This window comes from Neltuma alba, unplaced genomic scaffold, assembly GCF_004799145.2.
Source record: "Neltuma alba isolate B1F8T4 unplaced genomic scaffold, ASM479914v2 tig00004466_pilon, whole genome shotgun sequence".
NCBI classification, from domain to species: domain Eukaryota; kingdom Viridiplantae; phylum Streptophyta; class Magnoliopsida; order Fabales; family Fabaceae; genus Neltuma; species Neltuma alba.
In genome coordinates, this window is record NW_021633719.1 from 53,308 (window position 1) to 123,954 (window position 70,647).

General features: G+C 33.9%; 6 protein-coding genes and 1 pseudogene across 11 annotated transcripts in view; 3 read left to right on the forward strand and 4 right to left on the reverse strand.

The window, feature by feature from the left end:
• Positions 1-6,073: 6,073 nt before the first annotated feature.
• On the forward strand, positions 6,074-13,016 carry LOC114744870 (adagio protein 1). Of its 3 annotated transcripts, XM_028933006.1 has the most exons (3): positions 6,074-6,528; positions 10,919-11,708; positions 11,799-13,016. In XM_028933006.1, exons 1-3 carry the CDS (start codon positions 6,305-6,307, stop codon positions 12,525-12,527), a joined length of 1,743 nt encoding a protein of 580 aa, XP_028788839.1. In that variant the 5' UTR covers positions 6,074-6,304; the 3' UTR covers positions 12,528-13,016. The 3 variants fall into 3 exon arrangements, with proteins under 3 accessions (XP_028788839.1, XP_028788838.1, XP_028788841.1); XM_028933005.1 differs by having other exon boundaries at positions 10,919-13,016; XM_028933008.1 differs by lacking the exon at positions 6,074-6,528 and adding an exon at positions 8,755-8,873 and having other exon boundaries at positions 10,919-13,016.
• Positions 13,017-15,933: 2,917 nt separating this feature from the next.
• On the forward strand, positions 15,934-18,179 carry LOC114744872 (pre-mRNA 3'-end-processing factor FIP1). Of its 2 annotated transcripts, XM_028933013.1 has the most exons (4): positions 15,934-16,296; positions 16,858-16,955; positions 17,647-17,717; positions 17,802-18,179. In XM_028933013.1, the coding sequence occupies exons 1-3, from the start codon at positions 16,065-16,067 to the stop codon at positions 17,698-17,700; spliced, it is 384 nt and encodes a 127-aa protein (XP_028788846.1). In that variant the 5' UTR covers positions 15,934-16,064; the 3' UTR covers positions 17,701-17,717; positions 17,802-18,179. The 2 variants fall into 2 exon arrangements, with proteins under 2 accessions (XP_028788846.1, XP_028788845.1); XM_028933012.1 differs by having other exon boundaries at positions 17,647-18,179.
• Positions 18,180-19,549: 1,370 nt separating this feature from the next.
• Positions 19,550-24,578, reverse strand: LOC114744867 (putative inactive cadmium/zinc-transporting ATPase HMA3; annotated as a pseudogene).
• Positions 24,579-26,235: 1,657 nt separating this feature from the next.
• LOC114744871 (tubulin-folding cofactor E) lies at positions 26,236-35,632 on the reverse strand. 3 transcript variants are annotated; one of them, XM_028933009.1, is made up of 16 exons: positions 35,541-35,632; positions 34,605-34,960; positions 33,860-34,030; positions 32,879-32,925; positions 32,122-32,268; positions 31,951-32,025; positions 30,631-30,740; positions 30,364-30,488; positions 30,214-30,275; positions 29,151-29,258; positions 29,023-29,057; positions 28,827-28,889; positions 27,775-27,866; positions 27,619-27,695; positions 27,462-27,539; positions 26,236-26,823 (listed from the first exon to the last, which is right to left on the reverse strand). In XM_028933009.1, the coding sequence occupies exons 2-16, from the start codon at positions 34,912-34,914 to the stop codon at positions 26,725-26,727; spliced, it is 1,599 nt and encodes a 532-aa protein (XP_028788842.1). In that variant the 5' UTR covers positions 34,915-34,960; positions 35,541-35,632; the 3' UTR covers positions 26,236-26,724. The 3 variants fall into 3 exon arrangements, with proteins under 3 accessions (XP_028788842.1, XP_028788843.1, XP_028788844.1); XM_028933010.1 differs by lacking the exon at positions 35,541-35,632 and adding an exon at positions 35,380-35,522; XM_028933011.1 differs by lacking the exon at positions 35,541-35,632 and adding an exon at positions 35,410-35,498.
• A 1,357-nt stretch (positions 35,633-36,989) lies between these two features.
• Positions 36,990-46,433, forward strand: LOC114744869 (WD repeat-containing protein 75-like). Its single transcript, XM_028933004.1, has 16 exons — positions 36,990-37,243; positions 37,336-37,521; positions 37,793-37,972; positions 40,329-40,737; positions 41,125-41,243; positions 41,338-41,415; positions 41,910-42,050; positions 42,686-42,730; positions 42,880-43,046; positions 43,285-43,363; positions 43,438-43,523; positions 43,630-43,759; positions 44,233-44,365; positions 44,603-44,748; positions 45,338-45,533; positions 45,724-46,433. Exons 1-16 carry the CDS (start codon positions 37,124-37,126, stop codon positions 45,930-45,932), a joined length of 2,424 nt encoding a protein of 807 aa, XP_028788837.1. The 5' UTR covers positions 36,990-37,123; the 3' UTR covers positions 45,933-46,433.
• Positions 46,434-51,389: 4,956 nt separating this feature from the next.
• LOC114744877 (probable receptor-like serine/threonine-protein kinase At5g57670) lies at positions 51,390-54,774 on the reverse strand. Its single transcript, XM_028933016.1, has 7 exons — positions 54,550-54,774; positions 54,211-54,465; positions 53,965-54,122; positions 53,775-53,854; positions 53,403-53,538; positions 53,163-53,312; positions 51,390-51,554 (listed from the first exon to the last, which is right to left on the reverse strand). The coding sequence occupies exons 1-7, from the start codon at positions 54,713-54,715 to the stop codon at positions 51,390-51,392; spliced, it is 1,110 nt and encodes a 369-aa protein (XP_028788849.1). The 5' UTR covers positions 54,716-54,774.
• Positions 54,775-69,313: 14,539 nt separating this feature from the next.
• LOC114744862 (AP2-like ethylene-responsive transcription factor AIL5) overlaps positions 69,314-70,647 on the reverse strand; it is a 3,502-nt gene continuing 2,168 nt past the window's right edge. The window contains exons 8-9 of the mRNA XM_028932999.1: positions 70,525-70,601; positions 69,314-70,177 (exon numbers count right to left, since the gene is read on the reverse strand). Of these exons, the coding sequence (XP_028788832.1) occupies positions 69,432-70,177; positions 70,525-70,601 (823 nt within the window). The 3' untranslated portion in view covers positions 69,314-69,431. The remainder of the gene's footprint in view (positions 70,178-70,524; positions 70,602-70,647) is intronic.

Here is a 70,647-nt window from a genome sequence, read left to right on the forward strand (position 1 = left end):
GAGAAATTAGTTCTTTTCGGTAAACCCAACTCCGATTAATCCTCTTTGTTATTACTATTTTTTACTGCCACATCTGCACATCTCTTCACGGCTACGGCCATCGTTTGTTTTTCCGGACGTTTGCCAGCCATCGAAATGAATTAGGAATTTGGGATAATAAAGAGTTAATCAGTAAATAAAATTTATTTTAATAAAAAATATTTTTATAACCTTTTCAGAATGTTTTTAATGGACATAACAGTTTGAAATTAAGTGCATATATTTTCAAAATAGAGAAATGAGTTTACAATTAAGACTAAATAAAAGGCTAGATAAAGTGTTTTTGGGTATAGAATTTAGCGTATTAGTAAGATTTGTATTTTTTTTATATTTCTCCCATTTTAAATATAAGACTTATTCTGTATTGTGATTTACACTATAAAATGAATCTTTTATTTAAAATCAGAAGAGTACTACGGAAAACATTTAGTAAGATTTGTGTTAAACAGTGCAAAATTAGATATTCCAAACTTGGTCAGTCTTTAATTAAATTTTGATTCTTTTTCATCAAATAAAGTGTCTGCAATAGGGTCTTATCGTTTTTCGTTGTCCTGCAAAGTGATAATGATAAATTTTAAACACTTTTTTATTTCATGAAAAAAGTAAATACACATTAATTAAGAAAAGAAATGAACAATTCTCCGTTGAATTGTATTGTGAAGTTTCATAATATACATTTAGCATTGTTGTTTTCATCCTAAGATATTTTTTTTCTTGGCATTATTTCATCCCAACATTTGAGTTAACAGTATAAATCATATCTAGGAATTGTAAAATTGGCAAATATAAATTTGCGATTTACTAGTGTTATTAAAATATTAAACCATAACAAATTAAGATAGATAATCATGCCAACTATAATATGCATTGGCCTACTCTTCTTGGTACCGTTAAAATAAGGGAACTTTGGGGGAAAATACCCATATAGAAATTTATTTGAGAATTGGTCCCTGGAAATTTGTGAGAGGCGAAGGTCCATTAGTCTAAGTAAGTATGGTAAGGAAAAAGACCAAAATACCCTTGAGTGAACACACTGGAAAATTAATTGCACTTGAAGAAATTGTCATTTGCACATGCAGATGATATATTACACTCTATTAAAGTTTGGTTGCACTTAGCCTTAAAGAACACAATGAAAGATCAATTGTACCTGGATGGATTTTTATTTGCACATATGAATGATGTATTGCATTTTATTGAAGTTTGATTGCACCTAGTCTTAGGTGAACACAATGGGAGATCAATTGCACTTAAAGGGATTTTTATTTGCACATACAGATGATATTACACTCTATTGAAGTTTAGTTGCACCTAGCCTTAGGGAACACAATAGAAGATCGGTTGCATTTAAAGAAATTTTCATTTGCATATACAGATAATGTGTTGCACTTTATTGAAGTTTGGTTACACCTAGTCTCAAAGAATACATCGGAATATTAATTGCATTTGGAGGGATTTTTATTTGCACATACGGATTATGTGTTATATTTTATTTAAATTTGGCTACATCTAGCCTTTGGCGAATACAATGAAAGATTAATTGTACTTAGAGTTGAAGTTTGCTTGCACGTAGTCTTAAGTGAACATAATAGAAGATCAATTGCACTTAGAAGGATTTTTATTTGCGCATATAAATGATATGTCACCCCGTTCAAACAACTAATTTGCAGATCTCTAGGTTCGAGTGTCCCTCAGTGGATCTCACATATATTCTGGTCATCAATATTCGTGAAGCTCACAGTTTTTATAGTAGTCTTTCATGGTTGCCATCATCAAATCATTCACAAATATGTGTTTGAGATTCATTGTCTTTAGACTTCTTTGATTTATGTTGCTCAACGGTTTCAATTTTCTATGATTTAGATTTTATTGTTTCAAGGTTTCCATTTCTGATACTTGTTTCATGGTTTTGATTGAGGTATGGGTGTGAGTTGTTGGTTTTGGTGCGAGTGGCCGAAAGTTATCGTTTCATGTTGCTTAACTGTTTTTAGATTTTATTCTTTTATGGTTTCCATTTCTAATGCTTGTTTCATGGTTTTGATTGAGGCATGGGTGTGGGTTGTTAGTTTTGGTCCAAGTGGCCGGAAGTTTCGGGGATGAGAAAACCTGGGGTTGGAGGCCCTTTTCTTCTCTTAATATTTTTGAAGGATATTTTTGTAAATTAATAGTGTAAAGATATATGCATATCAAACAAAAAGTTTGGGGTCCCATATACTAATTATAGTCTCAATTAGAAACATTTCCCCGATTTTCCCTTAAAATAAACCAAAAGCTATTAAAAACGTAGAAATAAAAATCAGATGAAATTTAAATACTGAATGGTCCAGAAGGGGCAGTCCATGAACGCCAACATCCAAGGGCCTCCGGCATCAACAATAACACAATTTTTTTAAATGAAAGGATAAAATGATATGACTATGCAAATTTATCTTAAAAGTTCTTATTTATAAATATTAGGCACCTAAAAATTTTTCAAGATGCCAATTTGTCCTGAAAATTTAAAATCATAAATATATTAACTCAAACTATTGAAAAAAATAACGTATAGAACCAAAACAAATTTTAAAATTTCAAGACAAATTTTCTTTAAAAAAATTTCGGATGCTAATGCTATGAAAATTTTTAAAACAAATCTGACTGTATCTTAACTCAAAATGATATTAATTATTTAAATGTTTTACAAAAAAAACCAAAACACAAGGGACCAACATAATTAAAAAAAAAAAAAAGCCTACAAAAAAGGTTCCAGAGAAAACGATAATATATTCTTATTCTTGGTTTCCATCGCAGATTAATTGTCTATGTACCCCAGAATAACACAAACACGGCAAAAGCAAAAAAAAAAAAAAAAAAGAAGCTGAGAAAGATATTTAAATGCATTTTTTTAGTGACCTCATCTAGTATTCTAAACAGGCTATCTTTCAGGTACATCAACAGCCCAGACTGATATGGATTCGCTAATTGTATGCATATCGAAAGGTGAGATAGCTAATCAAAAGATTTAACACCTTCCATATCCAAGAGGGAATCAAACTCTCGATTTTAATTAAAAAAGGATGAGCTCTACCGCTCAACCATACGTTTTTAGTTAGATATTTAAATGCTTTTGCATAAATGGAAACGTGCTTTATGAACTCAGATTTCTGTGAGAGCTGATGGGATCACTTATCAGAAAAATGTTGCATGAATCAATACCCAACTTTGACTTTTTAAACAATACTACCTCCGGTCTTAATTATAAGACCCAGTTGACTAATTTGAAGAGATTAAGAAAAAAAGTTAGGTAGTTATTTGTAATAAATAGATATTGTCTTTTCTAAAATATCCTCACTAATTAATTATATTAGCTAGAACTAAAATTATTAGAAAGATTACCTTAGAAAAAAATGCATAAATATAAGAGATAAAATGAATTGGGGTCTTATATTTAGGACCAAAATAAAAGTCAAACAGAGTCTTATATTAAGGACCGGAAGTAGTACTACTTAAAATTTTATAGAACAAATATAATGACATCTCTTTTATTTTAATTATAGGCGTATCTTTTCTGTTATGAAAATGTATATGAAAAGCTACGCAGACTTTCCCTAACATTTGAAGTTATTTTCAAGGTAAAAAATGAAGCTATATTATAAAAATATTCCTTTTAGTTTTAAGATTCGATTTATATCTGCCAAAAACACACACATGTTTTAAACTTTTTTAACACATTATAAAATTAATCAGTGTTATAATTATTCTTGTTTGGATTAGCTTTGTCAGCCATAATTGAAGACTCGATTTAAATACATTTTATAAGCCAAATTAAAATCTTGATAGCTATCGGTCTTGATAGACTTCCGTTTTGAACACCCTTACTATAAACATATTCCTCTTTCTTTTTTTTTTTAGCTCTTTTTACGTCTTTTTTAATTATTTTTACACATTTTATTGAGTTCTATCCAATTTTTTTTCCTCTTTTGTCTTTTTTCTTACATTTCAATTCACCAAGATTTGAACAGGACTATTTCAAAAAATTTTAACTTATTAAGTTCTATGTCTGACAGAAATAATATATATGGTTTTATTTTTAAAATCACACCAAATAATAATATATTTATTTTCATTCCATTTTAATATATGTAATATTACGTGCGTTTTCTTCATGATATCAACAATCTTTCATTCACGTGATTTTAAGGGGTGTTTGGATGGATACTAAAGTTTTAAAAGTAATTTTACGGTGTATGAAATAGATATATGAAAAAATTTATCTCGATTTGCAAAAAAATATTTTCAAAAACACTTCTCATGCCATCCAAACAATCCACAAGCACATGTTTGGTTCAGAGGGGCGAGCTCAAATAAGTTTACTTAGGTCTAAACATGTGGTTATAAAGTTTATTTATCATGTTTTACTAATATTTTTTAAATCTTAATGCATTGCAATGTTAGTTTATGGGGGTACTTGGATAAAACCAAACCATGGTTTAGAGAATAATTTCTAGGAGAAAAGTGATTTTTGAGAATAGATTTTCTGATAAAGTGAAAGTATTTAGATAGTTGTTGTCAGAAGTGCTTTTTTATATAAAAAAATTATTAAAAAGGATATAAGTTTAAATGATAACTACATAGAAGATATATTTTATAATATATGTTTATTTGAAGTAATAAATATGTTAATAATATATATTTTGCCAACATAAGAAGTAAGACATAAATAATGTAAATAATAAATAATTATTGTGTGTATATATTTATAAAATAATTAAATATGTTTTTAGGAAAATGATTTATTTTGCCAATAAAAAAAATTATACAAGCCATCTATCAGATCCTCAAATGAAAACTATGGCATAAATGCATGGTTATGGTACATACAACACTGATCAGATTGACTCTTAACAAATATTTAAAACTCCATTAACTTGTCTCACAACACTGGGAAAACAGGTGGCGAACAATTGATGACCAGGTCCAGAATGGCTTCCCAGTCATCTCCAACACTTGAGACTCCCAACACATCGTCATCACGGAGATCTTCCATGAAATTTTTACAATTATAACCTGTTGGTCTAAAAGCTTCTACGGCCAACATGATATTGTCCCCCTCTCCCAAGCTTTGCACTTTGTTTTCACTCTCATTTGCGACGTCGACGGTAGGGCTGGTAGAGGATTAAGCTGGAAGTAAACTTTGATTGATCTACCCAAAGGTAGAATTACCGTTACTACGACATTTGGAGTTGGTAGGAATATCGTACGAGGAGCTCAACGTGGATGCCAGCGACTCAAGGTTGTTGGTGGCGAGCACAATGGCATTCATGCTATGCATTTTGTGGGTGTTCTCTATTGAGGGCTTCGACGTGGACGACCAAGAATTCTGCCATACTTTGAACATGTCGAGGTAGGGAGGTGGCGATGGCCGAAGTGTGACATTTTTGAGGACGAGCAGAGTCAGTGAAGACTGGGAAGAGGAGTAGGGGTAATTATTACTCCAACAACTATTTTTTATTCTTCAAAAGCGACCCTCATCTGCTTATTCACAAACCATAGTTTGTCTAGCCAAAACCAATATTTTGCCGGAAGCCATGGTTTTTTAAAAAAAACGGGTGTTTGGCAATCAGCCTTCCCAAATTATGATTTGGGGCTCAAAAACACTTCTAGAGTAATTGTCAAACACTTCCTATGTTGTGCCTCACTTGGGAAAGTTATTTTTGTGTTTGGAAAATCCCGATAAAGGTCTAGTAATGAGAATTTTTTTTTTTTGACCAGCAAGTAATGAGAATTTCTTCATCGATAATAATTAGTAAATATAAATAATATTTAGAATAATAATTTTTAATTATTAAATGATCATTGTATTAATGATCCTATATGTATGGCAACAAATATATATATATATATGTGTGTGTGTATCATTTTTCAAATCTAAATATCTCATAAATTTTTTGTTTACTTTGGCTGGTGGGACCAACGTATCCCCTAAATCGATCGCCTATTCTAGTTCATTGTGAAGAGCTGTAAGAAGAAGACCGGTCGTCCGATCTCCAGATTTTTACAAGAAACCAAAGGCGGTTCGTGTTGTATGTGCGCCTGCACACATGTAAATAACAAATAGCCCTTTCTTTCTCTTCCAATAATCTCATGCCCAGCCAAATTTCCAAACGTTGCTCACCGCTCGTTCTGTACGTCTGAGCCCTTTCCCAGCCTCTCTCTCTCTGCGTCTTTGCTTCACCTTGTTTCCATTCATGGGTTGAACTTGTTTTCCCCTTCTTCTTCGAGGCACATGGAGTGGGACAGCAATTCAGATCTAAGCGGTGATGATGAGGAGACCTTCGCGTTTAACGATGGTGGCCTACTTCCCTTTCCGGTGGAAAACTTGCTCCAAACGACTCCCTGTGGGTTCGTCGTCACTGATGCTCTCGAGCCTGACCACCCTATTATTTATGTCAATACTGTGTTCGAGATGGTCACTGGCTATCGGGCAGAGGAAGTGCTTGGTCGCAACTGGTCAGTTTTTGAGCTTGTCCCAATTTTACTCAATTGCTTTTCCTTTGGCTCTGGCTGTTGTTCACAGGAAATGAGTTCTGTAGACGCATTTCGCCGGGGTTGATTGGCGTTTGGTGTCTATTCTTGGATTTCAATTGTTATTTGTTTTATGTTTGATGTCTGAATATGAAATTCCACACCATATCTGCGAGTTGGTCTCGGTTAGATCAGATATTTGGTTTAGGCCTACCCAACTACAGGTTTCTGGCTTGAAACCCTAGACCCTTTTATCTAGTTTCGGAGGACGTTGACAACTATATTATTCCCCCTTTATCTTGGGTCCATATTCTGGTTCTCTCATTGTCAGTGCAATGATGCTTCAAGCGTTCTGCTTCGCCAAGGGCATAGCGTTTTGGTTTAGGCACGGTTGGTCTCCCATCTATATGGACAGGACCATTTATTGACATGGTGCGCATGATAGCATCCTTAAGCGTGATATGGCGGCACTTAACTCTGCTACGAATATATGAAGAAATGAGAAAATATCAATTTATTTCTGGCATATAAAAAAATGAGAACATATTAATTATTGGTAGGAAATGCCTTGCTGACCATTTTGATAATGCATATGAGTCCAGTTTAATAATGTTATTATATTCTGTCTGCCGCAATAAAAAGGAATAAATAGCCTGTTCAAGATGAATTGCTAAGGGGGCGCTCAAGGTCTGAGGAGAAAGTGAACATGACATTTCGTTGCGAATTGGTCATGACTATTTTTATCTTTTCTATGATTCATGTAGAGTTTTAGAATTATAGAATCAAAGAAACGGACTATTTAAGGTTCGGACCTTTAACATTGGAGTGCAAATTGATAAGATATAGCAGAGAGATTATGCATTTGGTCATTTCTATGATCCAGTCAGCTTTTAGTACTGAAATTGAGTCTATGTATTGAGCATTTCCCATCACTTTATGCCTTGGTGAGTTAAGCAGGGCCAACAATCTGAAGGCAGTGGCATTTTCTGGATGCAGTAGAGGCATTTGGTGTCACGAAAATTTGACCATGCGTTGCTATATTCCTCTTAGTCCAGATGTTTTAGGGGCATTTATTGTTAGGAAAATTTGACCATGCATAGCCATATCCCTTTTAGTGATGAAAGATCCTGCTAGATACCGTGTGAGACCCTATATTCATCACGAAGTCAGGTATAAAAGTTGAGCGCTGGTGCTTTAACTAACCTGGCTGGTTGTGAGATTTCACAGTGGCCTCATATGTGTTTTGAGGTGCATTGGGGTGGCGTTCCTTGACCCACTGGTTTCTTGGGAACATAGTGACCCAAGCATTCTAACGATTCTTGATAACAGCAAGGAGGTTTATTTTCCTTTCAGGGGTGGGGCAAGTTGCCCTTGTTAGACTTGTCTGTAAATTATTCCCATTTATTTTTTGCTTTAGTGGGAGGCTGCTAATGGTCAACTTTATGATGCTCACGAAGGGGATTATTGATAAGTTTGGAAGTGTTTTGTAAGATAAAGCATGTGAGGCCTTGGGTTAATAATTTTCCGTGTAAGGAAAATTTCTTCTGGCTAAATGGTTGTGTGATTTTCACTTGGAACAACATTCCTGTGGAATATAGAGATTAGGAGACGGGTCATCGTAATAGTTAGGATGGAGGTTAATAATAGCACTAAAGCTTTCTCGGGAAATTCATGTATATGGTATTTTGCTCAATCTTTGTTCTCTGCAAGTGTGGCCTGTGGGTGATGATTCCCACACCCGGCTGTCAGGTGATTTGCAGTTAGAGGAGTCCTCTCTTTCAGCTCTTTTGCCCTGCTTGTATTGATTTCTACCTTGCTTAATGCTTTCCTGTTTCCTAAGGTGTTTGGGAACCATCAAAAAGCACTTAAAAAAAGTGCTTTCATGCAAGTCATATTTACCTCGAAATCCGCATAATCACTTTCAAAAAGCTAGTCCAAACACCCCCTAACCCTAAGTACTCTGCTGTAAAGTCTGAGCCCTTTAGTCCTGACCTTATGGCTCTCAATTATTGGAATATGACCGAAGGAACTCTAATGATATAGAAATTTGTGGTTTGATTTGTATTCTTGGTATCTTGGCTCAATAATTTTTCTAGTTTTCCTGATGTTCTGGATTTGCACTTGCAAATTTGTTTTGCACTTTTTTATTTGACTGGCTTCACTTAATGGAATTAGTATTAACGAACTGCTGCGGCTTGTTTATGTCATAAGTCGCTGTCTCCAAGCTTTTATTTCATCTATTAGGAAGTTTCCAAATGCCAATCATCTTTCTGCGGTGTGATGTTTCCAGCCTGTTGTGGAGAAAATTGTTTGGGAATTTCTTATGATCAGTGGGTTTGCCTCGCATCTCCTCAGCACATCTTGCTTAATTTTCACATTAAATAATTACTACACTTTTTCCTACTGATCTAGCATGCATGGGATTCACAGTTGGGCTGGGTTACAGTCGATGCTATATTCTTACATTCCTCATCTGAAAGGAATTTCAGCCTTAGATTTCATAACTAGTGGTATATTTGTATAGCGTCTTGTTTGATGATAATAATGGTTGGTGGTTATATTTATGTGAGATCAATTTCTATGCTTCACAACTGCTTCTGAGTGAGTGTAAAATTCATCAGCATTTTCCTTTTTCCCAGAGTCTGTAGGGTCCTGTTTGCATGGCAGATGTCTTTTATGCATCTCTTCATGCAATATTTTGATTATCAGGAGGAAGTTTTTCTCCTCCTAAGATCTATTAGTTTTGAATTTTTGTCTACATTCTGGCATATGGCTTTTGATTTCATGTTTTAAAAGGAATTTTTTCTTTTATTATTAATGAGTCATTTTTGCCAGGCTTGTTCTATTTTTTATATTCATAACTATGAATATTATTATTGATTATGAATATGAATGAGATCTTTCTCTGGTTAGATTTGTTGGGGCCAGTAGTTGTGCATTTTTCTGTCAAGCTCTCTGCTCATGATTAATTGAGACTGGATATTAATTAATGACTCATTAGATATGCTACAACCTTACTATCCTGTTTCTCTTTCATACTTACCAGTTGTGATGCATTTTTATCTTGTCTTTCTTAGGGCCTGTTTGGGTATCCCCAAACCGTGGTTTCAGAAGCACTTTTCCGCAAAACGAGATAATCTACTCCACATATTACTTCGTAATCCGTAAAAGCACTTCTGAAACATGGTTTGGTTTCTATTTAGTCTTGGGTATGTATTTATTTAGGGTTTATCAATGTGTTGGTTCCTATGGGTATGTTGAATTTCTACTTTCTAAATAGTGCTTCAATGTAGATCTCCCATGTGGCAAATAATCTTTTGTTACGTCTGTAAACACCTATATAACCTGTCTGCTATAGTTTCATTGAGTTCTTGTATGGGTCCTTAATCCTTCAAGAGTTTATGTTTTTATTAGAAGTCACTTTGTTAGGGAAATTAATCACATTTCAAATCTGCATTGGTTCAAGTTTGACAGCCATGATGGGACATTCATTTTGCTTCGTGCTCCTTATTGCAAGAGCTGTTTTGGTATATGTTGTGACACGCTTCTTATTAGTCTCTAGAACCTTGAAATTCTAGATTTGGGCAATACCATAATGATGAGAACTGTAAGCATCCATTTCAAGCTATACATCTCGTGAATTATAGATATTAAGACGCTCATCTTTGATGTTGGTTATAAATTGGAGGTGTTCAGAACAATGGTATTTAATTTTTATTTTGTGTGTCTGTGTGTGTGTGTCATTGTGTGTCTATTGATGAATGGTATATTGGAGGAGTAGGTTGCCGATAGAGCACACTAACGATGTATGATTAATGTAGCTGACATCACTTGGTGGGATATGGGCAATGTGGGAATTGATATCTGTTTACAGTTACCTTGTCCTGTGCTTCATGATTAAGGAGCAAACCTTGCATTTGGAAGTTAAAAGAGATGGATATAATCTCTTTATAGTAATTGTGAGAATGTCTTATGCTTGTTTTTATTGAACTACTGTCATGGGTAAGGATTTTCAAAATTGTTTTTATTGAACTACTGTCATGGGTAAGGATTTTCAAAATAATGCATTTTTCCTGGCTGGTAGCTCCTGAGGGCTCATGTGTCCTATTGAACTGATAGTTCATGTTTACAGACTTGCTTTTTTCTCTGCGCAGTAGTTTTTATGAACTGATGTTCTTTGTGAATTAAAAAAGGTATTCTGAACTGAATACCTCCTCAAGGGAAATAAAGGAAAGAAAAGAATGGATGGGGATTTTCATATGATAAATTAAACAATACCTAATGCCTCCTTGGCATTGTTTGTTCACTTGAGTCTCTTACGAGGTGATGCTAAATGAACGTGGCTTTATTTTAATTATTCCCCAATGTTTTGCAGCCGATTCCTGCAGTGTCGTGGTCCATTTGCTAAAAGAAGGCATCCATTGGTGGACTCTGCTGTAGTTTCTGAAATTAGGAGGTGTCTTGATGAGGGGATTGAGTTCCAAGGTGAGTTATTAAACTTTAGGAAAGATGGATCTCCACTGATGAACAGATTGCGGCTGACACCTATATATGGAGATGATGAGACAATAACACATGTCATTGGAATCCAGTTCTTCACAGAGGCAAATATTGATCTTGGTCCTGTACTGGCTCCTGCAATGAAGGAATCTGCCAAGTCATCTGATAAATTTCGTACTGCTCTTTCAACGTTGAGTCCCCTTTCAGCGGGGGACCGTAATGTATCTCGTGGAGTTTGTGGGATTCTGCAATTGAGTGATGAGGTAATATCTCTCAAGATACTTTCCCGCCTAACTCCAAGAGATATTGCTTCTGTTAGCTCTGTCTGCAGGCAATTATATGAACTGACAAAAAATGAAAGTCTTTGGAGAATGGTGTGTCAAAATGCATGGGGTAGTGAAACTACACGTGTTTTAGAGACTGTGCCTGGTGCAAGGAGACTTGGATGGGTTCGGCTGGCAAGAGAGTTGACTACTCTTGAAGCCGCAGCATGGAGAAAGCTGACTGTTGGAGGTGCTGTTGAACCCTCACGCTGTAATTTTAGTGCCTGTGCTGTTGGTAATAGGGTAGTCTTATTTGGTGGTGAAGGTGTCAATATGCAGCCTATGAATGACACCTTTGTGCTGGATCTAAACTCAAAAAATCCGGAGTGGCAACACGTCCAGGTGAGTTCTCCTCCTCCTGGTCGTTGGGGCCACACAATTTCCTGTGTAAATGGTTCTAATTTGGTTGTATTTGGAGGCTGTGGAAGGCAGGGCTTGCTCAATGACGTCTTTGTGCTGGACCTGGATGCGAAGCCTCCTACTTGGCGTGAAATATCTGGATTGGCACCTCCGCTTCCAAGATCATGGCACAGCTCCTGTACTCTTGATGGTACCAAGCTAATAGTTTCTGGTGGCTGTGCAGATTCTGGAGTACTTTTGAGTGACACATTCCTCCTTGACCTGTCTATGGAGAAACCAGTGTGGAGAGAGATACCTGTGGCATGGACTCCACCTTCTCGCCTAGGGCACACACTATCTGTTTATGGGGGGAGGAAAATACTAATGTTTGGAGGTCTTGCTAAGAGTGGGCCTCTGAGGTTTCGTTCCAGTGATGTATTCACCATGGACTTAAGTGAGGAGGAACCATGTTGGAGATGTGTAACTGGGAGTGGAATGCCCGGTGCTGGGAATCCTGGGGGCATAGCTCCCCCTCCTAGACTTGATCATGTTGCGGTTAGTCTCCCGGGTGGGAGAATCCTGATATTTGGTGGATCTGTTGCAGGTCTTCACTCTGCTTCCCAGCTTTACATCCTGGACCCCACCGAAGAGAAACCTACATGGAGAATACTGAATGTACCAGGACGCCCTCCTAGATTTGCTTGGGGACACAGTACGTGTGTTGTTGGAGGGACAAGAGCTATTGTACTGGGTGGTCAAACTGGAGAGGAATGGATGCTAGGCGAGCTCCATGAGCTTTCTCTGGCAAGTTCTGTAAATTAGCTATTCTGTTAATGGACAAATTGCTAGCTGTAATGAAGGGACTATCACGAGGCTCTATTCAGAAAATGTGAAAATCACTATGAGCATCGGTTGGCGGCTAAAGGTTGGGTTGGTCACTGATGACTTGACAAGCAATGCTCTGGTCAGAACTTTTGTATTACGTTGTGTGCTCAATGCGTTTTTCATTTAAGGTTGAACCGGTTCTGGCAAGGGAACTTTTGAATGAGGGACATGAGACCGTGTTTGTTTTTTGAGGTTGTGTGAGACTTTGCCCTTCAGTACGCACAATGAATTATTCTTCCTGAATAGATTAGTAGTGTCTGATAACAAGTAGGTAGCGTATTAGGGTAGCTTCTGACTTGATTTAACGTGTCTTGTTCCTGTTTAAGTCCTGTAATTTGAACCGTGAAAACCAAAGGAGAAAAAAAAAAAAAGTTGCATGTTCATAGTAACGTAATTGGGTCTATTGTATGAAACAAAGTTTCTACATTTTGTCGGCTGCAAAATGGATCGTGGATGGCTCAGATTTGGACTTCTTAGTGCAGCTCTGGAGGACTGCTGCAGCCTAACCTCTTATGGTTTCAGTGTGTGTATAAATAATTTGGAACTCTTATTTGATTGTGCCTTCTCTTTTGTTACCCCCCCCCCACCCCCCAAATTGTCAAACCATTTGGACCTCCATTGGAATGGATTTATTCGATTTTCTGCCCAGCCTCAGGCTGGAAAAGAAGTTTGATTTTTATTTTTCATTTTCTAACCAATATGTTCAGAAGTGTGTAATTTATTTTTTTTCTCACACAGCATATCTGAATAGTCTCGAATCTTATTCTTGCAGGATGAACACCACATAGTAGGATTTGCATAATTGGTGAAACCGATCTATAAATCCATATATGATGAAAAATGTATAGATTGATACTCTTCATAAATGATGGATATTGCAACTTAATTTATTTATTTTTTGGTAAGATAATACAACTAAATCTATGTTTGAGTATAAAGTATGAGACTCATGTTAACTACTCCTCCGGTTCTTAATATAAGACTCATTTAACTAATTTGACTAGATTAAGGAAGTTAGGTAAGCTAATTAATTATAAGAAAAGTGATATATTTTTCCTACAAAAACCATAATTATCTTTTTTAATATCTCATCTTCCTCTTCTACTTGATTATGGTTAAGAGAGTATCCATAAGGGTAATTTAGAGAAAATTGATAAATATGAGAAATAGGTTTTATATTTAGGATTAAAACTAACTCAACAATTGAGTTTTATATTAAGGACCGGAGGAATATATTCTTTTTGGGGTGAAATATAAATTTGATCTGTTGAGAATAGTGAAGTCTAGAGTTTTGGACTTCTTACTTTATAAAGACCTTCAACATGTTTAATAATATAACATATTTTATTTAAAATATTAATTTTTATCATATAGTATTCGGAGGGAATTGGATTGGAACAAAATGAAGAAACTGGGGCTGCTTAAAATTATGTTTAATTGATTTGTGACTCAGTAGAATGAAGTTTGCCTTTGGAAAAAATAATAATAATAATAAAGTGTGTGTTGGGGTGTGGATTCCCACTATTTCTTGTGATGGTGCCAGCAAAATGTATAGGCTTTCTTTGTCAATGCAAATGCCATCAAAACTTGAAATGCCTCACTAACTTTTCCGAAGAGTGCTTTTGAAACGATGCTTTCCTTTTCTTGCACTTTTCTTCTTTTTTGGTCTCTCTGGACCCTGCCTTTCTATTTCCAAAGTTAAACTGTTTTTATTTAACTTAATAAGCAACCACTAATAAATTATTATACATCTTCAATACTAAAAAGTGGGACTAAACAAGACTTATTTGGAATTTGTAAGACTGGATCGAGTTATATTTACTATAATGAATTTATTTTCATAATTAGTAAAATAAATTTTTTAGACACGTTTCTCTTTTTTTCACACTTACTATTTACATATACTAAATAAAAAATATATAAAAATTCTATTATCATATTAAACTCATTTTTGAGCTCATTTTCACCCCATTTCTCTGTAAAACGCTTCAGATGCCAAAGGGGAGCCTTTTGAACTTTGTTTTCTCCCACTTCCAAGTTCTCTAAGATGCCTTTATTCTCAGGGAAGCAAACAGTAAATGAGCCATAGATTCTACCCTCCAAGGTCCAAGCTATCATTGCAATTTTCATTTTCAAAATTGATAATTATAGGGAAGCATATTATAAATTATAAAATAGTATTTTCAAAAGCACATTAATTATCGTGCAAAATAGTTTCTAATGAATTCATCTTTCAAATTTTGCAACTGGAATTCTGGAAAAGGTTAAAAGGTGACAACTGGAAGAGGAAAACAACAAATTTTCAGTCGTATTATTCAGAAACCTGGAAATCCACCGCCATTTAATTTCGAACTGGCAGAAACATTGAATCAAGGGGGTCAAAAAAATAATAAATATATATGCAATGATTAGAATCAATCAATATGACTAACTAAAATCTCATGCATACAATGTATGGGACTCAACATCTAATTTAATCGTGGCAAAAAAATTAATTTCTTTTTTCAAAAATCAAAAGAAGAAAAACTAAGCTATGAAGATATAGATAATATTTCCATTTTTTTTTCGTACTTATACGTTTTTCTATTTTTAATTTCATATCTATACTGTTTTATTTTTTTTTTTTGAACTTTGCTCTATTAGCCCTATGTTTAATATCATTAATTGTTTCTTTAACTTTAATTTATTCTCTAATATAAAAATTAGTTTGCAGCTAAGTTTAATATTAAATATGATATTTCAATCTATTTTGTCTTCTATTTTTGTCTAAAATATCCATATTGATTGAGTATGTTAAGAAAATTTATACCAATATTTAGTTTCAATATAAATGATTTAAGAGGATATTTTATAAATAGTAACATATATTTTGATAAATAATTAATTTAACTAGTTTTCTTAATATACTCAATTTAAGTAGACCTTATATTAAGCATGATACTCCTTTTGGTACTATTTGTAAGTTTCAAATTTGAATAGGAGCATAATCTATTTTATAAGATTCAATTTGGAGTTTGTCTAAATATTTAATGTATTGTTTTATTTTTGCCTTTAATTATTTATTTTCTCTCTACCATACCCTCTTATCACGTTTTTTTATGCATATTTAAAATTTATAAGAATATATTTAAAAATAAAAATATTTTTAATTTTTTAATTTTTTTTAATTTTATAAATCAACTATTTAATAACGACGGAAGGATTGTAAATGCATGGGAATGGTTTTCTCGATGAAAAGCATCAGGAAGAATTGTAAACTTCCAAACTTACCCTTGAGGTGGGGACAACCAATGGAAAAACAAAAGCACGACAACGATCCGCCCCACTTGGAGCAGCGTGCGGTGTACAGTTCAGTGTGTTCACTCCCTTCTCTCAGTTCTCACTTCGGCTTCCTCTTTCGTCTTCCCTATCTCAATTCCAAAATCTCTTCTGATTCTCTCCAATCTCCGTCAGTTTCAATCCTTCAATCAAACAATGCCTATCAACAAGGAATCTATTCCTCCACCTGTCATAGGCAAAATTGGCCCTTACACTGTTTTCATGACGCCGCCTTCTACCCCCAAGCCCTCCGACCCCGTTTTCGACTCCCCCAAGAAGATCTCGCCGCCTCCGGTTCAGCCTCCGCCCCAGGTCTTTCACAAGCCTTCTGTTGATGCTGGTTCCGTCTCGGGGCTTTTCAAGAATGCGGTTAATAAGGTGCAGACTGGTATGTTGTCGTAATGGACATGACCTGGACTTGTCTTGGCATGTTGAACAATTTTTGCTTGATTTTGTCTTTGTTTTACATAGTTATTAGCTATTTTGTCTTTCTTCCATAATTTTTACATTTCACTATTCTTGCAATCATTTTGTTTTTGGGTTTGCCAGGACGTTATTTTGGCTCTTTTTAGCTGTTAATTATGTTTTACATATTTTCTGCAATGCTGCTCATAATTCAGTCGTAACTATAGTTTCTCCTAGTGTTGAATATCTGAGTTCTTTTCCCACTATTTTTTGGGTATGAAAACAGATAAACTAAGTTTTGTTACCCATTTATCTTCAAGATGTGCTAGTAAAGGAAACCCTGGATTCTGTCTTCTCAGGTTCTTTTTTTTTTTTTTTTTTGGGTAGAAGTCGTCAAAATGAACACCGCGTGAGATTGTGTAATTGAGTATTGGTCTCGGAACAAGAACACTAAATGCGTTGCTTGTTTTAGTGATGATTTCGTACCCTATTACATAACGATGGATACGACATTTTGTTTGATTCTCTTGTTCAATTTTGACAGTGCACTCAAGTTTGGATGACCATTTAGCACGCTGGTTTGGCTTGAACCAATCCAAGTACCAGTGGGCGCTTGATGATTATTATGAGAGCAAGGGAATGGTGAGCAATTCATTTATTTCTAAAATATTAGTGTTCAAAATCGATGTAAGCTTTTTCCGATAGCATGCAAGGCTTTGAAATCTGGATGTTCTTTCATTACCTTGTTTCAAAGTGATGAGCAGCGAAACTGCTCTCGGAATTTGGGTACTGAAAATGTTATGCTATGTTGCTATGGAGGATTCAGTGATGGTTGTAGGGCTATAAAGGGTGGGTAGGGAGATATAGTATTACTTTTGTCCCTCTTGCGATACACTGTAGTCCTCATAATAATCTGAGCTCATTTAGAGGAGCGGGTAGATTCTCAAAGTTGTCCCTCTGCTTGCTTGAGGTGAAAAGGTGGTCATACAGTTCATGATGGGTTTTAAGTTCCAATATTGGAAAAGAGGGCATAGCTAAGGCCTTTCAGTTTAATATGAGGGAGAGGTTATGCCTCCAATTGAACGGCTTTGTCATCTTAAGGTTCACAAACGAAAAGTAAATAGAGGAACGGTATAAATCATTTTTAAATAACCATGGCTTGTAAATGGTCCCTGCATCTTGCACTGATTCAACTGATCATTGTGGTTTATAACTGGGGTGTAAATTTGAACCAGAACATTCATATGATTTGGCTTATTGACATGATTTTATTAGGTCATCACTGCACATTATATTCTGATTTTTGAATTCTTTTGAGGCTTATTCTCTGCAGGAAAAGGGGGATATGAAAGCAAAAGAAATATCAAGCAAAGTACAGGGTGCATAACATGCATTGGCGGGCCAGTAATGTCTTTACTTCTGAATATTTTTTTCCTTAAAATATGTGCCTTCCATAACCTGCAGTTGGTGCCTGGTGTTGGTGTGCAGGATTTTCCGAGTGTGGGATATGAAAATTCTCATTTTGAGTATACTTATTGTGCCTTCTTACTTGTGCTGTAGAACAAGAGGGTCTGGCATGTCTGGGTTTTTTGACCGACTGCTATTGATATGATTTCTTCGGTTGTTTTCCAACCCCAAAAAGCTGAGTCTGATCCGTGTAATCTTATTATCAAGTAATGTCGAAGTCAGAATTTATTGTTCTTTTATCTCACTTAGCAACCTCTAATCTAAGGTCGAGCTGTGTACCTAGAAATGTTGCTGTATTTGTAATCATGAGGGAAGAGAAGAAAACCAATATTTGCCTTCTAAGGCTGGCAATATTATCTAATGCATTTTTTTTATGTATGATTTATGATTGCAGAATAATTTGCTCGTCCATGACTAAGCTAATTTCTCCCGTTACATGGTTACTAAGGATATGTCATTTTCTTTTCTTTTTCTTTATTTTGGGCGAAATGTTATTTTCTTATCTCTGGAATTTGACAAAGCCAGACTCTGCGAACCTTGTTCATAAGAGTTTTTACAGTAGATGACGTGTGTATCTGGCATCACAAGGCGAGGTGGATCTCCTCTAAAGGAGGATGTTCTCCGTGGGTATGAAGACATAGATAATGTAGGTAATGGCGAAGTCTGGAATTGGCGATCCCAAGATTCCTTCATCTATGTTCCTTCCTTGAAGAGTGTTGGGAGGAAAGAAAGTTTGTTTTTCAAGGCAAGATTCATTCGATGAAACATATAATTATTTGGTTGATGGACATCATTTGAACTCTATGCTGTTCAAAGAGTACCCCACATAGATGTATTTGACAACTTTAGGATCAAGTTTCTGATGAATTGAATTATTATAAACAGACAAGAGCATTGAAAACTGTCAAGTGCAAAAAGATAGGCAGGATAATATTCGGGTACCTGGAGGCTTTTTTTTTTTTTTTTTTGAAAAAAAAAAGAGGCAAGCAATTACAAATGAGATGGTATCCATAACATCATAGAAAAGCTTTTATGCCACTAAGCTATAATATCATTAGCTATAGGAAATTGATACTTTGATACCCATTTTAGAAAAGGTAGCTGTTAATATGACACGACATAAATGGTAGTTGTTAATATAAGGATATTTTTTGAACTTCCTATTGCCATCAAGGAGTGGGCTGGGCCGCGCCAAATTATTTTTTTTAAAAGAAAAACAAAAATCAGGTCAGGCTAATACGTCAAGTTGGGGTGGATCAAAGGCATGGGGTTGCCCGTTTAGCTGTACGACAACAAAATCAGAATGACCGGGATGTTTCTGCCTAACAATTATTCGATTATTAAGAATCAATGATTATTTTGACTTTAGATTTTCCTAACATGCAAAATAAAATGGGACAAATGATTTAGCATACCTTTTCATATGAAAAGTGAAATGTATGCATATACTAAAGTCCCTAGAAAACAAAAATGGAATGCCTTTCTTTCTCTCTCTTTTTGGATTGGACTATCTGGTATTTTTGGCTTGCCTACTGCGTATTTATTGCTGTAGCATTTCAAAGATTCAAACTCTAGACTTCCAGTTAAATTGATGAAACTCCCTGGCAGTTAAGCCAAACGCTTGTTGGTCAATGGCTTTCTAATTATAATGAGGGTTCTCATCCATAATTTGGGGCTTGAGCTGTTGGACAAGTGAAACAAACTTTGGAACTGGGCTTATGCTATTACCAAGTGGTCATCGGCATCATATTATCGTTGACCCATATACCTTTTTTGTCCAAAAAAAAGAATTCCATTGGGAAAACCATTTCAATTATTGAAGTTGTTAAATACTTAATGTGTGCGCATTCTATATCACAGAACAAACCACTTTTGTGTCACCCATTATTCAAAGAGAGACATGGAGTGGAATGATCAAATCCTTCAGAGTTTCCTTTCCCCGTCGCTGCTCGTGCTCCGTAGTTGTGAATACTGCCACTGATTTTGAGCTTGGTCTTACTTAACAATACCTGGTGGAGCGAGTGGGAAATATTCACATAACTCTCATTCTCATCACAGAGCATTATCACTCAGTAACAATTTCTGGCATGTTAACCCTATCAACGCAGCACATCTTCCTGGATTGTTTGCAGCATTGTTGACTCCCACACTTCTCTGTAGTAACCTTCACTTCTGTGTTCTGCAGCTGGCAACAATCTGAGCTACAACTTCTCTTCTTTCTGCATGAAGACTCCTCCTCGCCCCTTACTTTGCCACAACACCCATTATTGCAAGTTTCTGACCTTCGACAATCGTCTGACACCACTTTCCCACAGTGGCCTTCCTCCAGCAAGCTCAGATTCGAAGGCCCAGAATCTGAACAACAAGCTTTTTTGCATGCAGTTGCGGTACTTGGAATGGTCACTTCACGGGAGAAATTGCTACAGCATCCTTCTCCACAATCAGTTTGCTTTTCAAGTAATGGCTCGTTCTTATCCTTTGTGAACAACCCGTATTTGGGTTTACTGGGTACGTTTTTGTTCTTGTGTTTTTTCTCGTTCAGAAGTAACATGCTGTTGAGAATCACAAGCAAGCAGGTTCCAACATCAGTCAAAACGGCGAGCCAAACCAGTGGGTATCCTGCTAGTGCCAAAGCTAGGATCAAACCCTTTGTGACAATGGAGAAAACGACATTCTGAACGAGCTTTCTGAAAGTTCTTCTTGCCAGATGAATGGCTTCAGGTATCTTCCTGATGTCGTTTGACATGAGAATTGCGTGCCCTGTCTCTACTGCCAGAGCTGAACCCGAGATTCCCATTGAGATGCCCACATCAGCTGTGGCTAATGCTGGAGCGTCGTTTATACCGTCTCCAATCATGGCTCTCCAATCATGGCTGTCAACCCATCTTTCTTGAAATTTTCTATGATCACTGCCTTTTCATGTGGTAGAAGCTCTGCATGAACTATGCCTAGAGCATGATTCAGCTGCAAGAAGCAAGTGAACCATTAGTTTAATGTATATTTACAGCAAGTCACATAGAGTGTTGGGTACCTAAGTAGGAGGAGAAAGCCTACCCGGAAAGCCAGCTAAGTAGCTATTAAGATGTGCGAACCAATCCACTTAAATACCCTTTAAACATCCCATATTACTTGATTGTGGGACTTAAGCATTCCATATTGTTCATTGTGGCTATCAAGTCTCCATCACAAGTCAAATGTAGATTACTATAGGCATACCTGAGTCTGAACAAGCGTAGCAGCATGAGTGCTATCTCCGGTCAGCATCGCTGATTTAACGCCTAATGACTTCAGCCTTTCTATTGCCTCTAAAGCTCCAGATCTACATGTATCTGATAGGGTGAACAATCCAACTAGAGTTGATCCACTGCATATATAACCATTTCTTTCTTCCTTGCTTAGAAACTCTGCATCCCGATATTTGAATTGAACAATAATATAAAGGTCATTAAGTTACATAAATATATTCATAATATGAACTTCTAAAAGACATGATGTTTGAAGCTTGAACGACATTGTTATTTGTACCACTTTGGCAGCCGGCTCTCACACATATTTTCCTGTTGCCAATATAAACATCTTTCCCATCGATTTTACCATAAACTCCTTCCCCTGGAAAATTCTGAAAATCCTCCACATTTTCAGGGATTGGTTTGATACCATGTAGCCTTCCATAATCCAATAACGCAGCTGCCATAGGGTGACTTGATTTACTCTCAATGCTAGCAACCCTAAAAGGTTTTTCAATTAAGAGGTTCTTAGATAGACCAGATTGAGGAAAACTAAATAGACTCCAATAGGTCTAAATGACAATTATAACCAACTGTATATTTTCCAGATCCAATGTAATAGCATGTTTTTGCCTGATTGGTAGGACTTACCAGTAAAGTAACAGTGGAATGCTAATATCATCTCCAACAGCAGAAAAATCTGTGACACTGAACTCCCCTTTTGTTAAAGTGCCCGTCTTATCAAAGGCCAGAATCTTAATCCCAGCAAGCGCTTCTACATAATCTCCACCTTTAAGAAGCAACCCACTTGTGGCAGCTTTTGTGAGGGCACAGAAGATTGTGACAGGTGTGGAGAGGATAAGAGCACAAGGGCATGCACTTACTAAAACCACAATAGCCATGTGACACCAATACTTAATGTTGGGAACCCTTAATGCTATGGGAATCACAGCAACGCCAACTGATATCAAGAAAACCCCTGCAATTTAGCTTGAAATCAGTGAAAATGCTTTCTGAATGGTTAGTCAATGGACTATGATACTGCTGCATAATAGATAAATATAAGCACTAGAATTAAGTAAAGTTTTATAGGTTTATGTTGCTAGGTTCTATAATGAAAACATGATATGTGGAGGAAATTATGTTAACAATCCAATTATGTGGGCGTTGAGCCCTAAAAATTATGCATTTGTTTTTATTGGAGAAGGAAAAGACTAGTTTAAATTGTCTCTGGCAGCCTCTTGAACTTGTGACTTGCTGGTGAAAGTATTTTGCTTTCACTCGTCAAATCATGAGTCTGAAGCAGCAGGAAGAATCAGAAAGTGATTTTTGGCATGATATTAGAACTTTTATGATCAAATGCTTATATCTCAGGAGTTCAAATCTATGCTATTAGGTAGCTTGGGGTGAGAGGTTGTCTTATAGTTTATATTAATCCATTTATCGTGTAGCTAAAATCGAGTATTATTTAAGTATCTTCTTAAGGTTTTGAGTTGAACTAATACTCTAAGAGGTCTCTAGCAAATTTTTAGACCAAAATTTGAAACCAAAAGCTCACAGACCAGGCACATAGTACTTTGCACAGGTATCTATGAGTCTTTGAGCTCTGGATTTTCTGCCATGAGCCTCTTCAACAAGCTTTGTCATTCTTGCCACTGCTGTGTCTTTTGCCAATGCAGTTGTTTTCACACTGATATAACCTAGACAGAAATATGTTCAAACTTAAGACAAAGAATTTCTCTAAGAAATGAAGTTAAAAAGGGAATCCAAAAGAAAAGAAGATGCTTAACCATTTAGATTAATAGTGCCTGCCCAAACTGTTGAACCCAGCTCTTTGGTGACAGGGAATGACTCTCCTGTCAACATTTTTTCGTCGACTTCACATTTCCCTTCGACGACAACACCATCAAGAGGAATAGAATCACCAGCCTTGACTGCAAGGACAGTGTTGATCTTAACTTCATTGACATCAACTTGTTCCCCAGTCTCAGCAATAATGGCCCTTTGAGGAGCTATGTTTGTTAAAGAGGACATGGTGACCATAGCCTGTGAATTGAAAATAACCATACATCGAGAACTTAGATGTCAAATTGTAATATAAATTTGTTGGCCGTTTACTATCCCCAAGAGACTCAGCAGACGTTAATTTTAATCGGGACTAAAATATAAAATTAAGTTTACCTTTCCTTCCCTTCTCATACATCCTCCTACATCCAAATATAGTGTGAAATAAACTTTAAAAAGTGCTAGTCACTTGAGCATCTTTTTTTTTTGGTGAGCATGCATAAACTCAAGGCCATCCAACTGATATTTTATGTGAGTGTGAATATACTAAATTTTTTTGAGATCTAAAAGTAAGGATATAGAGAAATTCTCAGCTGGAGTCACGTTAGAATGTTTGAAGTTTTTTATCACACTCATTGAAAGCTAGCCAGGTTGCAAATTTGCAGAACTTAGAAAAGTCAAAAGGGACAATTATCTATCATCATAGCACAAATCTAAGGTACATTTACACACTCTGAGATATGAGTGTCAGGGAGGGAAGGGTAAGTTATAGGATCAAACCTTGTAACTTGCTACTGTCTCCAGCCATTGAGCAATGGAGAATAGGAAGGTGATGATTCCAGCTTCCCAGAAATCTCCCAAAGCGAGAGTACCAAACACTGCAAGACACAATACGCTTTTTTACTTTCCTTCCCCGTTGATCAGATTTGAGCATTCTTTTGTACTTTCTTTGGTGAATAAACTAAAGAATGTTCAATCAAATATAATCCAAACAAAGAAAATAATCACCTGCCAACAGAACCAGAATGTTGATATCAAGTGAGAGATTCCTGATGGAAGCTATGCCTCTTAATATAACTCTCGGGGAGCCAATAACAACAGCCCCGATAGCCAAGTATTCCAAAGGTTGATAAACATATTTCAAAAAAGAAAGTGCAAGTAACAAGCCACAAGCCAAAGTACTTAGTGCTGGCCGTTTCGTTGCATGTTTAGTCTCTCCTTCTGGTTTCAAACTAGCTTCAAGCCTTGCCATGTTCAGTGCGTCAGCTGACAGTCACACAAATTATGCAGACATGAAAACAAAAAACATGAGGTCGCGTCTTGATCAAGAAAATTTGAATGGAAAGGAACATAACTTTAGAAACTACTAAAAATCGGAGGAGCATGTATGGATTCTGAAGTCAAAAAGTGTTGTTAGCAGAACTCATATTAAAGGATGCTTCATGGACATCAAACTATCTACTCCAAAGGATAAGAATAATATGGTACTCACTGATTTGTGACTCAGAGATTAGATCAAGATCAAGGACTACAGTGACCGTTCTGGTCGGGAACATGACTGATATCTCCTTGACTCCATGGAGACCCTTCAGAATCTTTTCAATCAGAGCCACCTCTGAATTACAACACATTCCCAGAACTTCAAACATGCTTTTTTTCAAACCTTTAGCCATCTTTTCTATCTATATTCCCTCAAGGAAGAACAATAACAGAAAACACCAAACAACACCAAGAGCTTTGGAACCAGAAAGTCAAACAAAACCCAAAGAGAGAAGAAACTAAGGAAGTGAAAGGTTTAGTATAATTCCTGTAAGCCTCAGATGTTTTTTTTTTCTTTCCTGTTTTTCGTTTTTTGGCAACGTTTTCCCCTTCTAATCTTGAATAAGACATTGACACTCTGTTGCTTTTCATCTCAGCCCTTATTTTGGTCTTTTAAAAATTGATGTGGTTCAATCAGCCGCTAAAGTTTGGTTTACTGATTCTTTGTTTGTTTTCTATACTTCATTTTCTAGCAATATCCTCTTGTATAGAATAATGCAAAACTAACATATGACGAAGTCATTGATGTGAAATCCAATCTCACGGCTCTGATTATCTGTAAGGATACAAAACTATACCAAGTTTTTATTAAACAAAAACGCATCTTTTGCGATGACTACAGTCTGGGAAAAAAGGTCAGATCTTCAAGTATTTTTCTCCAATATTTCATGAAGAAATATATAAATCAAGAACCACTGTTAAAAATATATATTAGTATGAGTGAAGAGAATTAGTGTTCCTCTCTTCACTGCTTCTGTTGTTTGAACAACATTGCCTACATTGACTGCTGGGAACAGAATGCAAAATTTATAGACATTATGCGATAATTTATCAAATTATATGAGTTTTAAGTAGGATAAAGCAGTTGGTCATTAAAGAGAAGTAAAAGAATAATAGTAGGTGGAACACGCAGATTAGTAATGAAGGCTTTGAGGTGCAGGGAAAAAGAGGCAAGCTCCAACGGCTAGATAAGGAGCTTGGTCTATACATAAACTATGAAGGAGCTGAATAACAGAAGCAAGAAGAAAATTCAAATTACGTTGTTGTTGCCTTGTTATCTTTATAACACTAATAACTTGCCTACTCGGTTGGCATCAACATCATTATCAATTTCTTCCTGAAAGGTCAGACACGGTTGAAGCTGGAGACATCGCACAAGGTTTTTATTTTCTATGCCTTTGTTGGCATATCTGGAATAGAACTGGTTACCATAACGTATTGGTATATTGAAAAGCTTCCCAGCCCGATACTATGACCTCATACTTGTGTTTGCACTTTGCAGATAATCGTTACGTTGCGTAACGTAAGATGGAGCAATGGATGGAATGGATAAGGAATGAGTTTGGGTGCTCATCGGTGGATCTGCATATTTAATTTGAACGGTCCAAATCTAATTTCATTTTTATTTTTATTTTTTTAAAAATAATTATTTTAATAGATACAGAATAAAAAATAATATTTTTTATTTTAAAATAATTATTTAAAAATATTGAATTTGAAAGTCCAGATTAGATATGGACGGTCCAGACTACTCACCAAATGATGAGCACCAAAACCAGACCCAAATGGATAAGGGGTTAGTATTGTTTATTCGTTCGTCTATTTTTCTCAATTTTTATATATTTATTTGATATTCGATAAATAACATTATCAGATCAAAGTTAAACACTGTCCAACCTAATTAGAAGTAACTTTCTCAATATAATTTTTTTTTCATTAATAAAGTTTGAATCTTTGATTTTGCCATAACTAAAACTAAAGATAAATGATTGCGAGTAATGTCCATAAAAAATATTTTCGAATTATACATCTCATTTTTCAAATTAAAATTTATTTTAACAAACTTTTGCCATAACTAAAACTTGCAAAAGAGACTTATTTTAACAAACTTTTGCAAATTAAAATTGGGGTAAAAAGTCAATAAGGCTCATCCTTGTACACAAAAAACAGTTTGACGTAAATTTATTTGGATGAGATATGAAAAGGTTGGCTTCAGGAAATTCAAATATAAAGAAAAGCCCAAAAAAAAAAAAAAACAAAGCTTCAACTTCAACTTCACTTTTGCCCCAAAAGTGCTTCCAAAGCCATGCCAAACATATATTTCGGCCCAAAATGGCCTTTTGGTTTTGGAAGTCCCCTTTTTTTAGGACTCACTTTTAAAGATACAAAATGTGATCCCAAACATGCCCGTGTAACGCACCAGGCCCACACCAGTTGGGACAGCTTTCTGTAACGCACGGGCCTACACCAGCCACGAATTTGAATGCATAAAGACTCAGCACGGGAAATCGAGAGACATATACGCAAGCTCACTTGTAAGATTATCAGTGCAGCAAATCGGAACATGATGAGAATTTCACCACGAGGTCTGCAGAAATTCCCCTACACTTATGTTAACTTTCTTCATCTACAAGGATAATTGATTCATTGCCAATTCCAAAGTCAAATAAAGATGCCATGTCGTTGTCAAGCAAAAGAGGCAGGGGAGAGCCCTGAAAATAAAAAAGACCCATGTGACTATAGCAAGAAAAAAATTTTTTGGCCAAGAGCAGAACCTAACCACCTCTCCTCAGTCATTAAGTTAAATTGTGATAACCAAGCAGCCATCGACATCGCAAAGACTCCGTCATAATCATACTAGATATGTGAGAATAGATAAATATTTCATTAAAGAGAAAATTAATGGAGGCATTAACAATACTTCTACATCCTTTCCAGTCAACAATCTGCTTATATATTTATTAAAGCACTACCAGGGACAAACTTTAAACAATCAAGCATCCAAGCTGAGAATGATGACGTTTATACTAAGCTAGAGGGGGCATGTTAAATATGATATGCTGTTTTGGTCGTTATCTAGTAGGACAGGGTACATTAAGTGTAGTAACTACTAAGTGAGCTCATTTAATTAATTCCTAATTTACAGGACCTATAGTTTAGTAAGTTGTCAATATGCACTTGTATATATATCTTATATGCAACTGAGTACACAACACAGACCAGAGAAAATATTCCTCAATTATATCAAGGCCTTCACTGAATGTTTTGAGGGCAATGCTTCTGATTTTTAAAAAATTTTATCAGGCAACTAAATAAGAAATAGAACAATATTTCAGTATCAAAAACAAACCTCTTCTTGAAGATATAATTTTAGCTTCACGGACTGCAGCTTAAAGAAGCTTTCACAGAGTAACTTTAGCTTCCCAACCTGAGAAAAATAAGGTAATTGGTAAGGGTTGCCCCACATAGATAGAACATGGTACAGTAGAAAAGTATTTGGGTGTAACTGTTGTTGCTGCTGGCAGTTTCTTCGTCAATGGTGGCTTCTCACCCATGGATGGTCCCACGCACTTCAGAGTGATAGCTGCATTAATTTCTCCAGAATGTTAAAAAGCATCCATTTTAATTTCAGTCAAAGAAACTCATAAATAAAACATCCATACACAACAATCCTGAAGCCATTGTTTGTGGGCCTGAAGTTCCAGTTGAGGTCCTTTCCTCTTCAATTCCGTAAAATTTCTTGAGTTCAGAAAACCTGTAATTAAGTCATCAGTACCTCACAAAACAACTCAATGTGAGATTAAATATTGATGAAGAGTCCCTGACGTTCAGGGAATACCAGGCTGCATAGATAACAGTTAAAATATATATATATATTTTTTTTGGGTAAATGAAAAGCAACTAAAGATTGAGGTCCATCAAAAGATGTGGAAAAAAACAAAAATTCCAAACAGCAGATGGAGGAGGGAAGCAAATATCATAGGACCCCCCAACGTCCATAACATGTCTCCATCCCAAATGACAAGCTTGAATATATATTGTGAGGAGTACTTTTCTTTTTGGGCCCCCCGCACGAAAAAAGGGGGGGGGGGTTTGTATCAGTGAGTTACGCAGCCTTGGGTCTCATCAACATATTCTGTGATAGGCTATGGACACCGTAGAACCTGTAGTTGAGAATAGTATTGTTTCTAGAAAGGACTCAACCCACCCGTGCACCCAAATTACATAGCAGGAAATAGAAAGGAGTGCAAGAGGCAGAGGGAAGGGGGACTGATAAAGCAATAAAAGGCATAAGGGTAAAAGGCCAAAAAAGAACTCGGGCTGTGGCCTCAAAACCTTGAAAGTACATAAATCTCCTACGGCTGAAAATATGAATTAACCACAGATATGTTCTATGATCCAGATAACCCTAACCGTTTTGATCTAATCAGATCAGCCACCCCCATAGTTTTTAGTAAATCCAAATGCTGGGATAGTTAGATCTTTAAACTTTGAATTTGTTGGTCCCAATTCGCTATGGCCAGGGGCATGGAATTCATGACATCGACTTGCTACTTTAACTGTTTAGATTTACATCACTAGATTGCAAATTCTACATTGTTAAATAGTGATATTAAAGTTTTCCATACATCATGACACAGTGAGTTAGCCTGTCATATCTCCATGCCAAGACCAGAACCAGAACAAAGGCTCCACAAAATAGGCATGAATTCACCTGGGATGCTGTTTGATTTCTTCAGGATTAGCAAGCAACCTTGAAAGCACCAACCGCACATACCTGCATAAGAGATGTAAATAAATTAAACCCAGATCAAAAGCAGCACTACTTTAAAATACTAGAATACAAATTGCTTGACATGCATTCTTGAGTTGCAAAGTGCACATGGAAGCATAAAATTATGAGAACATACCTAATCTCTGAGTCCTTCCTCTCTCGAGGACTAATCTGTAAGGTAAATAACATATAAAAACATTAGATTACATAAAAGAAGTAAATAAAGGAAGCAGATATGGAACAGAAAAATCTACCAAAATCTACCTCACTCCCGTTCAGAATCTGAATTTTTGCTAATCTTGCAATCAAAATAAATCGGGGAACTCCGCCTCTTGCAGGATCAGTAATTAAGTTTTCCGAAAGCCTGACATCCTTTAGTATTGTTGAAAATAAATAATAAGAACATAAGGTTTGATCAAGCAAAATAAGAATTTCTAGCATGGGATAGAGCATGGCAGTGTTAAGTGAGTGTTAGTTTGGTTTTATTTGTAACAAGATAAAACTTGAATAATCTTTGGCTATGTTAAAATGATCCTTAGTATATTAAAAATATAATTCTGGAGTTGAATTGATCATTTTCATATCAGAGCAATTTCAGCAAGTTCTCTTCACAATTGAAACAAAGCCCCAATTCACTTTTTTCAGCAATCTCAGCATTTGTGAGCTTTTCTTGCAGACCCTTCCCCGAAGGGAAAGTCATAGGATGCTAGGAGCCTGTGTCACCTCCATCTTTGCTTTCTGGGCTTTTGGTATCAGAGTGGTGCTGATTTCAGGAGGAGGAAAAAATTGGAATCATGGTGGAAGAACTTCAAAGAAGATTTGCTGAGTGGAGAATGGAGAAATGGCAAAGAGACCTCAATGAGATGAAACAAATGCTGGAATTATGAGGATTGTGAGGGAGAAGGAGAAATTAAGAAAAACAAGAGGAAAAATTAAGGAGACAACGCTGAAAGTCTGAAACAGATGTGAAAGAGGAAGAAGAGGTTACTGAGGGACTGCCACTTGCTCTCTTCTCTCCCTTTCAATCACTCACAGATTTCAATAATAACAACCACCCATAATTACTAATGGTGGTTGGGTCAAGTGAAAGGAACTCAGTTTCCCTTAAAAAAGGGCAAGAACCTCATAAATGAAAAAAAAAACACCTCGGGAAAGTTACACTCAATTAGACCCAGTAATGCTTGAATGTGACGCAAGAGTACTGAATATCAGATAATTATATTTAAAAAAAAAATCTTTAGTTGTTGTACTTACATTAAAAAAAAATCCACAATTACAAAATAAATATTTTTGGAGCATAATAAACACTTCTTGATATGAAATTTACCACCAATTTCGGGAACAAATTCAATGAATCAACAGAAGCCAGATCCCTGATGTTGTTACCACCTGAGGGATGAATTCAAAATACTTATAGGCAGTCAATATACATTTAACAGTAGGCAGGATGATTTAAAAGGAAATACTACCATATTACCTAATAGAAGACAGCGCAAATTCTCAAAAGGCCTATGGCATGTAACTTCCGATTCATACTTCCCAGCATGATCAGGATAATTTATGCCGTTCAAACAATTTTTGTTCAAATAAAGCTGCTCCAAACTAAAACAAATCCCACCAATAGAGAAATCAGCAAATAACCCAGACTTGAAACTAGTCTAGACAACAGAATGGTTCTAGGGAAGGAAAAGAACAAAAGAAATGAAAAGGGACTAATTACTCATAAACTTTCTTGTTTACCAACCTTCTTAGCTGACAGAGCTTCATGATTTCCTCCCATTCAGCTATACAATTATTATCCAAATTCAAAAGCCGCAAAGAATCAAATCCCTGAACCACAGTGGAAGACGTAGGCTGAACAGAAAGAGGAAGAGGATGAGAAAGGTAATTTACAAATTTTTCTTTAAATGGTAGAACTTCATAACGTAAAACATGAAAGAGAGAATTAAAGTATAAGAGGAATATTATTCTTCGGTCCAACCTAGAAATAACACAATCCCTCACAATATATAATCAAATTAAATAATTAACTAAGTTCCAATAAGTAATCATCTCAATGTCAAAATAGAAATATCCAAGGGAAGACGGGAGAACTTCCATTCCATAAAGTCTCCATCATATCACTTTACCACCCATCATAGGGTTGTTATGTTTTAACACTGTGATTCCCAATTTCCCATAAATAGCTGTTTGCCATATAGGAAATATTGGCTAGCTTTCCTTAATTGGATACAAATGGCAGAGTAATACCAAAGAAGATATCAACAATGCCGTGAGCTACTTGTTTTAGCCTTTTAGGCTTTAATCTTATCTACAATCAATTTGGCAATATTTTGGTGATGTGGTGGATGTGGACATTTTGATATTATGCTTCAAGTTGTGAGCTAGTTGTAGGTTTGTGTGTGTGTGTGATATAACCGCCGGCATTAGGAAGACTTATGGGAGGAGAATGAGAAAATCAAGGGAAGAAGTTGAAACCACTGGTCAAATCAGTTACCCCAGAGCTCCAGGAATTGAGGAACAATTCTGAGTGGCAGCTAGCCACTAGCCGTATGGGTCTTAAACCATGTAGGGTGGGTAGAATTACTTTTGGGGAGCCTATATTATTTTGTAAAAAACTGACGGAGGGGGAGAAGGTTTTTAGAGAGAATATTGAGGGAGAGATCTGGCCTCTCGAATGCCATGGGAAGCTGATGTATTTAAGTTTGTCATGTTAATTCCAGTGTAATGTTTTGTTGCTGGTCGTGGTCTATTTTGTAATCAGGGAAATAGGGCTTTGAGCTAGAATCAGGGAAACTTGCTGTAACTTGATTCAGTGTTAAAACATTAATATCAAAGCCTCAGGATTTTCCTCATTTATTACTGATCCGCTTTATTATTGTCAGTTTGTTCTCCGTTCTGTTGAGTATTAAAGTTGGGTCACAACAGTGTGTGTGTGTGTGTGTGATCAGCTGCTCTCTCTCAAGTTATCAACCAATAGGCTGGTTGGGACAAGGCACCTAAAAGTAAATAGCTAACCTACGTAAGATATATAACAAGCACCATCGAATTAAAGACTATATACCAGTATTCTGCTTATATTATTTCTCATAAGATGTAGCTCTTCAAGAGTTGGCAATGATTGTCCAAGCAGTTGAACCTGCCTAATTAAAAAGACAATAAATAAGAACTTTAATAAAAAAAACTTGAGAAAACCTATGCAAAAGACATAAACCAAGAAACGAAATAGAAGCACCTGCACCCAGTCTACAGCAGTACTATTTAGAACCAGAACATGGATGTTCTTCAGTAAAGGAAGCCCTGATGTGTATGGTGACATGAAATTGTTGGATAAGTTGAGTGTCCCAAGAAGAGGCAACTGCTCGCAGATTGCACCAACATCCTTTCAAAAGATCATCAGCAAGTGAGAAATGCTAATTAATCGCCAATCAATATGAAACTAGGCAAGGCACAACAAGTAAACAGATCAAGGAACATAACATGCAATAGATGTTCTACAACAACCATCGATGCTTATTACTGACATAAAGCGGCAAATCTTATAATATTTTATAATTTTGGCTCTTCTCATAATAATTTCATTTCAATGGGCCAGGAGATAGCAAATTTGAAAATCATATACTGAATGAGAGTAACAGCCTTAGCACAGAGAACGCAGAGGGATCAGGAAAAAAAATTGAAACAAAGAAGATTCGTAATTAAAATGACCCATTACTGCCATACCATTCAGCTACTCTAAGCAACAACATCATGCAAATTAATGCTTTAATTAAAAAATATATGCCCAAAAGAAATAAAATAAATAACTGATTCCTATCAGTTGCAATCAGAATATCAAACATAAGGTGGATAACTGCATAAATACAAGCATCCGAACCTAAAGATAACAATGTTTCAGCAAAAGAAAAGCATGCAAGCCCAAGCTTAGACAGGATACATTTGTCCGCAAAATTTCTGCCAAAAAAGGGCACAAAACCATTTTCAAAATTTACCTTCCACTCAGAAAGCAAATTTCCAGTCAGATCAAGTTCCTTCATATCTGCAGTAAAAGAAAATTATGAGAACACAGGTGGATCCAATTGCAAATACCCAGCTAAAAAGCAAAAAAGGAGAATTCATTTAATATGTGATTTCAAGAAACAGGGGTTCAAGGAAGAAAATGCAGGTTAAAGGAGTATCCAACCCCTATGAACCCCTGAAGCAAAAGGACAAGGCACTACTGGCTAAGAGTTGGGAAGGATAAGAAAAACACTTCAATATAAGCTAGCTCAGAGTAAAAAATCTTCTCGTCAGGATTAGAACTACCCCTTGCAGTTAGAGAGCAGATCATTGAGATCTTGGCACTGTTAATTCCCAAGTTTATGAATTATGTAAAGCGTGAAAAGGTAACATTTAACGTAATAAAAAGAAAATATCAATGTTTTTCCATAAAAAAGGCATTCAAACTCGTAATTTTCTCTTCATATATTCTTCTTTTGTGTGTGTGTGTGTGTGATTGCAGGTTGACGATTTCAACTGGACTTCTTCATATTCCTTTTAACTTTTCACCCTCTTGTAATTCCAAAGGAATTGCTTATCTATATCCAAAATGCCTAGCAGGATATAAATATAGAGATAGAACAAAAGAAACAGAACTTCTTAACATAGTTTCAGGTATAATTAGTGTGTGTTTAGATTGGATGCCATGAGCACTTTTTTGATCCAAACCATGATTTCCGAGCAAATTCACCAAACACCCATTAAAACCCAAAATTTATCCTAGACTCCAAACTCATGGTTTTAGAGAAGCACACCAGTCCAGCTTTTGGCAAAATCTATTTTTTCCAAAATTTATTATGCAAAACCTAATTCAAATATAGCAATTTGCTGATTCTGCACTCTCTTCTACAAGATGGGAGATAACTTCCACATTCATTCATTCTAATGTGTGCAATGAAATAAAGTGAAAATTTTAGAATCAAGGTCAAGCTTACTTGGAACCGTAGTATTGATATGACATGGAATTCCAGGGGAACTAACACCCATATATGATAGTGATGCCCTGGTCAGTTCCTCGAATCGACTTAGTTTATCCTGAACTTTATCTTTTCCCACTAGTTGTATAGAGACTCGTCTGCTGCTAGCTGAAAGAACATACATTTCATCTGCGGGAAAAGTACATGGAAATCACCAATTAATGTTCTGGGTCTAATCAGCATAATAAGAAAGTATGTACAGATTAAGAGTTAACAGGTTCTAAAGGGGAGAAGAAAGCTTCAAAATATTATGTAAATGGTTGTTACAATGGAAATTAGTCCCGTGGCTTAATATCACATGAAGTGGTAAAATTCTGGACATTGAATTAACAAAAACCATGATCAGGCAACCCAAAAGCCCAGTAGAAAGTCAATTAATTATTAATTAATATCTACAAAACTAAGAATTTATCCCAAAAGGTAATTAACACGAAGCCCAGACGCTTGCAAGGTTTACAACAAAATTGACAAAATGGGATTAAGCATTTCTCCTCTTCATTAGTTAAGAAGCTTCATTCAACAACCCAACAAAACAACAACAGAAGAAAAGAAAACAGCCTTAGCTTACTCGATAGAGGTGGTTTCCTTTCATTTTTTGTCAAAAACCAATGTGAAACCATTTTCAATATTTCCCCCAGCATTAATCTGGCCCCAACAATATTATATAAATTTAACAACATATGAATTTAAAGGTTCCATATACCCTCTTCATCTTTAGTAGAGTCACCCCTATATCTGATTTCGAGAGCCTCCACTAATGAAATGCCCAGGCTCAGATTCTGGGGACGAACAAATGACCCTGATCTTTCAGACTTTGCACGAAAGTATCGTATCCCCTTGATGGATCCATCATGTTTTCCATCTCCATTGTCCCAATCAACTCCAACCCATGTGCCGGGATGGCCTTCTACAGGTCCCACATACTTAACTGTGCCAATTCTCCGTGAATCACCAGATGCATGCACTCGTTGGCCTACCCTGAACTCAAGTTCCGACGGAGGGGAATCCTCCATATTGTTAAAACTGGCGGCGGATTCCTTTTACGAGAAGGCTTCTACCCTGTGCAGTTCATACATTTGCAGTCTTTTTCAATTTCACTCATGCCATAAAGGATTTTCTTTAATTTAGTTACACAGGTGAAATACCGAAATCAACAACCATATGAAAAACGCATTAAGGCTGTGAAAGAATCAAAGAGTGCCCCAACTCTCCGGGAGAGTAGAAGAAAAGGCAAATTGGAGGAGAGAACAAAAGCATAGAATAAGGAGATAAAAACATCTAGAGAAAAGACACATTGCACAAATAAGAAAAAAGGTCCTGAGTTTCTTTCTGGAATCTCTAATCTTGGAGTTGCAGCTCCACCAGCACAATGCACAAATAAGATCTTTCTGAAAGTTTTACAATCTTGGTTTCTCCAGTTTTGTTACTGATAAAGCAGCAACTCCAAGATTCATCACTAAATTGCAATCAGAACTCACGCAGAGCAACTGAGTGATAGAAAGGCTAACTCATTCCCAACGACCCATCCACCCGGTGCTCGAAAACTACGACTCGAAGTCGCGGGAGAGAGGAAATAGATCAGCGGCGTGCAGGTCAATGGCGGAGTCGCCACTTCGTCCTCGAGATAAAGAAACTATACCTGCTACGAACTAAGAAGAGGAGGAACAATCATAGAATGTCACTCGCCCTCGCTGACCCAACCGAAGTAAAGTGGAACGACAACCGGAAGGAGCTTGCTCCACAGCCCCAGAGAAAACGGACGTCGCTGCCGCAGCGTGGAATGTGAGAGCGGGGGGGACATAGACGACGTCGTATTAAAGGGGTTAATTTTATACCCTGCTTAAATAATTTAAAATTTGTGTTACAATCAATTTTTAAATACACATAGACATGTGCATGCTCCTACAAGTTTCTTCGTATGATGCAACTTATCAGAACGGTAAGTTTAGCAAGTCTCTTCAGTTTTGGTCTGACTCCGAATTATTTGTAAGAATTGGGAACTACAATCAAAACCAAGACTACTTTAGTTTCTGTGATGTTGCTTTTCATTTTTATGTTTTTGTTATGTTAGTTTCTTAGATTGATTTTGTTATTAGTTTGTTCTGTTTTTTCGTTTCTGTCATTTTGGGGTAGCCTTTTCCCCTGATCTATTTGAGTTTTGCTCAGGTTGATCAAGTTTAACTTACCAGTCTCTTTTACATGTAATCATCTTATTTAATACTACCCTCGGTCCTAATTATAAGAGCCAGTTGATTAATTTGAGGAGATTAAAGAAGTAAGTTGAGTTAGTTATTTGTCCTAAATAGGTGTTGTCTTTCCTAAAATATCCTTGCTAATCAAATATATTGACTAGAACTATCATTATTAGAAAAGCTACTTTGAAAAAATATATATAAATATGAGAGACAAAGTGAATTGGGATCTTATATTTAGGATTAAAATAAAAATCAAACAGGTTTTATATTAAGAACCGAAGGTAGTACTTGAATAAAATTGACATTTTATATTTTAAAAAAAATGTACCTGTTAGGTTATAACCTAAAGCTTCGTCCAAACTGGATTGGTAATGTCATACGTGTTGTCAATAACTTTTCAAACTCTGTTTTCGTAGATCTGCAACTTTATGAAATTTAAAAGTTATGGGTAAATAATGTGTTTTACCTTTATCAATAAACAAGCTTTCGATGTGTAAATATTTATGATTAATTCCTCGTTATTTTATTGCGAACATGTCATATGCCATAAAATTTGACGTGTGATAAAAAAGGTATAAATTATATACATCAGACTCCTTTTTCTTAAATTTGATTCCATCTAATTTTAATTAGCCTTGGCAACACATACAAGGTACAATTCTAATTAAATTGACAGAATTGGATATTAATCAATGAAATATATAATTAAGTGGCTGGTCAAAAAATGTAATAAATTTTAAAAAGTAGCACTCTACGTATTATAGAAAGCAGGCCCATCTCTCCCCAGGCCCAAAACCCTGGGCCATCGTTCGGCCCGGGAAAGTCACCTGGTATGCCATCTTCGTTCTCTTTTATGCCAAGTCCGCCACCAGTTCGAAGTTTAGCTGTGCCGCCTCCCTACTGCGAAGTTGCTGTCCTTGCTTCCCTCCCTAGCTTTTTGTTCCCTCCTCCTTCTATCATTCTTCAACTTCAGCGGTGTAGATTCTGGTTGCTTATTTGTATTGTTTCTTCTCCTTACTGATTGAATATGATTAGAGGAGGTAAAAGCTATGTGTCTGCGCCTCCTGCCTTCTCCAATGATGCCAGACGACTTCTGGTTTGCACAGGCAATACCGTCTCTGTCTTCAGCACCTCCACGGGTTTACAGGTCCCATGCACTTCCATCATCATTAGTGCTTGCTATAAGTTCCAAGAAAGTTGTTCAATTTCTATTTTTTTCCTGTTTCGTTTAATGCTTAGGTATCGTCATTGGAAGGACATACGGCGCTTGTCACGTCCGTGATAGTGGAGCCAGCTTCAAGCCCTGATAAAAAGATTTTATGCAACTGTTGGACTGCTTCACTTGATGGAACCATTCGGAAATGGGACTTTTCAACACCAGAATTACTGCAGACAGTTGATATTCAGCTACCCATTTTCTCCATGGTAGCGTTATGCTCTCATTAAGTTTGTGAGATGAAACTTTAGATTATGCAATGGAAATCATAGGAAAACAGTGCTGTTGAAGCTCATCGCTTTGTTTCATACGAAGAGAATAAATTGGGCTTGTGCCTTGAAAATTGATCAGGAATGCGACCCTTGTGGGACTGTTTTGGAAACCAAATGATTATATTGCCCTATTATGCTCACTTTTTCATGCATCTTTATCGAAGTAGACTGATGCTGACTCTATTTTTGAATAAATTTTGAATATTAGGTAATACCTTCATATTTATTAAGCCAGTCAGAAGAGATCAATGCGAAGACACTTGATACTTTTGCTTATGTGTCTGTTGAAGATAAGAAGGCAGCAAACAACCGGTCCAAAGCTCTTTGTGGACAGATCAGGAAGTGTAATTTAACAAAGTCCCAGATGAGCAAACTAATTTTGAAAGAGGTAAAGTTTGAAGGGAGAATTACAATCAAGTCCCATAGAAGAGAAATAATTACTAAAAGGTTCCAATAATAACCTGAGCACCCTAATGACAAGTTCTACAACGGAGAATAACAACTTCTGGAACTTGTTTTGTAATTTTTTTTTCCTTCCATGGAATTTGATTGTAATTCTCCCAAGTTTGAAAGTAAATCTGCTTCTTCTTTCTTTTGTATAGACATTTTTATACTTTTAAAGGGTGTTAGTAATAGTATAACCAGATAATTGTTGAATGCCTGTGGGCTAGTGCTACATTGGCATCACGCACCCCTCAAAAAGAGGGAGGCTGCAAGTTCACTGTAGGTGCGTATACCCCTTTGCTGGTGTTTTGTGTGTATGAGTTTCCCCCTCTACGGGGGAGGATTGTAATGGGTTGGGCGGTTTGTGTAATTGTCCCTTTCCAAAAAAAAAGGGATGATTGTTGAATGATGCAAAGTTTTAAATGGCTGTATCATACGTGGAATGGTCATATAGTCTAGTCCATCTATTAAAGAATCATATTTAGTGGGAAATGTTTGATACTGTGGTTAAATGCATTGATATTGTTGAGGATTGTCTAAAATCTGAGTGCCCAAAGTAGTAAATGATGCTTCTTGTTTATGTTCTGCTCTCTTAGCACACTCTAAATTAGTTTGTGTGCATAGCTACTTTACCCATAACTATCATTGACGAATATTTGATGACAAACTTGAATTATGTGTGAAGTAAAATAAAGAAACTTGTTTGTTTCTGATGGGTCTGAAGCCACTGTTGTTACTAAACCATGCAATGCAAGACACAAGACAATGACTGAGGGCAGAATGAGGTGGAACTGATGGCCCAACAAAGGACCAAAAAGTTTATGCACAAAAGAACATAAATTGAAGGAGCAAAATATGGGAATAACTTTGTTGAGGTAGGAGAAGCAGCTAAAGATTTGTTGAAGGGGTCTGTGAAGAGAAAAACTGAGAAGGAAAGGGAAGGAGAATTTGGATCTGGTTTTGGTGCTAGAGAGCCCACCTTATAAAAGTTGGCATCCATATGTCCTTTGCTATCATTTTTTGTTGCTGAGTACATGTGTTCAGTGTTTGCGTTTCTTTGTTTGCATGAGGTTGTGATAGTGACGGATGATATGTTGGTATTTTTTTTGGGGGGGGGGGGGCGTTTGACATCCACTTGTATTGGCCTGAACTTCGCTTTTTCTAATGTGTGACAGTAGGTGAGTTGGGTGCTTTAAACTCTGCAAACCCTATTTTCTGTCTCAATATCATCGTATCACTGTTTGGCTCCCCTTGTGTTATTTCAGCAACGTATACAATATTTGATGCTTTTGTTCTGATAGAGATTATGGGTTTCTTTCTATTTCCCAAATTTAAACTGGTGGGATTCGCATATCAGCAGTGCACATCCAACATAATCCGTTGCTGTTATGTTGCTATTAGTTTAGTCACCCTTAAATGTTAAAAGGGTTGAATGTGATTAAATCCCTTGTCTTAAGTCCTAAGACTTCTTGCTTTAATTCATGGATGATTCCAAGTTTAGTTGAGAGCAATGTTAAGCTAAAATGCTATATTATTATTACAATATGATAGATGTGTATTCCCTTTTTTTTTTTTTCCAGATATTCTGTTAAGCACAGCTCCACCAGCATTTGTTTTTTCTTTTCTTTTTTTTTTTTAGTAGTTCCATGAAATCAAAGAATTTTTTTCCCTCCTGATAACTTAACCGTTCAACATGTTTCTGAATTAACTTGATTAGTGAGTGATAAATAGAGATAATGATTTCAGATGCAGAATAGGTTCTTACCGTCCACGAAGAGAAAAGAAAACAATGACGATCAGGTGATATGCATTAAAAAAAAAAAAGAACAAGAAATTCTGTGTGGTGGAAAGAGATGGATAGGCAGGAAAGACATGTTTTTCTAAAGCATTGTACCAATTTTTTTGCTTGTTTTACAGGATTTATTGTGTAATGATTGTGATAGTGATATTTAGAGCTCTGATTAGCTGTAATAATATTTTGTTGTACTGGAATTAATTTAAGTCATTTCACCCTCTTTTATATCTTCAACTTTATTAGAGTAGTGATGTGACACACGCCAAATTTGGTCACAAAATAACACACCTTTTCTTGGGTTCTACTGGGTTACTAATCGGGTGTCAAAACTCAAATTCTATTATCTATGTTGGCACCTTCACAAGAGGTGTGTTTTTCTTTAGTGAGTGGGGAGCCAACTTTTGTGTGATTAGAATTACTTATGTGTCATGTTAAGATGTAATTTCTTTTTGAATTACCCATTGTTATTATTTACATGCATGACTGTTTGGTCACTTTTTGACAGACTAAAAGGCCACAATCGTTGATCACTAGTCCTTCAGGAAAATTTTTTGGTATAAAAAACAAACGCAGGCTTCATATATGGCAAGTTCCTACAGTGGACTCCAATTCTATTGCATTAAAGAGTATTACTTTGCATCATACAAAGGCCTTCTCATGTCTTGCATTCCACCCAGTAGAGAGAATCGTGGCTGCAGGTGATGAATCTGGAAGAATTTTAATTTGGAGAGGATTTGGTACACAGAAGTTTTTTGTCAGAAGTGGAATAATGAATAGCAGATCAGCTGATGATGAGGGAGACAAACCTGGGGTCAGGGACAATGATGATGCTGAGTCATGTTCCACTTGGCATTGGCACCCTGCTGGGGTGATGTTTCTCTCTTTTTCTTCAGATGGAGCTTACTTGTATTCCGGTATGCATCTGGATTGTGTGTCATGGTAGTAAAGGGTACTTCCTGCATAGGGAAAAGCTTTATGAATTTTTTTTTTTAATTTTAAATATCAAATCATGTAGCTTAGTGTCTTATTTGCCAGACTTAGGTTGTTCTCAAAATCGATTGAATCTAATGTAAACTAATCCTTATGTGGCATGTCTTGTGTTTGATGATTAACACCAGAACATCTGCAGCCATTAGGCACTATATATGACTTAGTAAATGTCTTTGAGGTTCAAAGTTTTCTTATATCTATTTGAGTAATGAATACATTTTTTCATGCAGAAGCAATACAAGTTCTGTTGTTTAGCTAGATGTTCATCAAGAGTATAACTTTCTGTTTTTTATCTCTTTGATTTTTACAAGGTGGGAAGGAAGGAGTCCTTGTGGTGTGGCAGTTGGACACAGGAAAGAAGAAATTCTTACCAAGAATTGGCTCTCCACTTTTGTATTTCATTGATTCTCCAGATCCTTCACTTGCCTCTGTAAGGAAAACCTTTTTTCTTTTGGTTTTCAGTAGAACATATAATTGGATGTTAAGTAGGTGATCATACTGGCTTACTAATTGAGGGTCTTCAGATATCCTGTGCAGATAATCAGATTCATGTCCTGAAGATGCCTTCCATGGAAATATTGAGGTCAATTTCAGGGATTAAGGTTAGCTCTTACCATTATTCGCTAGTACTTGACTATTTGTTTCTTGCCTATGTTCTAATGGATTGAAATGCTGCCAGTGCTGATTATCAGACAATGTTATATGCTTTTTTAAGAAGTTAAGAATTTCGGAATATTATTATGGACCTGTGGCTATGAATAGCTATAGACCATAGGTGCATTAGTGGACAAACAGTTTATTTTGAATCTCTAATGCATGATGACTGACTTACTAAAACTAGACTTGGGCCTAAGCTCACATCGCACATTCGCAAAAGCCCATACTACTTCTAGTCTAATAGGTATTCATAGTCACTTTGACTGAAACAGGATTATAAACGTCAGAACAACGCTATAGAAGATGAAGAGAGAGAGAAAACATTTCATGCCTTTGCAAATGTGTTCAATTTGTTTCCAATAGAAATAATATATTTTTGCTCGCATTTGTTGAAATTGACATGGTTGAACTTGATTGAACCTCTGTGCTTACTTTTCAGCCCCCTCTATCTTCTAAAGACATATGCGGAGGTCTTGCTGGCAGGCCTGCCTTTGACTGCAATTCTGGGTTAGTTGCTGTACAAACAGAGAACTACACCATCCAATTCTACAGCTTGCTTGCTGATCGTGGACTTTATGAGGTAATAGTGTTTCAAGCTTGCTAGATTGAACTGCTTGAAATGGTGCCTTAATACTTGTCTTGCTTAGTGTTGTTATCACTTGATTTGGATTTTATTACTTGACATTGACAAACCTAGACTGGTTAATGTTAGAATTGATAAATTGCTCATTATTTTGGAGCTTATGTCTTGAGGATTTTTGTAGCAGATGGCTTCTTGGCTCTACCCGTATGTAGTAGTGGGGAGTATGGGTCTCTTTGGTTGTGCTGAGAATCTCTGCTTTTAGCCTCTTCTTCTTCCTTGATTCTGTTTAAAACCTTGCCTTGAACTCAGAAGAATATTAGTAAAGCATTTTTACCCCCTGATTGTGTCCCTGTAAAGAATCTTTGGTTTTAGCTTCTTTCTTCTAGGTCATTTTTACCTTGCTTTTTTTTTTTTTTTAAATCAGACAATTTTGCAGTAATTCCTTGACAACTTTCAGGTATATATTTTATTATGCTGTGAGCAAATTTTATCTTGCTTTGAGTCTGGGTTTTATTTTCTGAATTAATTTATAATTACCGTTAAGGTTTAATAGCATCCCATCATTGGCATAGAAAAGACCCATATAAGAATATACTCTGTAGGTTGCTAATAAATATTTTCTTCTCTTGCAGGTTCAAGTCTGTGAAAGAAACCATCAGCCAGGTGATGAAGTCACGGTACGTGAATTTGCTTACAAAGTTGCAATTTCTACTGGCATAATATAATGACTTGTTATAAATTATATACACAAAATGTTGTTATAAGTTAACATATACTTTATCAGTAACTGGATGGTTGTCTTACTATTATGCTGTTGTGGTTACAGGTGGTAGTGGCCTTGGTGGAGCTCTCTCTTGATGGTACTGTGATGGGAACTGTTGAGGTTAAGCTCCCTGAAGAAGATATAGGAGGTCTAATTTGTTTGAAGTTCTGGGAATTGGATTCAGATGACAAAATATTTACTGTGTCCACCCTTATTTATGAACCTCACAGGTTTGCCCCTTGATTATTGTAAAAACTAAAGTAAGAAGTCTCATAGAAGTTTATTGATAGTTGTATGCTTTGCTGTGTCTGAATACGTCGTGAAAGCATAACACTAGTGACAGGACCGGTCATGTGTTATAGGGGTTGATATACTATCCTATGGTTCTTAGAGAGTTGTACTGCTTTTTAAGCTGAATTTGGTGTTTAATGTCACATGATATGAAGTTGACAGTTCGTTTGTTGACAGGGATGCTCAACTATCTGCTATTGCTTTCCATCCTACCCGTCACATGGCTGTCAGCTCATCTTATGGAGGGGATTTCAAGGTATTGGGTAAAGTTGCAATTGTTGCTGAATATTTGCTTTGACGACAATTATATATCTGATTTGCATGTTCCAGATATGGGTTAGCAAGCATGAAACCAAGCAGAATGACCAAAAGACTCTAAACTCTGGTTGGACATGCCATGCCGTTGGGTCATATAAGTATGCTTTTACTCTTCTGTTTGTAAGATTAATGATTAATGGTAAGTTAATGATCAAACAACTTCATTGTCATGCTGACACCATAGCATTCCACTTGCACTTGTAGGGATAAACCAATGACAGCAGCTGCATTTTCAGCTGATGGCTCCGTTCTGGCAGTTGCTGCAGAAACTGTTATTACGTTGTGGGACCCTGATAAAAATACACTTGTCGCAGTTGTAGGACAATCTCCAACGGTATTTTGTCAAATCCTAACTATCTTTTTTTCATAATTTGTTTCATGTCCAAGTATCATATGTTTTTACTAGCCAAGAAAAAAGGGCATATATTTTGAACTTTTAATTCACATCAACAAGTGAGTCGTGGCAACCGCTCCAGCAGATCATTGTATCATGGTTCTCTAGATAGTTTGCTGATAGTATTCCAGAATTAAACGCTAATCCACCCTGCATTATTGTTGGTTAATTACCTTGCCCTAGCATTACTGGTATTGCATATAGAAGATAATTAGTGTAAAGGAATTGCATCTTCTTTATAGAAGAATTGCCATCTGCTGTGTTCACTTGTAGCTATCTATTCTGGGCCTCTCCCTCCCCATCTGTTTGATAAAATGGTGTTACTTTTGTGCTGTATATTTATTATTGGTATTGGTTGCTGTCAGTACTTATCACTCTAAAGTCTCACTTATTCTTGCATTCCTTATTTGCAGCCGATTGTTAGCCTTACCTTTGCTGGAAATTCAGATTGTCTTTTGTATGCATCTCATGGTTCAAAACCACGGCTGGGCGTTTTGAGTATGTCAAAGTTAGCTGAATGTTGGTCATACAGGATTCAAGTAGAAGGTATATGCATATTTTTCCTAAGAGGCATTTGTTTGTTATTTCTGCTATAGAAATATGACAACATTTGGGTCATACAAGTCTCCACTCATTCTTTCCTCCTGCAGTCACTTGTATTATGCAAACGCTAATGAGTATATTGCTTACTTTTGTTCTTGGCATGTCAACAGTTTTCCTTTTTTGTTTCAAAACCTATGCCTCTTTGGAGGAAATTTATATCTGACACTGTTATTTGTGCAGCTGTATCGTATGCAAATGATTTATCACTTTTTGCCATTCTAGCTCTCCTTCCTGAATCAAATGAACGAACATTTGGAGGAGATGGAATAATATTGCTATTCAATGCAACAGATCCTGTTCCTGTGACTTCCTTGTCTGTAACAAAGGTATTGTTTGTTTTCAAACCCCGATATGTTCTCATTCCTCAGCGCTCTCTCAAGAAAAAAAGGGGAAAACCAATGTCATTCTATTTCAAGAATTTAAATGTGGGCATACCAATAGAACAATTTATTCAGCATCTCTAGAATGGTTTATAAATACACACTGCTATTACTCTTCAAAAGATATTATACATATTGCTGAGTCCTCCAAAGCGTAACCTCTATTTATTCCGTCAATAATTTTTTCCTGATAATTGAAGTCAATTGACCAGCATCTTAGTTTGATCTTGCCAAGGGGATAAAAATGATTGGGAGGATATAGAGGGACTAAGTTGAAAGTTACTTTACGAAGGATTAATTTAAGTAGTCATTTTAGAGGGAAGCACCATGTAATTTTGATGAGGCCCATTCCTCCATCAAATTTGCTAACCATAACGATAGTCCTTCCTCTTTCCTTACTCGCGGCAAATGCTAGATATTCATGACATAAAAAATAAAAACACATTATAGTACTTGGTTTGGATTATTGTCTTTTCTGGAAAAAGACTTGCTGTGTTTGACTGTTCTGTTTGATTTTCCGATCCTTTGCACGCAGGCCAAGGGAGGGAGGATTGCTTTTATCAAAGGAGATCCGTATTCCTTGGAACTTGATGTACATGATGGAAATCCATCACAGACATTGCTTGCCTATATAAGCGGAGATCGTGAATATGTCCTCTTTGATCCATATGGCAAGGAAATTCGTGAGCTGAGCATAACTAGGCGAGATGACCCTTCACTTGAAGAAACAGGTGGGATTGCCTCCTTAATACTTGGTTTAAAATCAGTTCACGTGTTATATTTCTCCAATGTGGATATTAATAATCTTTGCCATAGATTTAGAATATAGCAAGTTGAACATCAGACAATGAAACTAGTTATAATAGGTTCTAAATGTATAATTCTCATGCCTTTTATCTTTGCTTTTTTCCTCGATTTCAGGACAATATGGATATGCATCTCTGTATGGAAAGTTACCAGAGTTTAACTTGAAAAAAAGCAGCTTTCCATTGATTTCGTCTGCTGCTCCGTCTGAGAAGCCTTGGGAGGCCATATTTCCCTATTCAACACACTCTCTGCCGCAGCTCGACAAGTTGTGCTCGGAGTTTTTGGAGTCCGTGACGGAGAAAAGGACAGCAACTGCAGAATAAATTAATCCGAGGAACTAGGTCTCAGTGGTAAGATATCTGTCATTTTTGTGTGGTACCACCTCCTCCTCTGCCTGTAGAGCTTCAAAGGACAAGGCTTGAAGTTTCGTGGAGCAATATGGTTCATATGGCGCACTTGTGGTCCATAATCAGTTGCTGTGTGCAATTTTCATTATGAGGTTGAGGTGACAGAAGAAGAAGAGCCTTTTACGATATCCGAGATTTGTGTTGAGGATGCTGGATTGCATATGCTTGTTAATCTGGCATTAACAATTTTGTAGAATTATGATGTCAATATAAGTTCTTGAAGTTGGATGATGTAGATAAAAGAAAATAGCAGATGAGTGCTAGTTTAGATAATTCATAGAACTGTTTGACAGTAATGAATGCTATACCCTTTAAGATGTTTTGAAGTCAATGGAGTTTATCTTATCGGCTACGAAAAGAGAAAGAAATGGAAATTATGACCAGTTTAGGGGGGATGTGATGATATTACCCAACTAATTTTCTGTTTTGGTGCATTTCTTTTTGTCGCTGCACCCTTTAATTATTCCCTAGACACTTTTTTTTTCCATATCTTGTTTTCTTGTGAAACAACTAATGAATAAATGCATGTTGCGATTTTTAAATAACATGGTTTACTATGAATTTTATAGCAATCAAATGATACGTGTAATGTGTTTTTAATTTAGATGAGTTGAATTTCAAAAGTTGGTTAAAGTTAGAGCAAGTTTCATGGTTTAAAAAGCGCTTGTAAAAATATTATTTTCTTTCATACTAAATGTAGAAGTTAAATAAGTACTATTTTGGTCCTAAATATAAGATATTTATATACACTAGTATAAGGATTTTATATTTAAAACAGGAGGAGTAATTCACAAGAATTAATAAAATTAAATAAATTAGTTTTTTTTAAATGTGTGTCGGTTTTTTAAAATAATGTTTTAAATTATTTGTCTTAAAACTGCCAAATTTCCTTTTAATAGCAATCTTATATGTATAATCAAAATAATCTATCAGCCAAATTTTGTATTCAAAACCCAAGGAGAATATAATACTCGACAAAATCCTCACGATCCTAACATGACTTAGGGTGTGTTTGGATTAGCGGTGGTGAAGTAACTTTTTTTTCAATATGACTTTTCTAGAAATTAGATTGAGTAAAAGTTAGATAGGATAATGTGATTTATGTTTGGATTGAGTTTTAAAAAAAAGCCAGTTTGAGAAGTTGAAACTTGTTTGGATGATAAATGTAAAAGTAAGTTTGGATGTAAAATGACTTAAAAGGACATGAATTCTATTAAATAGTACATATATAATATTAGATATATATATATATATATATAATGTGACTATTTTTTAAGAAGTAAGGAAAATAAAAATTATTAAAAGTGAGAGAAAAATCACGGAGGAGGGTCAGGTAGGTAAAAATATTTAACACCCTAATAAAACATTCCAACGATTTTCTCAAACGCACCAGCATAAAAAAAAAAAAAAGCAATCCAAATCAGCTTCTCCCAGAAGTCCATCTACACCCCAGAAGTCAGATTAGCCCACTGCGAATCCAAACATGTTAAAAACACAGCCACATGAGAAGCCAGATGGGAACACACGTTTGGGCCCCCAAACATGATCCCAAACGGGCCCTTAATGTCCTTATGAAATATACATCAACTCCTTTCTAACTTGTGGCATCCGCGGAATTCTATTAGGTTTAACTAATATTCGCATCATCTAAAAAAAATATAGATAATAATTGGCCAAAAAACATGAATAATATTGATGATCATATTTAATACAGATAATATAATATTAATTTTGATCCTAATTATAAAATAACATTTTTAAACTATATATAAGGTTTTATAATTAGAACCGGAAGAAATATAATAAGAGTTAACATGTTCGTCTTATTAGTTAATGTGCATATACAAATACAATCTCTTAAAAAAAAAAACTCTTCACTTTATACAAAAAAAAAATCATATATGCAACTTTCTAATAATAAAATCCAACCCAAACGTCATCTTTGCCGTCCAAAAAGTCAACATTAAATCAATGGATGCCGCTTATTCCTGATTATTTTGTGTGCGTGTGTGTGTGGGGATTAAAATATTTAGAGCAAAATCCCTGTGTCTGAGGATCCTGAAATTATTAAATAGAAGCATCAAATTGGACCACTTTTTCATTTAATAAATACGATTGATTTTTATATGGCCCCCCTCTATTTATGAGTTTCCTCCAGCTGTGACTATTTTTAATCACATGTGAACTCAAAAAAGTTAGGGTTATCTGAATTATTATTTTTTTCTTAATTTTTAATGTAAATAAGATATTTTTATATAAAATTTTATTTTTATATTTCCATATTTCATTATTGAATTTTTTTAAAAACAATTATGCAAATCATATTTCATTGTTGAATTTTAATGTGAAGGCACAACTCCACACAATAAAACTTTAAGAAAAGTATTTGGTGTTAGTTGAGTTAAGAGGCTCAAACCATTTATTTTTGGTGAATAGTACCAGGCAAACCTCGATCATTTATTTGTTATTATAAGGTACTTTTAAATACAACTAGTTAAATATATGTCCTATTTGTAAGGTGGAGAAATGACATTTTTTGTCCTTAATATAAGTTATCTTATCAATTTTAGTATGTGTATAATTTTATCCCTAATATATTATTTTGTATATTAAATGGGAATAAAATTATAAAGTTATTAAATTTTAAGGGAAAACTAATATATTACTTCCTCTTGGTTTAAGGCCAACAAAAACTTACCATTCTCTATAAATACTCCTCCGCTCTTTAATATAAAACCCATTTAACTAATTTGATTAGATTAAGAAAGTTAGATAAGTTAGTTAATTATAAAAAATCTGACACGTTTTTCCTAAAATACCATAATAATCCTTTTTAATATCCCATCTTCTTCTTCTACTCGATTATGAGTGAGGGAGTATCCATATAAGTAATTTAAAAAAAATTAATAAATATGATAAATGGGTCTTATATTTAAGATCAAAACAATTCAATAATTGAGTTCTATATTAAAGACCGGAAGAGTAATAAGCAACTGGTTTCATCTACAGCATTTATAAAATGTGAGTATTATCATATCTCTTTATCAGCGAAGTAATAGCTTCTCCACCGTCTTACTTTAATTTTCTCTTCAACGATTTCATATCAGACCCTTAAATGCTAGCATATATCTATCAATAAGACGCTTTCATGTTCATAAATCATAATGATGCTTAAATTCATATTTTTGTGACTTATAGGTAAATTTCTTATAAACTGAATCAACTGACAACTGTGTTAGTTACTAGCTGGTGTTTGTAATTTTTTTACAAAATTTGGCTTAATTAGTCATTAAAAAAAACTCAAATCTTAAATTGGAAGAGTTATGTGCAAATGTGTGCAAATGATTATTTAAATTAGGCCAAAGTATTCGTTTGGTGATTTAATTTCAAATAAGATTTCAGTTTGTTCTTTTAATTTTAAAAAGCATAATTTTAATTCTTTAACCCTAAAATCATTAGTCTTAAATGATGATTTTTGTAAATAATTATAGATATTTTGAAAATTAAACTTAATATGTTACTATCTGAGAATATTCTATCAACATTTAAAATATCAATATCATTATTTTTTTTTATTAATGGTTTTAGTGTTAAACGCTAAAAATATACTCCTTCGGTCCTTAATATAGGACTCAATTGGTGAGTTTGTTTTGGTCCTAAATATAAGACTCATTTCTCATATTTATCAATTATCTCTAAATTACCCCTATGGATACCCTTTCAACCATAATCAAGTAGAAGAGAAAGATAAGGTATTAAAAAATATGATTATTGTATTTTAGGAAAAACGTGTCATATTTCTTATAATTAACTAACTTACCTAACTTTCTTAATCTAATCAAATTAGTTAAATGGGTCTTATATTAAGGACCGGAGGAGTACTTTTTAAAAACATTCAATCTTTAATGTACGATGGAAAGAGAAATTTTGTAGCTGCCGACATCAATGGAGAAAATAGCATTAATCATATTTCACATCCTTCCAACCACATACAACACAATGTTAATTTACATGTGCTTGTTAAGGGGGAAAATTCTTCTTTTCTTTATGTTTATTATATATGTAAATTTTCAATTTTCCTTCGAGGTAACCAACCTCATTTTCTAACGCTATGTTTGGTACGGGGTTTTCGGAGAGGAGGGGAGGGAAGTTGCTCCCCTCCCCTTGTTTGGCTGGTATAATTTTTTAGAAGGGGAGGGGAGCTCCTCCCCTCCCCTCGTTTGGTTAAGATGTTTTTTAAAGAGGGGAGGGGTTTTTCTCCCCTCCCCTTCCCTTCTAGCCTCCCCTCCAAAAGTGGGGTTTTTTGGAGGGGAGATGAGAGATGATATTTTAATTCCTTATATGCCCTTTTGATTTGTTAACTTCTAATCAGTCATAAACATTTCTACATAAGAGAGTTCTTTTGAGCATCTAATAAGAGGTTATTAAGATAATTATCTCCAAAATTAGTAAGCATTTGTAAACTTTTTTTCTCTTCTTTTAATTCTAAGAGGCCGTTGGTATTTTCTTTCACCTTCAAGGTCTTTTCTCTGATTGAAATCTATCACTTGTGAGTTTTTGTCTTGATATTCTATAAGTGTGTGACTGTATCTTGTAAATCAAAATTAGTGAATTGTATTATATATATATAGTTATATCTTAACAAAATAAAAGGTGAGAAAATTCATTTAAATTTTATGAGGCTAAAATAGTCAATTTTTTATTAGAACAAAATAAGGTATTATTAAAATTGCTCCCTCCCCTCCCCTCCAATCAATCCAAACAGGAGATCATTAAAATCCCTCCCCTCCCTTCCCCCTCCCTCCCCTCCCCTTCCCTTGATTAAAATCCCTCCCCTCCCCTCCCCTCCCCTCCGTCAAGCCAAACATAGCGTTAAGAGGAGAACACAAATTCAAATTTCAAAAAACACATTTTTCAGGAGAAGCAAAAACCTTTTACGTTTGAACTCATGAAAGGGAAAACTCTTGATCAAATGAAAAAAAAGTTCAATTTGATCCTCTTGGTATTCTGGTTTTAAATTATACTCCCTTCGCTCCTAAATATAAAACCCATTTTATAGTGTAATTTAAACTATAAAATGGGTCTTATATTCAGGACCGGGTGAGTACTTTCTAAATAATTAACTTATTCCCCACCTATATTGTTCTTATTTTATTTTTATCTAAGATTTCATTTTTAAATCTAATATTTATGTTTATTACCCTTTCTTTCAAAATTATTAAACCTAACATTAAATTTTGGGTAAAAAAAATGAGATACAAAAAATATATTAATAGATATTATAATAATGAAAAATTAAATAGGAAAAAAAACACAAATGAAGGATCAAATTAAAATATCACCTATATATATAGTAACAAACAAGAATTTCATCTAATTACTTGTAATGGAGTCAGGGAGGGACACTGAGGAGAAACTATCACATTCATATTCCAAATCCTCAAAACCCCAAACCTCCTGATCTTCTCCTTCCCCTTCTTCTTCTGGCATTTTCCATTTATCTTTATCTATTTCTCCCTCCTCCATCATCTCTAATACCTGCCATTTCACCCCAAAAAATTGAAGGTAAGACTAAAACTGCCAATTTTTTCTGGCCAAGGAAAAAAAAAATTGATATTAACAAAACTAATTGATAATTTGATATTTAAAATTACATCATATTTTTATAAAATATCTTTCATTAAATTTTTGTCTCTCTTCCACAAACACTCTCTTAATTACTTAAAAGCATCATTTTTTCTTTGCTCCGTCCCGAGCTATTCACACAAAAAAAAAAAAAAGCACAGATTTTTAAACTGTTGAAAAGTTGTTAGTTTGTGTAGGTTTTATAAAATGTTTTATAAATAAGAAGGTCATTGTCTTATGAAAAAGAAAAGTGATTAATAAAGTTGTCCGATCATTGCTTTATATGGTTCACGACAAGAACATGATTCCCAAAATGCTCAACTAATTAATTTTATGTAATGCGCCTCTTTGTTGGATGAAGGTAGAAATCAGCATCAACCAACTCCGCGACGCCGTATTATCCGTCACTGAATGAAAATGTCCCCTAGCAACTACAATGCTCCTACTTCTTTTTATTTTAAATATAAGAGTTAGTTAATTGATTCATATGAATTAATAAAAATGAACTAAATTAGTTATTTATTAAAATTGCATTCATTTTTCTAAAATATCCCGCCTTTTATTAGCAATACATAAATCTAAATTTTCTAAGTATACCAATACTTGTAGTTTTGGAAAAAAATGAGAAATAAAAAAAATTGAAATATTATGTTTATGATCAAATCAATCCTTCTTAACTAATTTTTATATTTAGGAGAATGTGGTCATCATATTATACTTGAAAATGGGTTCCACACTTCCACTATTCATAGTTCATAAATAATGAAGTTTGTTAAAATTTTATATTATATATAGATATATTAATGACCTCCTAAATTGGTTTGGTTCTCCAATGAAATATTTTTACAAATGGACCGACTCACTCATAGATTATCCTTTTAAATATCGTTAAATTTATATTAAGATTAGGTAGCACAGAACATCAATCATTAAGACTCTTTAGGTTCAATTTAAAAATCATCTCTAAATTAAGCATGCCGTTATACGATTTAATATGAGAGAGAGAGTCTGCTAAATTGATTTTTATATGAATGAAAAGACAAAAAGAAGATAATAATTCTCACTTCTGACATAGGAAATTTTACATAAGTACGGTTTATTAATATCTCACTAATTAATTTCTTTCTTTACGTTGCTGAAAGTCACTTGTTTAGCGGTGACATTTCTCTCAGGCTATGTTTGGATGAAGGGAAAAGTGGGAGGAAAATGAAGGAGAAAATACTAAGAAGGATAACTTTCAAAAATAGTAAATTTGGTAGTTTTTCCTTTTAATATTCTTGCCTCCCTAAATTTTTTTCTCATCCAAACATGGAGTTAGTCTATTTGAAAGTGATGCAACACATGCAAATATTGCATGAAAATTTGACGAGCTTATGAAAGAAGTATTGAAGAGAATCCATCGAAAATGTACAAGAGCAGTTTTCAGGAGATGATTAGTTTATTAGCATTCTATTTAGCTAAAAATTAAGAAAACTTGAAGGCAAAAGAATCAGATGTAGCAAAAGTACGAGGTGAAGGTACCTGAGTCACGGTAGGTCTCCAAGTGGAAGATGGTCGGATACACAGAGAGGCTGCAAAAGCAAGCTTTGTTAACTCTGAAACATCATAAGCTCCTTCAAGCCTTGGATCCACCAATTTTTCTAGCTCTCCTCTCTTCAATATTGGCCTAGCCTGTGTTTTTTCACAATCATTTAACTGTTAACTTCATCGACCGAACATGGATTATGTATCAAAAGTTTCCAAAAGAATATGATTGAATACCCAGTTGTGTAAACTCTGGTTTGATCCATCCACAGGTTTTCTCCCAGAGATGAGTTCTAACAGAAACACCCCAAATGCAAATGCATCAGTTTTCTCATCCACAATGCCATGCAGGTAATACTCAGGAGCCAAATGCCTGTAAAGTGTAAAACATATAGAATTGTCTCATATTCAAATTATAGTGATCATTATATCTCAGAAAAAGGCTAAGAAGCATATCATAGACAGAGATGCTGAAAAGCTCTAAAATTTTAGAAATTTATGTGTAAGTCTCATGTGGGTGTGTGTATTTGGTTTACTTTGAAAGTGTTCTTTCAGACAGACACAAATGTCTTTTTGAAAGATTTGTGAAATTGCTGGGAAGAGAAGTACCCAAATGTGCCTTCAATTGGGGCAATGGAATGATGAGACCACTGTGAAGGAAGCCATCTCGCAAGTCCAAAGTCAGATATCTGCCACAACCCAAAGGAGAAACTTTCATGATGAACAAGCTATATATAGATCAAAAGCATTGTTATTGAAATAGAGATTCAACCAAAATGGCAAACAGATCAGTAAGAACCTGTGGTTCAAAATCTGAAGTCAAAAGAACGTTGGAGGCCTTGATGTCTCTGTGAATTATTCTTCTCTGGCAACCCTTGTGCAAGTAATGGAGGCCACGTGCAGTCCCAAGAGCAATTTTATGCCTTACTTTCCATTCCATGACAGGCTTATTCTCATCTGATGCACAAATTTTCTCAGCTAAAGAAAATAAACAAGAAATAAAACAAAAGAGATTAGCCATTTGGATGGCATTGATTTAATGTACCATGAAGAAGAGAAGCAACAGAGCCTCTAGAGGAAAACTCAAAGACGAGGTAAAGTCCATTGTCAATACAGCAACCAAGAAGTGGTAAAACATTTGAATGACGAACATGACCAATTGTTCCAATCTCTGTTAGAAACTCCTTCTCTTTCCTCTCATCATTACAGCTTTTTGTTAGCCTCTTCACTGCGATTTCCTCTTTATCTTCTAATCTTCCCTTATAAACCTCTGCATGCCCTCCTTTTCCAACCAGATTCTCTGCACAAAAATGCAATTTTTCAGCACCAAAATCCATAAGAAAAGACCTTTTTTTTTTCCCCCCCTAGACAGAATTATACGTACCAGAGCAGAAGCCATTGGTGGCATCAAATAGTTCTTGATAAGAGAAGCATTTCCAAGTGGGTCTTCCAGGAGTTTCTGCGCCTGCAGGGGTCAAAACTTGTTCCCCAAAACTGCGTCGTTTGAAGGAGAAGAGACGCTTGAAGCTATTGCTCCGAAGATACTTCATTGGAATAAATATGAAACAGAGAACTCTGTTTCATGCAGAGCCACTTTGAGAACACAGAATTTTCCGGAGACACAGAGTGAAGCAGACGCAGAGAAAGGAAAGGAAAACCTCTTTTTGTGTCTGGATCCCTGTCTCTGTCTTTCTCTCCCTCTTCTTCTAGCTTTCACAGAGACAAACACAAAGAAAGAAAGAGACACAGAGGGAGAAGAGGTTCAAAGGATGTTTGTAGTGTTGTGAGTATAAGGAATAGGTTGAAGAAGAGGGATGAGTAATTGTTGTTGTTGCAGAAGGAAACAGTTAATGAAGCTTAAGTTATTAGTCTCTATATAACCTTGAAATGGCACAGCCTGCCCCTCTTCTTCTTGCTACTAATGTTTTTCAGTAGACGGAAAGAGAAACAAAAATTGACACTCTGACGTTCTTAAATGAACATGTTTTTTTTTTAAAGTCAAATTCATATTTTATTGGCTAGATTTGTTGAGAACTATTGATTGAAAATTTTGAAATAGTTTATCTTCAATTGCATTAAGTGGGTAAACCTTATTCAACTATAACAGATTATTAATGGAATAGTAGGGTTGGCGCAGGAGTTGGAAACATTAAAATATTAATTGAGAGTACAAAGGAGATAATATATTCATTCAGAGTTAGTTTGGATCAACTTATTTTCAATAATTTTACCTTATACAAGAAAAATATTTAAAAAAAAATTATCTCGTAAAATATAGAAGTATTTTTTCTTAAGCTTTCCCAAATTGGCACTCATTGTCACATTTTTTCACCAAGTACAAGTATATTTTTATTGGAGACAATCATGTTTAAGATACCATTGAGTACTAAATGAGACACTTATTAAGCCAGGTTGTGAAGACTATTTTCCTTCTGTTAAATCCAACTCTTATTGGTACATTTATTGTCACATTTGTTTTCAAATGCAGTGTTCCAGGAGTTTTCGGTAAGCCATTATAGTGCTAATTTGGAAGTTAAGAAACCTTTATATGATTATGAAATACTTGGTTTAATAAAAGCATAACCTAAATTTGGAATAGAATAAAATAAGAACATTGTATCCATAGGCAATAATTCTCATAGTTCTATTTTATTCACATTTGGAAAAGAAAATTAAAATAATTATCGGCCTAAGATAGGTCATCGGATTACTGTTGGACCAAGTTAGGCTTGACCTGAAATTAATTCCATAGTATCTTAAGAAGCTAACAGTTCCACATGCTATATTCCATAATTAGGTATGACTCACCCTCATATTTGACAAACTCACGCCTGGAAATAATCTATTTATAATATAAATTTTTTTAATAATATCCTCACTAATTATATTGAAACAGTATCTATCTCCTTTTTGTGGACTTTTAATGTAGCTCATAAAGTGATTGAGGCAAATCATATAATATAGGAACGACAACTACAAAGATACATAAATTATAAGAGGAACTATTAGTTCCAGTGCACATGGACATTTCAAGAACATGAACCTAACTTCTTTTTGAAGTGGTTAGATAATAAAGAGTAAAGGAAGAAATAAATTAAAGGGTTTCGTTGTTTGAAATCATTTTAGTAATAGTACAACAGAAAATTCTAACCCCCCCCCTTTTTTTTTCTTTTTTCAAATGAGCTTTCAGAGCTCTCAACATTCAAGATATAAAATCTCATTTAACTTTTATTTAATTCCTAAATATAAGACTCTAATCTACTTTGTCTCTCATACTTATGCATTTTTCTTTTAAGATAGTCTTTCTAATAATAGTAGTCCTAACTAATAGACTCGATTAGCAGAGATATTTTAGAAAACACAACACATATTCATTACAAATAACTAAGTTAACTTATTTTCTTAATCTAGTCTAGTTAGTTAATTGGCTCTTATATTTAGAATCAAAGGCAATATATATATTTATGAAGATTATCTTTTGATGATTATGTTTAATACTACCAAAAATCTTTGTCATTATCCGGTTCTCTGAGTCGGCTACATAGTGACTGGAGGAACAAGTGGAGGCTTGAAGGCCAGAAGTTGTTTAAAATATTCTTCTTATTATTTTATTCCCCCAGCTATTATTGTCAATATACTACTTCTCACTGTTAATATAAGAACTAGATAACTGATTTATGAATATAAAAAATTAGTTAAGTTAGTCATTTGTTATAAATAAGTATGAATATTATTTTCATTAAAATATCCTTATTAGTTATTTGTGTTAAAATAAAAATATTTTAAAATGTATAATTACTACAGAATTGCTTTAAAAAATAATTAATAAATATGAAAGATAAAATGAATAGAAATACCATATTTAAAATGAAATTAAATATCTAACTATTAAAGTATTTATACCTTGCAACATTGATCAGCCTTACTTTGCGACCTCAAATGATTGAGTGAACACTAATACACCGTCCAATCTCTATCAAATCTGAATGACGAAACGCGTAAGCTATAGGTTTCCCCATTTGGTGGTTTTTTTTTTTTTTCCTCGGGCGAACAATAGGGTATAAATCTAGAACATCTTACAAATGACAAACATCAATATGATTGGCCTACTCTTATTTTATTTAAAATTTTAATATTTCGGAGTTAGATTGGGAAAGTTCAAAATTTATTTAAACTATCAAATGTACTACCTTCAGTCCCTAATATAAGATTTTATTTGATTTTATTTTGGTCCTAAATATAAAATTCAAATCCATTTTGTCTCTTATATTTATTCATTTTTTCTAAGGTGGTATTTTAATAATGGTAGTTCTAACAAATATACTTGATTAGCAAGGATATTTTAGAAAAGAAATATCTATTTATTACGAATAAATAGCTTAACTTGTTTCTTTAATCTCCTCAAATTTGTCAACGAGCTTTTATAATTAGGACCGGAGGTAACATATTATAGTAGGAAGGGGTTGTAATATATATATATATATGTATGTGAGTGTGTATATGTATATTTTTTTTTTTGGGCCTGAAAATTATATATGTATAAATAAACTATCATATGTATATTCCAACATTGTTATGTCTATTTAAATAAAATTCTTTAAAGAGTAAAGACTACAAGTTTGTTTTTTCGGGGGAAAAAAGTCCTGCAACTGAGACCTGCTATGACTTTATAAGTGGACTCAAAAGCTCAGCCGCTGGTCAAAAAGACTCAAAAGCTTAGCCCATCCTCATTTGGTCTCATTCATGACTGGGCCAGTTATGATTGGGCCAGCCCAAGTCTTGCTTTTTAGTAAGTCACCAACAAAACATTATAAAGAGTTGTTGGGTTGAACATCAAACGGTGAGTGCACAAGTGCATTTGCATATTAAGTGTGATTAATATAAAATATAAAAGTTTTCAAATCCCTGTTAGGAGGTGTGTCCATGTTTAGTACCCAACAATATTTCAAACAGTATAGGCTCTAATAAGAGAATACCCTTGCTTAGAAAAATTATAAAATATAAAATTTATGACAGAATATATTATCTATAAATAAATTATGAAATATATTCGATGAAATGCACCATTTTTTGCCATACTTCTCGACGATCAAGAAAAACCAAAATACTAAAAGTAAATAATACTACCTCCGGTCCTAATTATAAAAGCTAGTTGACTAATTTGAGGAGATTAAGGAAATAAGTTAAGTTAGTTATTTATAACAAATAGGTATTGTCTTTTCTTAAAGTATCCTTACTAATCAAATAGATTGGGTAGAACTACTATTATTAGAAGGACTACCTTGAAAAAAAAACATAAATATGAGAGATAAAGTGGATTGAGGTCTTATATTTAGAACTAAAATAAAATTTAAACAATATCTTATATTAATGACCGGAGGTAGTAGAAGCCAACCATTTTTTCAAAGTAAGGAGGGCTTCTGCCGAATACCACAGAGGCACACAGTTCAACTAGTACCTATTCCTCCAGTATTTAATATAAAACCTAATTGTTAAGTTAATTTTGATCATAAATATAAAATATATTTCTCTTGTTTATCAATTTTTTAAAAATTACCCCTATTGACACTTTCTCAACCATAATCAAAAAAGAAAACAAGGGAGTATATTAAGGAAGATGATTATGGTGTTAAAAAAAAATCATATTTGTTATAGTTAACTAACTTATCTAGCTTCTTCTTAATCTAATCTAATCAAATTAGTTAAACAAGTCTTATACTATCTCCGGTTCTAATTATAAGAGCTAGCTGACTAATTTGAGGAGAGTAAGGAAAGAAATTAAGTTAGTTATTTGTAATAAATAAATGTTGTCTTTCTTAAATATTCTTACTAATCAAGTGTATTGGCTAGAACTACTATTGTTAGAAGGACTGTCTTGGAAAAATACATAAATATTAGAGACAAAATAGATTGGGATTTTATATTTAGACCAAAATAAAAATCAAACGAGATCTTATATTAACGATCGGAGGTAGTATTAAGGACCAGAAGAGTATTAACTTTCTTAATAATGTAATTATTTCCATTTATTACATTTCTAAGAATAAATATGTCTTATATAAGTAATATATTAAAGCTAATTTCCTTAAAAACTTGCATTCTTATCATATTAGGATCGTTTGAACCATTCTTGATTAAAATATGAATTTTATTAACAAAAATGATAAAATACATTGTCAAGAAAAATAATTAAATTGGTTCTTTATTTTCACATTTTATATTGACATTGATACTGATGTCGAAAAGAATCTTGAAAGAGTGAACAAATTGCACAGATGCAATAAAATATATAGAGAAATGGTAAAAAAAACAAATAAATAAAAAAAATTTAAAAAAGGAAAAGAAAGAAAATACCTTGAAAAGCCTCCGGAAACGGGAATCCCCCAGTTCCTGACGCAAAAGCCCGGCTGAGAAGCGTGAAAGAGTTGAGAAGTGTCAAAAACGTCTGTTTTGGATAATGTTTAAAAATCCTTGTAAACAAATTTTATGTAAATTGAAATAAAATTATTCCTATATTTATTTTATATTTGATAAATTATAATTAAAAAATTATTTATAAATTATTTTAAATGAGGTCAAAGAGTGTTTGGGGGATCTATTTATTATAAATAATAAATTTAACTAATTTTTTAATAATTCAAATTAGTTAATTAATTTTTATAATGGAGATAGAAAGTAGTCATATACAGTCATATATGTTTTTTAAAATAAAAAATAAAAAAAGGCAAGGAAAGATGAAGATAGGGGTTGATCAGTGGATTGAAACGCAATCTAATTAATTCTGATTTTCTGACATTCAACCGCACGCTTCGCGGGGTACCACTCTGCTCAGAAAGCACGTGCGCCCTCATCAACCCAATGATTCTTAATTATCACTTCAACTTTAACCCATTTTAAAATATTAAATTTACTAAACTACATATTTAGAATTCTTTTGGATTGAAGGTGAAATAACTTATTTTCAATCTAACATTTAGAAAAGTAAAATCAGATAAAAGTTAAATTAGATAAGGTAAATTGTGTTTGTATTAAATTTAAAAAGTTAATTTGTAAAAGTTAAATTGATAAAAGTTGTTTAGATTATAATTGAGTAAAAGTAAGTTTGTTGGTAAAATTATCAAAATGGGTATGAGTTTTAATAAATAATAAATATGATTAAAAATAATTTACATAATACAATGAATTTAAATTAAATTAATATGAAGCGGTAAATTTTAATGAGTAAATTAATTTTTAAAAAATAAAAGAAAAGAAAGAGTCGTGAACTGATAACTAATACGCACTTACCATTTGCATTTTATTTTTCTTGATCAAAATTCAGATCATAACACAAAAATATGCCTTTCTTCTTCTTCTAAAACCAACAAAGCAAGAAGCCAAGAACTCCATAATAAGCTTCTCACTCTTCAATTCTGATCATTAGCTCAGTTTCAAAAAGAGACCCACATTTTGCCTTTTTCTCTCTACTTTTCCAACACTATAAGCTATAATTTTTAGCTTTTGGTTTAAGTATTAGGCTTTTAATCCTCTCATATATGATTTTGGCATAAACTCTTAATTTTTTAAGCTCTTCCAAACACACTCTACATATTAAAAGTACTTTTTTAACTTTAAATGTGATTCCAAACAGGCATTTAATCATCTACTTTTATACTAAGCCTGTTTGATAAGGCGTTTTGAAAAAAAATATATATAAGGGTGACAAGTCAGTTTGCAAAATTTAGGAGCTATTTATTATAATTTTTAACCAATTTGACTTATGAATCAAAAGCTGTTTTTTTTAAGCACGATTGCAAAAGCACATAAAAGTTACTTGACTTATATAAAAGTAGCTTGTTAGAACTAAAAGACATTTTTGCCTTTATGTTTATGTTGTTCTTATACTTTTTTCTATATATTCTTTGTGGCCTCTAATTAGTTTTTAGTTATATATTTTTAATATTATCTTAAGGGAAAATAATTTTAATATTTTATTATTATTTTAAAATTTTAATATTATTTTTTATTTTATATTTACATAAATTATACAGAATATATCATCCAATTAACTATGTAATATTATTTGGTCCAGAAATTTTCACATTACTATGATTTCTAATTTAAATATTTTATTTATTAAATATAACTTTTTTCTATCATAGCAATTTAAAATTATTATATTTTGTAAATTCATATTTTTAATCATTTTTATTATTTAATAAAAGTCATATATATTTTGATTATTTTACAAACTAAACTTACTTATTCAATCATAATTCAAACAACTTTTTTATGTTACAAACTAACTTTCACAAAAGTCAATCTAAACATAAATCACATTATCCAATCTAACTTTTACCCAATTTGATTTTTCTAATTGTGTGTAATTTTAAAACGTTCTTGCCATGAACGATTTTAAGTGCAGCATATTGGTAAATAGTTTCAAAAGTGTAGTATTTTGGTATATAGTTTTACTATTTATCGTATATTGGTAAAAAATCCTAAATTATATTATCCAATCTAACTTTTACCTAATCTGATTTTTCTAAAAGTCAGACTGAAAATAAGTTACTTTTTTTTACCGTTAATCCAAACATACCCACTATCTCGGTTACTTATATAGAAACTAATTAAAGGTTTAATTTTATACTACCTCCACTTCATAGTATAAGACATCAATTGATTTTATCTTTATTATTATTTATCCATTTTGCTCTTCAAGCTTACACATGTTAAAGAGTTTTTATCACAAGTAGTTTCAATGTACATAATTAATAGATGTATTTTAAAGAAGATAACCTCTATTTATTACAAATAACTAAATTAATTAATTTTATTAATATTTATAAATTAGTTATCCAGAACATTAATTTTGTAAAATATATTATTAGTTCTTTAATCTTAATCCCATTAATTTTAAATAGTATTTTTATAGTAATAATTACTATGTTAAATTAAATGTAATATATTGATATTTAAGAGTATTTTGTCGGTATTTAATATTTCAATGAGACTATTTTGTGTTAATGAAATTAACCACTGAAAACGCTTTTTATAAAATTAAGATGTGGAACTTAGAAGACTAGAAAAACATACTACTTTTATGTATTAAAATAATATATTGTTAAGGGGATAAGAACAAGGCAGCGTAGAGTGTAGATCACATCCAAAAGCCAAGTTCGTAGCCTGGAGACTTTGGGCGGTCACTGTAGGCGCATACAGTTACAAGCAATGGGACGTTATATATATTTAATATGCTTGGTTGCAATTAATTGAAGCAGTACGTAATTACGAGTGGGTCAAAGCAGTAATTTCCAATGAAGGGAATAAGCTAATGAAGGGAAGGTGGGGGGTATCATGGTGTGGCCGACACGACCTTGTTTGCTGGCAAAACTAAAGGAGGAAACATTATAGATTGTCTCTTAACTCACTCATAATGTGTCTATATAAAAACACACACACACAGACACACAAAATGGTCCCCTTTTCGGAAAGAGCTTTTTCATGCAGAGTTGCGTTTGACTGACCTTACCCGGTCTCTCTTCATATTTCAATATTAACTTGTGACCCCTTTTATGACTAATTCCACGTGCTTGTCTTGACCCCCTCTCTACTTCCTTCGTCTCAAGGCAACTGTGTCAACCCGGCTCTCTGTAATAAACCAAATTATAATTTTAAAAATAATTTCATATATATAAGAAAGTATGTGAAAGAGATTTTGTCTCTACATGCATGAAAGGGCTTCTAAAGTATTTTTCATAACTAATTGAATATTTATCTGATCTTATTTAATTTATATTTATAAGTTATTTTTACAGAGAATTACAATGAGACCTTAAAAAGAAAAATAATTATTAAAAAGTTTCAATAATAACCTAAACAGTCTGTAATGACAAATTTCATAGTAGAAAATGATAACTTTTAAGACTTATTTTGTAATTATTTTTTTTCCTAAAATCTTACTATAATTCTCCTTTACTTTTGACCCATTTCACATTAAAAAAAAAAAAGAAACCTTAAACTCTACCGATATAAAATATGATATAATAGATGCTTTGTATCAATTATTGTTGGCCTCTTTGGATATATCCATGTGAGATTAACTCAATAATGTAAAAATCATACGAATCAAATCGTTTCAAATCTATTTAAAAAAACATTAAACTTACCTACAGTTAATGAGTACATATCAGAATAATTATATCACCCTGCATATAGATAAAAAGATAGGGTAATAGAATTTTGAAGCTAAGCAAGCCACTTTCTAGGGCCACGTTATTTCCACACTATCATTGCACTTGATAATTCTTATTTGATATGGTGTCCAATTCTGCAGCCACATTGATGTTGCCAGTACTTAATTATACCAATATTATATCCACACTATTTGTTGTATGTTAGGGTTTCATCTACCTTGTGTTTTGCACAAGTGTATTATTGTTGAGAATATTCAAAGCTATAAAGTTAGGTTGGATTCTTCGGAGGAATACTACAAATGAAACAAGAAAAAAGATATTTGGACTTAAAAAATATGCACCGCCAAATTTTATAGACCTCTTATTAATTTGTTGTGTATCTCTCTTCACACTTTCATGTCTATTTTTATTGTCATTTTACGTGCATTTCTGTTAAGATCTGTTTGGTATAAAAAAAATTGAGAAAAAAATTTTAATGAGTTCATTTTAAAAATTGAAGAAGTGGGTTATAAAATTTTAATTAAAAAAAATGTAAGATAAAAGAATAATTAAAATTAATTAAAAAATTTTAACCCAACTTCTTTAATTTTTTAAAACAAGCTCATTAAAAATTTTTCTCCCTTTCCCTTCCCTCTATTTCCTCCATACCAAACGTTCCCTTAAAAAAATCTAAGGTCCTATATAGTTGGTAGGATGGAATCATTTTTTACATAAATGAAAAAAGAGAGGGAGACAATGAGGCTTCTACGAATAAGTAATTGTTATGCTAAATATGGGTTTGAGACAAATAAGAATGAAGTGAAATAAGTGGAAATAGCCAAATAACACAAATACCTCTCATTAAACTACACAAGCTAAGTTTTCAAAATTATGACTTCGATTTTAATATAATATAAAAGTTTATTAATCTATTTAAATTAATATTTTTTTAAGAATTCAGAAGTAATCAAAATATAGTAGTATTTTATAGTTTACATGAAATTTTAGAACACATTTAGTAACTTAATGCATATCAAACATATATAATGAATTCTCCCTCCACCTCATTTTTTTTTAAAACAAGTACATCTCTTCCTAAAAAAAATCATTAAATAAAGTTGCTTATATTTATTAAATTAAGTTTACCAGTGAACTTAAAAGTATAAATGCGCATTTTAATAACAATAACAATATAACAAGTGTCTTTATTCATATGTAAGTTTATAAATACACACATATATATATTATTGTATTTTAACGACCAACATAATAAATAACAAGTGTCCATATAAAAATTTACAAATCTTAATTTACATATAAGAATTGATACAAAAATTTATAAATATTCATAGAAAAATTTATAAATGCACATACATCTTTTAATAACTAGTAATAACTCATCTAAACTTTCTGCTTATAAAAATAATAATAAAATAATAAGTGTAGGTTAGAAAATTTGACCTATTAATTAAATATAAATAACTTGTGATAAGGTTTTTTTTTTTTTGTATAAAACAATTATTGTAAGAATGTAGGTCATATATAGATCATGCAACACGTAGTACCTCTATATACCTAAACCTGTACCCTGCTAAAGGATAAAGAAGACCTAATAAACTCCAATAATGGTGCCTTAGCTTCAAGCCAAAACAACGTTATGAAAGTAAACATAACGATTAACGAGTAAGAAAATTTGCCGTGTTACCTAAGGGTAGTACAAATCTGTTTTAAAAAATTATTCTTGAAGAAGTATTGCTATTTATGGCCCTATAGTGATCCCTAGAGGATGTTAGCCTCAAATCCAAATCCGGTGGAGATACTCATTATTTAAAAAAAGGTACAAACCAAACTATCCATAGAAAACCTATTTTGGTGAAGTTGAAGAGTTGATAAAAGTTACTTTCGGGACCACTTTTGTCACGTTCATTCCATTAATCTAGCGTTAATTACTAAACTTAATTATTCCCATTAAAAAAAATTTAAATGTTTTACACGTATAAGGTAAAGATAATTATGGTGAGACGGAGAAAGAGAATATGTTATGCTTTTATTATGAAACAAAATATTTTATTTTGTATTCTTTTATAAAACATATTTAATATTATCTCGTTAATATAAGAGTTAGTTGACTAATATAAGTATATTAATAAAATTAATTAATTTAATTATTTGTAATAAATAAATATTATCTTCACTAAAATATCCTTGATAATTATGTGTATTAGTTAAAATTAGTATTTGATTAAACATTTAACATGTGCAATTGTTATAAGAACTAACTTGAGAAAAATGAATAGATATAAAAGACAAAATCGAGTCTTATATTTAGAATTAAATTAAAAATTAAATGAGCTGCTATATTAAAAATTGGAGATTGTAATATGGTCAGAATTAAGAAAAGAATTCAGAAGCATTCCCAATCAAATGAACAGCTTAACCATCAATCTTCCACCATCCTTGCAACCAACTTGGTAATTTACTGAACAAAAACGGGTCAGAATAAATGATGAAACAATTTGACTACAATATGATATGATAGTTAGAGAAGGATCTGAATATATGATTACAGAAGCTGGCCACACGATCACACAATAACTTAATCATCACTGACGCAAATTAGATTGAACTGAAGATATTTAATTAAACAGCTATATATAACATAAAACATTTGTGTTTTTGGCTCTAATGCTTCAATTCAATTGATTAATCAATGGTCAAATTGGTGGTCAAGATGAAACCCTGGGGTGGGGGGAGAATCTAATGAGCGCCGAAAGGTGCAGAGGACAGTCATCATCAAAAAGAGGTTTTAGCAAGAGACAAGAAAAGACACTTTCTTTGTTCTTCCATTCTCACTTTGTCTTTCTGGTCGCTGTATAGTTAGAGATTAAATTTGATTATAGATATAATGTATCAATTTATATTATTTCTCACATATATATATAAATATTTTAGTGAAATCACATTACATTTACTATATCAACTAATTTATTTAATTTCTTAAATTTATTTGAATCAATTAAATAATTTTTATATTATAAAACAGAGGGATTATTTTTTAATTATAATTATTATGAACTGAGCTTCGAAACTAACAAATTTTTTTTTTTACTAGTCTTGAAAGGGCAAAGACCCCATCACCAAAAAGTACACGACAACTCTAACTAAGGTTTTCTGTCATTTTGTTTGGCAGTATAATGATATCTCTCCCAATTAAGAGCTTTTCCTTCTTTCACTATGCTTTTTGATTCTTTTATTAACTTTTGGTCAAACTTGTGTCCCTTGGCATTAAGGTGCCCCTAAATGACCTTTCTAATATAGTGAACATCATTATTAAGCATATGAACCAAGTTACTGGCCCCATGGGTGTTGGATCATTTATTAGTTTATTATTAAGAAAAACCTCTCATTTTTGTTCTAATTCAGTTCCAACGTAACACTCTAATAAAGTTAGTCAGTCTGCCACTAAATTAGCCCTAAAAGCTTTCAACTTTCAACCATCGTTAAAAAAACATTATTACTACAAAGGGAAAATTTATCAACTACAAGTCAGTGGATCGAAATACAACATTTCTCCCACAAACAGAATAACGTAAATGCCATTATCCCACAAGGGTATTCGTTTTAATCAATCGGATTTAATTTCTGAAATATTAAGTTTTTTTTTTTCACTAGACTCAAATGCCATTAGTATCATTTACTCTTTTTTCCCCCATATATTTAATTGGACTTTGCAATTTGAGAAAATTGGGGGTAAATACCCTATTCAGAAATTAATTGGCAAATGAGACTTAAAAAGATCAGTTGCACAAATACAAAAGATCAATTGCACGCACACAGAAGATCAGTTGCACAAAAATAAAAGATCAGTTGCACACAACAGAAGTTCACTTGCACAAAGTCTTTAGGTCTCATTTACCAATTAATTTCTCAATGGGATATTTATCTCCAATTTTTCCTCGCAATTTTATTTCCTTTTCTTCGGATTTTCTTTCTCATGTTTCATCATACATTACAGGAGGAAAACAATTATAAAGATTAATTCGTTGTTCAAAAGTAAATATAAAAAATCTTTCCCGACTCAATATGTAAAAATCAAATAGTAGTAAAATTTAAATTAGGGAGAATGACCTAAAAAAATTTGAAAATTATTAAATTCTAAATTAGGTTTGATAACAATACTTTTATTGCTGTTAAAAACACTGAATTTGCAATGACGAGAAATTTTTGTTGATATTACTCATTTGGTATTTATAAATTTTCAGCTTCTTTTTTTGTCATTTCTCCTTTAAATTAAGAGTAAATAATATTCCCTCATCTCTTTATTTAAATACCGTAGTGTTTCCAGGAATTCAGCACCACATTACCGACCATTTTGAAACAGCTTTGGAGAGCCTCGAAGCTGCGCATGTAACCCCCAATCAAATATCGCAGTTAGATTAATTCGTTTACTCTTATGATATACTCCTTTCCAATATTTAATACAAGACCTATTTAACTAATTTAATTAAATTAGAGAAGTTAGGTAAGTTAGTTAATTATAAAAAATATGACACATTTTTCCTAAAATACCATAATCATCTTTTTAATACCTCTCTCCCTCTTCTACTTGATTATGGTTGAGGAAGTATTCATAGGGGTAATTTAGAAAAAATTGATAAATATAAAAAATATGCCTTATATTTAGGATTAAAACCAACTTAATAATTGAGTCATATATTAAGGACCAGAAGAGTAGTATAATACTACAAGATCAAGATTGTCTATTAGATTTCTTAAAATGTTAGTAAAAAGAACGATGTCTTAATAACAAAATTAAAGGTGGTCAAAATAAGATTTAATATATGAACCAGCAAAGTTAATTGCCTGAACAGTACTATAATTTAGTATGTCTATTAATTAACATGTACGTACGTACATACATTTGAGAGTTATCGGACCCTGCCTAATTATGAGACAAGAATTTCAGCACTGTGACTTCGAAATAAATAAAGACACAAAAGCACATTCTTCTATTTTACCGTTGTTTTATGTTCCCATTACTAAAATTCATTGCTTTATATATTAGGGAAAACCATATTAGAGGTACCTATACTTTCTCTTAATTTTCAACTTGGTACTCTATGTGTTTTTTGTTTTTAACTAAATCTTTAATTTTGCTCTATTAACATCATTAATCTTTATGTAGAGACTAAAAATATCAATAGAACAAAGTTATAAGAGCTAATGTTGCTAAAAAGATAAAATTAAATGTTTAATTAAAAGAAAAAAACATAGGTACCAAATTAAAAATTAAAAAAATATAAGTACCTTCAATATAGTTTTTCCTGTATATTACACCAATTTTGTTTTCTAAATTCCTTTCTCCCTTCACGTCATGCTTTTAATAAATTTAGACCAAAAGTCACCAAGTACGACGCACAACGAAACCATTCTTTTACGAAGAGGCTGAGAAAACTAGAGACCCGTGATCACAACCAAGCATCGGAAGTCATCATTTAAAATTTAAAAGACAAAAGGCATTAAAATACGAACCCTCCGAACAGTACCAACTTCTCAGAATTTATTTATAGATACAACACAAAACTTTACTTCTCACTTCACACTGAATCAAAACTTCATATTTCCTGCTGTTGAGACGTGCTCTAATAATAAAAATTATAAACACTTAAGCATAAGGCTCAAAACCATCTAAAAAGGATCTTGCGTTTAGTTTTCAGTCAACAGACTTATCATTATAATATTAACCACTCTATCAAAAATTAAGATTAAATCTCTAGTTAGGAGACAAGATTACAAGACAACAACGTTTTATCTTTCAAGAAGCAAAATACAGAGAGATCCAAGGATTACATTAAAAAAAAACATTCCTTTCCCATCATCCCCAGCTAAGTTATGTGAGTGAACAAGGAGGACAATGAGCAGAAGGGCAAAACGAAAGAAGAAAAGAAAAATCTAAGCCTAAGCAAAAACAACTTTCTTTGGAGTTAGTAGTACACCGTGTCAGGAGCAAAGCTTTGGGGTCTGGAGAATTATTAAAAACACCACCCACTTGCTACTTCCCTTTCATCATTATGCACAGATTCTCATCCCCTTTCTTCGATCTCATTCATTTTCATTCCATCCCAAATATTGGCGTTTGATAGAGACTTCCTTTTGCATGTGTTTGGAATGTGTGCAACCCACCAGGCCCTATGCTCCAGTTTCCATATTCAGAAGAACTCTCATAACCACCATTACTATTTAAACCTATGGGCGTGGCCAATGGGATCCCTGAACTTGAACTCGAATGCACTGTTCCAGCACTACTACTGCTGTTATTATTATTGCTGCTTCCACTTTGTTGCTGATGAATGTTCTGAACAACCACACCCTCATTCATAAATGCATTGTTATTTCTCTGCAACTCCAAGCTGAACGGTACCGGTGAGCTGCTATTATTGTTGTAGTTTTGCAAAGGAGAGGCCATGGTAACACCGTTTGGAATGTTTTTGAAAGATGCAGGGTTCTGGTAACCAAAGATGTTGGACCAGTAATCAGTGGTCGGATCTTGTTTGATGATGGGTACGGCGAAGCTGAGGTTGGAGGTCGAGGGTTGGGAGGCAAAGGTTGCCGATGAGGTGGAGGATGGATCCCGGTCGATGTTATCTGTCGATCGACTACCTCCATCGTTGCTTTTGCTGTCTGATGCAGAAGAATCTGATGAGTTCTTGGGTTTGGATGAGAATCCTCCAACTGGAAGACTGCTGTTGGCTATGCTCTTCACGTCGTATCGGCTCATGTCAAAGTTGGTCACTGCACTTAGCCCTCTAAATTTTATCGCTGCTATATCGTATGCTTCAGCAGCTTCTTCTTGAGTACCTAAAATATTTGAATCAATGTTCAATACATACACTTATTAACGGTCAAAACATAAAACGATGTATCTGTTAAATGTTTTTAGATATAGGTATATGTTAGGGTTGTCTTTTCTAATTTCTATCAACACTAAAAGTAAATTGAATTTTGTACCATCATATAATCATGCATTGATTCAAAAAGAAAATGACACAAGAAAGTGACACAATATATGGGGTCGTTTTCTCTCTTTCTTTCTTTTTCTCCTTATTTCTTTATGATTGCATCATCTATATAAATGGAGTCTATAAATATATATATATCTAATCAAAAAGTTAATTGGAAGGGAACATGAGAAATAATGGACTCACTAAAAGTGCCGAGATAAAGGTCTTTATTTCCGGCAACTCTGCCGATTCTTGCTTGCCATCGCCCATGCTGGTGGTGCCTGAAATGAACAAAAGGGTTCAAAACCTCCCCATTATAATCTTATA

What these genes read in the sequence shown, in the direction of transcription:
- LOC114744872 (XM_028933012.1), top strand. Translation starts at nt 16,065, where the DNA reads ATGCCTATCAACAAGGAATCTATTCCTCCACCTGTCATAGGCAAAATT. An exon ending in GGTTAATAAGGTGCAGACTG is followed by an intron (nt 16,297 to 16,857) that starts GTATGTTGTCGT and finishes CAATTTTGACAG; the next exon opens with TGCACTCAAGTTTGGATGAC. An exon ending in ATTATGAGAGCAAGGGAATG is followed by an intron (nt 16,956 to 17,646) that starts GTGAGCAATTCA and finishes TATTCTCTGCAG; the next exon opens with GAAAAGGGGGATATGAAAGC.
- LOC114744871 (XM_028933009.1), bottom strand. Translation starts at nt 34,914, where the DNA reads ATGGAGGATTCCCCTCCGTCGGAACTTGAGTTCAGGGTAGGCCAACGA. An exon ending in AAGCTCTGTCAGCTAAGAAG is followed by an intron (nt 30,489 to 30,630) that starts GTTGGTAAACAA and finishes GATTTGTTTTAG; the next exon opens with TTTGGAGCAGCTTTATTTGA. An exon ending in AGATTCTGAACGGGAGTGAG is followed by an intron (nt 29,058 to 29,150) that starts GTAGATTTTGGT and finishes TTTACCTTACAG; the next exon opens with ATTAGTCCTCGAGAGAGGAA.
- LOC114744869 (XM_028933004.1), top strand. Translation starts at nt 37,124, where the DNA reads ATGATTAGAGGAGGTAAAAGCTATGTGTCTGCGCCTCCTGCCTTCTCC. An exon ending in AGCTACCCATTTTCTCCATG is followed by an intron (nt 37,522 to 37,792) that starts GTAGCGTTATGC and finishes TTTGAATATTAG; the next exon opens with GTAATACCTTCATATTTATT. An exon ending in TTGTAGGACAATCTCCAACG is followed by an intron (nt 43,760 to 44,232) that starts GTATTTTGTCAA and finishes CCTTATTTGCAG; the next exon opens with CCGATTGTTAGCCTTACCTT.
- LOC114744870 (XM_028933005.1), top strand. Translation starts at nt 6,305, where the DNA reads ATGGAGTGGGACAGCAATTCAGATCTAAGCGGTGATGATGAGGAGACC. An exon ending in GAAGTGCTTGGTCGCAACTG is followed by an intron (nt 6,529 to 10,918) that starts GTCAGTTTTTGA and finishes AATGTTTTGCAG; the next exon opens with CCGATTCCTGCAGTGTCGTG.
- LOC114744877 (XM_028933016.1), bottom strand. Translation starts at nt 54,715, where the DNA reads ATGAAGTATCTTCGGAGCAATAGCTTCAAGCGTCTCTTCTCCTTCAAA. An exon ending in CACCAATGGCTTCTGCTCTG is followed by an intron (nt 54,466 to 54,549) that starts GTACGTATAATT and finishes ATTTTTGTGCAG; the next exon opens with AGAATCTGGTTGGAAAAGGA. An exon ending in CTTCAGATTTTGAACCACAG is followed by an intron (nt 53,855 to 53,964) that starts GTTCTTACTGAT and finishes GGGTTGTGGCAG; the next exon opens with ATATCTGACTTTGGACTTGC.